Raw genomic sequence first — 71,265 nt, 5'->3', positions numbered from 1 at the left:
AAATGCTCAGTTTTTCCTGAAAGATTATTTGTTTAGGAGAAATCGCTCCGTTTGGTGCGTCATTTTTAGCTACGAAAAAAACCTGTATCCAGGAGTGTAATTATCCCCGCAGCTCATTAGCATAACACAACGTTAGCTATTCATGAAAATCGCAAATGAAATGAAATTAATATGCTAGCTCTCAAGCTTAGCCTTTTGTTAACAACACTGTCATCTCAGATTTTCAAAATATGCTTCTCAACCATTGCAAAATAAGCATTTGTGTAACAGCTAGCGCGGCTAGCGTAGCATTTAGCGTCAGCATCAGCAGACAACATTTTCACAAAAACCAGAAAATCATTCAAATAAAATCATTACCTTTGAAGAACTTCAGAAGTTTTCAATGAGGAGACTCTCAGTTAGATAGCAAATGCTCAGTTTTTCCTGAAAGATGATTTGTTTAGGAGAAATTTCTCCATTTGGTGAGTCACGTTTGGCTACCAAAAGAAAAAGAAAATTCAGTCTTCAAAACGCCAAACTTTTTTTCAAATTAACTCCATAATATCGACTGAAACATGGTAAACGTTGTTTAGAATCAATCCTCAAGGTGTTTTTCACATATCTCTTCATGATATATCGTTTGTTGAAAGCCTTCTCTCTCCTCTCAATCACTGGATGACTGCGTGCAGCTTGTAGATTACGCACCAAATTAGACAAAGGACACGGGGCGGACCCCTGGAAAATGTAGTCTCTTATGGCCAATCTTCCAATGATATGCCTACAAATACGTCACAATGCTGCAGACACCTTGGAGAAACGATAGGAAGGGCAGGCTCATTCCCGGCGCATTCACAGCCATATAAGGAGACAATAGAAAACAGAGCTTCGAAAATTCTGCCCATTTCCTGGTTGAAGTATTATCTTGGTTTTGCCTGTAGCATGAGTTCTGTGGCACTCACAGATAATATCTTTGCAGTTTTGGAAACCTTAGAGTGTTTTCTTTCCAAAGCTGCCAATTATATGCATAGTCGAGCATCTTTTCGTGACAAAATATTGCACTTAAAACGGGCACGTTTCTTTATTCATAAATTAAAAGAGCGCCCCCTATATCCAAGAAGTTAATAGGGTTAAGGTTAGGGGAAGGGTTAGCTAACATGCCAAGTAGCTAAAAAGTAGTAAGTAGTTGCTAATTAGCTAAAAAGCTATATTTCCCCATGATGATATTGGAACGTGCAACCTTTAGGTTGATAGACATTTGCATTATAAGCCCAACTATCCACCCCGTCTAACCACCCTCCTTTCATGTTTGCCTTAAATAACCTTCTGTCTTATGTAAAAATACCTAATTTAACATTTCATACTAATTTCAGTGTCCTGGATTTACATTTAGTATGTTACGTCTAGTCTGAGACCCGGCTGCAGATTTTATCCCTAAAAATAGAAAAGGGGTAGTGGTTGGGTGTAAAAATAGATTTGACACAGAGGGGTTTTCACAGTACAGGGCATTGAGTAGGTACAGACAGGGTGTGGGGAGGAAACGGGAAGGAGGGGGCGCGCGAGCTTCGATGCCGTCATTATAAGACTCTACCCTTGAAAAATGGTGACTTGTGTCTAAAATAACACTTACGTTCAAGCCAGGGAGTGAGGTTTCGTTCTAGACGGACTAACGGCTCTTTCTTTCATTTGACGTAAGCAAAGGCAGAGCTTGCCACTGTTCCCATCAGCCTCTCTGGGCCCTGCTGATGACGCGCGCGCGCGAGAACCCGAAAGGTTTTTTATAGACTCACTAGAGAATTCAACAGTTGTGTAAAGTATTTAAGTAAAAATACGTTAATGTACTAAGTAGTGTTTTTGGGTATCTGCACTTTACTTTACTATTCATATTTTTTTTAACAATTTATACTTTTAATCATCTACATTCCTAAAGAAATAATGTACTTTTTACTCCTTACATTTTCCATGACATCCAAAAGTACTGGTTACATTTTGAATGCTTAGCAGGACAGGAAAATTGTCTAATTCATGCACTTATCAAGAGAACATCCATGGTCCTCCCTACTGCCTCTGATCTTGTGACTCACTAAACACAAATGCTTTCTTAAATTATGTCTGAGTGTTGAACTGTGCCCCTGGCTATCCATACATTTTTTTTAAATAAAGAAAATCATGTCTGGTTTGCTTAATATAAGACATTTTAAATGATTGATACTTAAGTACATTTAAAACCAAATACTTTTAGACTTTTATTCAAGTAGTATTTTACTGGGTGACTCACTTACTTGAGTAATTTAAAAAAAAAAGTGAATCTTTACTTTTACTCAAGTATGAAAATGGTGTACTTTTTCCAGCACTGGAACTCATGCGTTTAGATATGGAAACATTGTAAAGAATATGAGTGTGAACAGTGAGAGAGCTTTCAGTGGGCTACTGTTAGGCCTACACATAATGCATCATATCAGGCCCTTACAGGATTGCAGAAAAAGTACCAGAAAAAGTCTGGAGATCAAGGCAAGGGTTATATGCACAAAAACAGCATCTTGCATTTTATTACATACCCTTATTTCACATGTAAAGAAGGAATAATAAATGTATATTGACCATTGTAATACACGTGTAATCAAATATTTATATTTATTGCCCGAAAGTTTGTAGACCTTTAAAAAAAGTACCTGGTAGGGTAATAGTTGAATACCCCTGCTATAGATCAATACATGACATTATCCATTGTTTCATAAATGCAGGGTTGGGTAGGTTACATTCTAAATGTAATCAATTAGTTATACAGTGCCTTGCGAAAGTATTCGGCCCCCTTGAACTTTGCGACCTTTTGCCACATTTCAGGCCTCAAACATAAAGATATAAAACTGTATTCATTGGTGAAGAATCAACAACAAGTGGGACACAATCATGAAGTGGAACGACATTTATTGGATATTTCAAACTTTTTTAATAAATCAAAAACTGAAAAATTGGGCGTGCAAAATTATTCAGCCCCCTTAAGTTAATACTTTGTAGCGCCACCTTTTGCTGCGATTACAGCTGTAAGTCGCTTGGGGTATGTCTCTATCAGTTTTGCACATCGAGAGACTGACATTTTTTCCCATTCCTCCTTGCAAAACAACTCGAGCTCAGTGAGGTTGGATGGAGAGCATTTGTGAACAGCAGTTTTCAGTTCTTTCCACAGATTCTCAATTGGATTCAGGTCTGGACTTTGACTTGGCCATTCTAACACCTGGATATGTTTATTTTTGAACCATTCCATTGTAGATTTTGCTTTATGTTTTGGATCATTGTCTTGTTGGAAGACAAATCTCCGTCCCAGTCTCAGGTCTTTTGCAGACTCCATCAGGTTCTTCCAGAATGGTCCTGTATTTGGCTCCATCCATCTTCCCATCAATTTGAACCATCTTCCCTGTCCCTGCTGAAGAAAAGCAGGCCCAAACCATGATGCTGCCACCACCATGCTTGACAGTGGGGATGGGGTGTTCAGGGTGATGAGCTGTGTTGCTTTTACGCCAAACATAACGTTTTGCATTGTTGCCAAAAAGTTCAATTTTGGTTTCATCTGACCAGAGCACCTTCTTCCACATGTTTGGTGTGTCTCCCAGGTGGCTTGTGGCAAACTTTAACCGACACTTTTTATATCTTTAAGAAATGGCTTTCTTCTTGCCACTCTTCCATAAAGGCCAGATTTGTGCAATATACGACTGATTGTTGTCCTATGGACAGAGTCTCCCACCTCAGCTGTAGATCTCTGCAGTTCATCCAGAGTGATCATGGGCCTCTTGGCTGCATCTCTGATCAGTCTTCTCCTTGTATGAGCTGAAAGTTTAGAGGGACGGCCAGGTCTTGGTAGATTTGCAGTGGTCTGATACTCCTTCCATTTCAATATTATCGCTTGCACAGTGCTCCTTGGGATGTTTAAAGCTTGGGAAATCTTTTTGTATCCAAATCCGGCTTTAAACTTCTTCACAACAGTATCTCGGACCTGCCTGGTGTGTTCCTTGTTCTTCATGATGCTCTCTGCGCTTTTAACGGACCTCTGAGACTATCACAGTGCAGGTGCATTTATACGGAGACTTGATTACAGACAGGTGGATTGTATTTATCATCATTAGTCATTTAGGTCAACATTGGATCATTCAGAGATCCTCACTGAACTTCTGGAGAGAGTTTGCTGCACTGAAAGTAAAGGGGCTGAATAATTTTGCACGCCCAATTTTTCAGTTTTTGATTTGTTGAAAAAGTTCGAAATATCCAATAAATGTCGTTCCACTTCATGATTGTGTCCCACTTGTTGTTGATTCTTCACAAAAAAATACAGTTTTAGATCTTTATGTTTGAAGCCTGAAATGTGGCAAAAGGTCGCAAAGTTCAAGGGGGCCGAATACTTTCGCAAGGCACTGTATTAGTGACCTGTCCAACATGTTTAGCAGTTACGTAACTTTTGGAATATCCGAACTCGGTAATGTAATCTGATTACTTTCCTCCCTCTCCTTAAGAGTCATTAGGAGAAGACAAAAATAATCCAACAAATACATGTGGTGTGTTATCATAGTGGTCTCTGACTTGTGGTCAGACTGGCTCAGGTGCAACAACCTTAAACTGTTTTTCATTGCTGAATTAAAATGTTATTGACAAAACAGAAAGTTGTCATAATGTATTTTTTTTCCCACAAGCATCCTTTCTGAATTTAAAAGTTTAGTTTTTCTAAAGTAAATGTAATCTGATTACAATATTTTTGCTTATTACGTTACAGTTTTGTTATCAGATTACATGTAACCGATTAAACGTAATCAGTTACTCCCCAACCCTGCATTGACTTCTGTGCCAAGTGTTAACAACTAACCAACCATTATACAAGGTTGACATTATCAATACATGTAATAAAACGTTTTGGTAACATTAGGGCTTCCTGCTTCAAACTGTTGAATATCAACGTGCAAAACATTTTTAGGTCGTTTTTTTTTATTTGAAGGTTTTATTCTTCACTTTGCCAATTCCACTTAATAGGTGTACAGCACACATTATCAAGGTACACATTACACAGACCCTGGTTAATAAAATTAACTTATTTTGGGCACGGTTCCAAGCGGGACATCTGGTGGATGGGGTTACTAATGTAGACTACTAAGAGCTGTAACTGCTTTCCTAGTCCTGGAGCCAAGTACAATTGTGGCCAAAGATATTGGCACCCTAGCACTTTTTTTCAAGTAACTTACAATTTTCCCTTAAAATAAGTTTAAATTGACCCAAGTTTTTGGTTCCCACAACTCTTGATTTTACTGTTAATATTACAGAACCTTTTTAAATGTTTTATTCTGAACTTATTACATCCATTTAAATCAGAAAATAAACAGAAGGGCCTCCCGAGTGGCGTAGCAGTCTAAGGCACTGCATCACGGTTCTAGAGGCGTCACTACAGACCCGGGTTTGATTCTGGGCTGTATCACAATCGGCCGTGATTGGGAGTCCCACAGGGCGGCGCACAATTGGCCCAGCGTTGTCTGGGTTAGGGGAGGGTTTGACCAAGGGAGAGGCTTTATTTGGCTCATTGCGTTCTAGCGACTCCTTGTATTTTTTATTTATTTTGGGGGTGGATCAACTTTAATATTGCAGATAGATTGTTGCTTCCATCAATGTTATTGTCTGCATGATTTCCATTCCACCATATATTTTGGGGGTAAATAAATAAATATAAATCAAATATATATATACCCACATATATATATATACATACACACTTCTTTTTATATACCTTCCTTTATTATTCCCCGCAAACCCTACCACCGCTCCCCCAATTGGAGTAAACTAATAAACAATAACACTTGGGCTTCTACTTCTAGCTTATAAGTACTATACACATTTTACATACACAAATTAAATTACAATAGTCATATTTTGCTTGTTTTTAGTCCTGGTCTTGCTCTATTTCTGATGTCCATCCTTCTATTTGCCATATATTCTTGCCATATATTTGTTATTTCACAAAAGTTCTGAACCTATATACATTTTACGGACCCGTATGTTTTACATTTGTTATCTTGTCGTTATTAGACCCACCCTTCAGCTCCATTCAATCCCTCCCATCTATCTCTTAACACCATCCACATTGTCACTACTTCCACCGAAGTCGGTCCCTCTCCTTGTTCGGGCTGCGTTCGGCGGTCGATGTCACCGGTCTTCTAGCCATCGACACTCCACCTTTCATTTTCCATTCGTTTTGTCTTGTTTTCCCATACACCTGGTTCACATTCCCTCATCAGACGAAATGTATATTACCCTCGGTATCCCCGATGTCTGTGTGTGGAATTGTTCTTTGTGCAGGGTGTTACGCTATAGGCTGGCTTGCGCTGTTTGTTTCAAACCTAGGTTTGTTTGTTTTGTTTAATCCGGTTGTGCTTTGTGCTGCCTCGCCTGTGCCTTTGGGCCAGGGTGTATATTAAAGTTCTCCTGTTATCACCCATCTCTGCTCTCCTACGCCTGACTTCCCGGCAACCAGTTACTCACCCCGTTACACATATTGGATTTCTATTTGACATATATTTTGAAACTGTGCTGTGATGCTTCACAAAAGTACTGAACCTTTCTATTCTCATAGTTTCTACAGATTGTAAAATAATTTATATTATTGATCGATTGACTATGACTTTTCAAATCACTCAGTATTGATATCTGCAGCGTTAGCTCCAGGTAAATGTTGCGATTCTTCAGCCTTTCGTGGACCTGTGAACAAAAACGAGCTACATATGGACAGTACCAAAATAAATGATCTAATGACTCTGCCTCCTCGCAGCAAAATCTTCAGAGCTGGGAAGATTGTATCCCCATATATATATATATATATATATATATAACATTCTATTAGTTGCAATAATTTTGTATAATAATTTAAATTGAATAATTCTAAGTTTTGAATCTGGTGTCATTTTGTGTGTCAATTCATAAACCATGTGCCATGGAATCGGTACAACGGAAATATCTTCCTGCACCTTTGTACTGGTAGTTTGGCCCACTCCTCTTGCAAACTGCTCCAGTTCTCCCAGATGAGAAGGGGGCCTTCTCCCAACTGCTGTTTTAAATGGAATTTAGATCTGGACTCATTGCTGGCCACTTCAGAACAGTCCAATATTTTGTCTTGAACCCATCCTGGGTATTTTTTGAAGTATGTTTGGGGTTATTGTCCTGCTGGAAGACCCAGGACCTTTGACAGAGATCCAGCTTTCTGACACTGCGCTCCAAAATACCTTGGTATTCTCCTGATTTCATGATGCCATGCACACGTTCAAGGCACCCAGTGCCAGAGGCAGCAAAGCAACCCCAAAACATCACTGAACCTCCTCCATATTTGACTGTAGGGAAGCTGTTATTTTATCTGAAGGCTTCATTTTGTTTTCTGTGAACAAAGAGATGGTGTGCTTTACCAAAAAGCTCTATTTTGGTCTCATCTCATCATGATTTTGGCATGTTGAGGTGTGCTTTGGCTTGATGGGCTCCCAAATCATTTAGGAGCTCTTTTCAGCTGGTACAGGAAGCTGCCTTCTTTCCTGTTAAGTCTATCCCGTGATTGGTCTGTGAGCTGAGGAGTATTTCCATGGCATAAGCATACTTCTGGATAGATAACATGGCCTGGAGCACAAAGAACAACAACCCAGCCCAATGTGGGGAATATAGGACTATTGAGATAAGGAAACTACTCTAGTGGGTAGACGCCTTCTAGTGTTAATCCATGTAGGCTGGCGGTTTTTCCCCATAGGAATGAAAGGCCACAAGGGAATGCATTAAAAGTACATTATGATTCCCCCTGTTCACTCACTCACTCACTCATGTAAGAAGCAGGAATGCACATCTGATATTGAAGAGAGATCTTACTACACATATTTTACTAATGTAAAGAGCGCCCCCCCCTCTCTCTCTCCCTCCCTCTCATATATACACTGAGTGTACAAAACATTAGGAACACCTGCTCTTTCCATGACCTAGACTGACCAGGTGAATCCAGGTGAAAGCTATGATCCCTTATTAAATTCACTTCAATCAGTGTAGATGAACGGGAGGAAATAAGTTATAGAATGATTTTAAGCCTTGAGACAATTAAGACATGTATTGTTTATGTGTACCATTCAGAGGGTGGTCCACCACCGAAAAGACATCCAGCCAACTTGACAACTGTGGGAAGCATTGGAGTCAATATTAGGAAGGTGTTTCTGATATTTGGTAGACTCCGTGCATTATTTTTTCAAATTTGGTTACGTTGCAGCCTTATTCTAAAATTGATTAAATAATTTTGTTCCTTCATCAATCTACACACAATTCCCCATAACGACAAAGCCAAAAAAAAAGGGGTCTGAATACTTTCCGAATGCACTGTATCCTTCACTGGTTGTTACAACTCTCAGTGCCTGTGCTGCAGTAACATTTGTGACCAGAATTTGGCTACCGTAGATTTATGGGTAATGTAATAGTTTATTTGGTATGTTAATTAATAGATGATAACTTGTTCAGGGCAGATTAGGACAGCACAGTAGGCTAGGCCATGAAGTAAAAATATTTTTTAAATAAAGGGATTTCTACAGCCCCCTCCTCAAATGACAGGAGAGGAGGAATTCAGTTCTTTTCAAACTGAATTCCTCCTCTTAAAACAATCAGTCACTACTTTGTCTGGTGATCCGGGATAAAATAGGAAATTAGATCATCATGTGCGCTGACTTAACCCTGCCGCAAGAGAAAGAGAAAGAAAAACAGAAGAAAAAAAGGAGACACCATCTCACTCAGTCATTCTCCGCCACAGACTTTAAACGCTCATCTGTTAACCATATTAGGAAATGTGTGGTTGTCGTGTCACTCGTAGGCAGCCCACTATAGCGCGAGAGGCAACGAACAATGTGTATTCAGCTCGCCTTCGCGGCTCACGCCTACTGATAACTGTTGGACATGTGACTCAAGAAGGTCAGGTCAGGTCAGTCTCTGTCTGACACAATGGACATTTAGAGAGAAAATTAAACAATAACCCATTGCAACCCTGTTCTGGTAAATCAGATAATTTATCCACAGACATTAAATAGGCGTAGATTTTCAGGCTTACTTCCCAGAATTACCTATTCAGCAAAAGCTTGTGTTGCCCCTATTGCCTTGCCCTAGGCGTCTCTCAAAGTAAAAGGTGTTTACAGATAACTGACATTAATTTGTTGCCATTGAAACAAGAGGCACAACTTTGTAAATTGTTGTAGCCTACTTTTTCTTGTAAACGTGCACTGGTTCAGGTGTTTCCCAATAGACCTCGGTACAAAGTTTACTTTTGTAGTCGGCCTACATCAGGGATGGGCAAAACTTTTGGCTCAAGGGCCACGTCGGGATTTCAAAATTCAATAGAGGCATGCACAACATTTTTGGACGTATTTGTTTGTTATAATCAATCAAATGTATTAAATTGAATGTTTTCCTCATCAATCTACACATAATCCCCCATAATGACAAAGCTAAAACAGGTTTTTACACATTTTTGCTAATTTATTAAAAATTAAAAACTGAAATATCACATTTACATACAGTGCCAATCAAAAGCTTGGACACACCTGGTCATTCAAGTGTTTTTCTTTATTTTTACTACTTTCTACATTGTAGAACAATAGTGAAGACATCAAAACTATGAAATAGCACATATGGAATCATGAAGAAACCAAAAAAGTGTTCAACATATGAAAATATATTTTAGATGGCATTCACTGACCTTCAATGTAGCAGAATGTTTTTGGTACCCTTCCCCAGATCTGTGCCTCGACACAATTCCTTCGACCTCACGGCTTGGTTTTTTCTCTGACATGCACTGTCAACTGTGGGACTTATATAGACAGGTGTGTGCCTTTCCAAATCCAATCAATTTAATTTACCACAGGTGGACTCCCATCAAGTTGTAGAAACATTTCAAGGATGATCTATGGAAACAGGATGCACCTGAGCTCAATTTGGAGTCTCATAGCAAAGGGTCTGAATACTTATGTAAATAAGGTATTTCTGTTTTTAATTTTTAATACATTTGCAAAAATTTCAAAAAAACAATTTTTGCTTTGTCATTATTGGGTATTGTGTGTAGGTTGCTGAGGATTTTTTTTAAATTCCATTTTAGAATAAGGCTGTAACATAAAAAAATGTGGAAAAAGTCAGGGGGTATGAAAACTTTCCGAAGGCACTGTAGGTACATTATAATTTCTACATACTTTCTATTTAGTTTTAGAAATAAAAACAATGGCCTGGAGTGTTTTTTTACCCAAAATAATCATTTTCCCAAACCTCCTGCGGACCATAGCTTGCCCACCCCTGGCTTATATAGTTTATTTTACATATCTAGGCTACATTGTGTTGTCAGAATTTATGCGGATAATAAATAGGTCCATATAAGAAAATATTGATGAATGTGTATTAGAGTTCAATCGAGAACAGGCTACCTTTTATAAACACTACAATGGATACCTGCTATGCTTATGAGGTAACGTTATAATCATTACCATATAAATACCTGCTATGCTGATGCGGTAACATAACAGCTACCATATAAATACCTGTTATGCTAATGAGGGAACATTATAAAACACTACCCTATAAATAGCAGCTTTACAGATGAGGTAATGTTATAGACTATACTATATAAATACCTGCTATGCTGATAGGTGAGATAGATGCAATATGAATTATAGAGTTTCCAAGATGAAGTGATGATCCATTCAGACCAGCCTTACTGATTGAACTTTCGCAACTACATTATATGTACTGATGAAAAGTACTTCTCAACAATTTAGGAACTATGAAGATAGCTCTAGGGCTACAGTTTTATCTGCAATGTGCTCAATAAATGTTTAACAGCCATTCACACCTGCATTTACAGTAAGCCACAATATACAACCCAGTTCCTGTCCAATATATCACCCTACATTGGCCCATAAAAATGTTGTTGTCAGTTAACAAAACAACAGAGGCCACTTGTTATTCCTATAAGTACACATTTCAATGGGCCTGCCTCTGATATAGGCACGTACGGTAGGCCTATAATGCAGTGCAACACAGGCAGGGTGCATATAGCATAGCGACATCCTGAGGAAGTAGTTTCCCATAACAGTTTCCCATAACTTACACTACTGACCCATCAAAGGCGGCCATCTTGGACGCAGTGTTGTGTTGTTGAGTTTATGGGGGGTGCATTTGAATGTTTCCAATCAACTTTGACCAATTGGCCTAAAGTAAAAATATCACAATAAGCAGTGGTGGAAAAAGTACCCAATTGTCATACTTGAGTAAAAGTTAAGATACCCCAATAGAAAATGACAAAAGAAAAAGTGAAAGTCACCCAGTAAAATACTACTTGAGTAAAAGTCTAGTACTTAAGTATCAAAAGTAAAAGTATAAATCATTTCAAATTCCTTACATAAAAAAACACCACTTTTTAAATGTTTTATTATGGATAGCCAGGGGCACACTCCAACACAAACTAAGCATGTGTGTTTAGTGAGTCTGCCAGATCAGCGGCAGTAGGGATGACCATGGATGTTCTCTAGATAAGTGCGTAAATTGGACAATTTTCCTGTCCTGCTAAGCACGCAAAATATTTTGGGTGTCAGGGAAAATATATGGTTTCAAAATGACATTATTTTCTTTAGAAATGTCGTGAAGTAAAAATATAAATAGTGAAGTAAAGATACCACAAAAAAACTACTTAAGTTGTACTTTAAAGTATTTTGTGAAGCAACGATTTAAATATACGCTTTTACGCTCATTCCTCAGAATGTAAAAACAACATTTCCTTTTGGGAAGGGACAAGGATGTTTAGGGATTGGCTAGCGGCCAAGCGCAGGCCTGTTGTGCTTAGTATTCTACTGAATGGAGTGTTTGGTGGGGCGAGCGGGGCGAGCGGGAACATTAGGTTTAATTTTTTGAAGACATCTCAGGGGTATACTACAAAGCAGCATCAATGAGTTAGCCAGCTAACTTTGACAAACAACCAGAAATAACTATTGATTTTCTGATTCATTAAGAAAGCTTAGATATGTGTTTTTGGTTGTCAAGTCAATTAGACCATACCCATTTCAAGCTTATCCTTCTAAAAAATAAAAAGTTATTTCAGAATATTTAGCAAGTTAGCTGGCTAACTCATTGATTCTGATTTGAAGTACACTTTCTGGACTGAGAATGGGCATTGTTATCACTAAATTCAATAGAATTCGATTGAGGGTTTGAGGGGCTGGGGGAGATTAAGTGGTCACACACACTCAAGCGCATGCACAAGCACACATACACACATGCAAGCACACACACACACACACTCTCTCAATACTGGCAAAATGTTCTAATTACTAGGTTATCCTGCATGGCTAACTGGTAACCCGACATACACGGTTGTCCTCAACAGACCTTGGTGGTCAGATTCAGTGGAAGCCTGGGTCTAACTAGCTCTCACAGTCTCATGTCAGAATTAAACATTCATCCGTGTTTTTCAAATGTAAAATTTCTAAGTTGTTCCAACGTCAAATTTCTATGTGTTTAAGGTTACTTAACTACACATTTTTAAGGTTAGGGTTAAGTTTAGGCATTAACTCCGAGATTTTAAGGTTGGGTATTAACTTCGAATGGTTAAGGTAAGGGTTAAAGTTTGAGATAGGCTGAAAACAAAACTCTCAAAAACAAGTTTCTATTGCTGGATTCGAACCTTTGGCACCAGAGGTTCAAGGTCTACTTGAAGGTAACAGCGCTCACTGTTGCCCCTAGTGGCCGGTTTCCACGTCATGTCCAGACGTCCTCAGACATGGAGAGACATCGAATACTGACTTGTATCAAGGGTGACCTGGCTGCACTCAATACCAATATCCTGTATTACTATATTTTAAACAACAGGTGGGTCTAATCATGGATGCTGATTGGTTAAAACGGCATTCCAGTCGGTGTCTTTTCCACAAGTTATCACCGCCTAAAATCTATGACGTTGAAATGCCTATTTACTCTGTTTCATCTGATTGCGAAATCCGCTATCTCATCAGCTCAGCAATTTATATGCTAGAACTACACTGTAAAAAGCATCTAGACATGATCTCCCATTTATTTTAGACTAGCATTTGGTTTGCAACAGCAGAGATTTGTTGGCTGATCAATATGAGCTTGTGACAACTGTACAACTCTAACCCTCAAAGTGTTCTCTAACCACTCTCCAAAAAAGTAGTGTTTGTTAGTCTTAACAGGCTGCTGATGGGTAGGGAAGTACAATTAATCATTTGAGATCATTTGAATGTCATTGATTATCCCATGAGTGTGTGTATCTTCACACTTCACACATTAATCTAAGTCATTCTTAATCACCTGAACTAGTGCCATTATGCTCTGGTCAAATGTACATTCCATTTTGTTTTGCAAGTTGCAATATATTGAGGTTTTTCCTATTATTTCCCAAAAGCCAAAATGTCAGATCAAACTTCTACTTGTTGAGAACTGTAAGTAGAATTAATAAAAGCGTGGCAGATGCTCTGATTGGATAGAAAAATGGAAAATGGATTTGGGATAAAATCTCCCATTCACAATGGTTTTTTTTACGGCTCATTTGTTCCCTTCTGTCAACAATCTCAGCGTGTTCATTTAGCACGGATGTCCAAATATGTATTGATGGAAACATGAGATAACAGAATACTGGATTGTTGCTGCTACCGTGGGTGTCAACTCAACTCATTTTATCTACACAACGTCTTGTTAACATATTGTTCCACTAAAAAGAGCCCCTGTGTGGTTCTCAAAAAAGCTTCAATCTCATTATCTTTTGCTTCAGAGATGCAGGAAGTTGCTGCTTGGAGCTGGAAACAAAAACAGAGGTTACTGACCTCCTTGATATGACTGTAGACACGGTGTCATGACGGATTTAGCCACCCATCGCAACCAGTTTCAACCAGCAAATACTCTGGTGTGAGTTTCCTGAAAGCTTCGTACCACTAAGTTCATCTTTCGCCCATTGCCTTAACCCCTGATTTTGGATTGTCAATTCACAGCCTTCCTCTTCTTCTTCTTTGGGATTGGGTTGGCGGATCGCATGAAACATTTGTGATACAAAAATAAAAAGGAAATGGGGAAAAGGAAAAAAAATGCGCCACCAACTAACGCTACACCTATATACCACTATTTCATAGAAATAAAATCACCACCCCATTCCACTACTTTGACCGTAACTGATCCCACACCAAGCCAACGGCCTGGGAGGATGGGACAACACCCCTCAACACACCGTGTAACTCTTCTGAAGTCAAATCTCGTATACCCAAATACTTCTCTGCAGCTGCCACCACAATATCTATCTTCTGTGATTTACGTTCCATTTCCACGGTACAGTTGATAACCATTGCTATAAAACACTAAAAAGCCGACCTTACTGAAGCATAAAGGAATTGTTGCCCTATTCCTCTGTGCTGGCACAAATCTACTACTCTCTGGGATCCTTTCAGGCTCCCTCACCCTTGACCCATCCTCCTCTACTTTCTCCACTGCCTCAGCATATGATACCTTCTGCACTACTCTGACACTGGCAACCGCAACCTGCCTCTCTCACACCTGACACTTCCGATCCCCAGCAACATGAGCACCCCTACTGTTGACACACACAACTTTATACACGGAAACTACACAATCCTCTGTCCCATGTCCTCCTGCACACTTCCCACATATTGGAATCTCCCTCCTACATACTGCTGTGACATGACCATAAATGTTGCACCTGAAACACTGCAGTAGATTCGGCACAAAAGCTCTTACATGATAACTGATATCCTAGCATGGCTTTGTTTGGCTAGAGACTCTGACTCTGACTCAAAACACAAAAGGACTGACTCTGTTCCACCATGCTCCCCACCAGGCCTGCGTCGCGCCAAATGGCAGGCGTCACAAACATCATGAATTTTCAACTTCAATTCCGCCACCTCCACACTTAACGCTACCCCAGAAATCACTACTTTCAATGGTGCCCTGTTCCTAAGAGCAAATCAAAAAACAGATCTTGACCCAAGTTGCGTGACAATTCACATCCTAGCCAGTTCTGCTCTGTTTCATTGGTAGAGCTGAAAACATGTTAGTTTAGTGGGTGGGTGGGTATGGTAGATGGTTCATAGCGTCATCGGTGCCTAATAATAGTTCCACTGTGTACTGTAAGGTACTTTGGTGGGTGTGACTTCCAAAACTTAACAGTTGCTGCTGGGCCAAACCCAGATTAAACAGGGGCGCACTGTTCCTCTCTGAAACACACACGCACATACACAAGGAACCATATAGCGTTTTCCATCACCTCAGCTCGAATGCCCCCCAACATAAAAATATGAAAAAGAACATAGAAACTAGGGTAAATAACCCTGATTAGCAAGAGGCTATAGATGATGCAATGAACTGATGGGCAGTAGTGGTTTTCAGATGTTGCTATGGCTATACACCTAGGCTACTGCAGTTTGTTGTCTGAGTCACTGTATTGTCAAAAAAAACAATTGTGTATTTGTTTTAATTGAAAGAGCTAGGCTAATGGCCTAATTGGGGAGGCAGGGTAGCCTAGTGGTTAGAGCGTTGGACGCAAGTTCAAACCCCCGAGCTGACAAGGAACAAATCTGTCGTTCTGCCCCTGAACAGGCAGTTAACCCACTGTTCCTAGGCCGTCATTGAAAATAAGACTGTGTTCTTAACTGACTTGCCTAGTTAAATAAAGGTTAAATATAATGTTACGGTGAATGTGTCCATAATTATGTTATCAGTCATTTACTTTCTATTTGTTTATGACACACAGTGACTGAGGTGTTATCCTTCCTTGTCCTCTTTATCAAGTCAATGCATCTTTAGTTATGTGTGCATTTATGTATATAGGCTATACCAGCATTCCCCTATAGGAAGCCCTAACATTGCCTCCAGGTACTATTTGTCTTGGCTTTGTATTTTCTCCTCTTTCTCTGCTCAAAGCCCTATAGTTTTCCCCTTATCCCCTTGTGCGCCTTTCACTCAGTCACAAACACACACGCACATTTCTCCCACCTTTCACTCACACACTCAAAACCCCCTCAAAGACGCAAATGCTCGTCCACTTGCATAGAAGGCCGGAGGCGCGCCCACGCTGTTCATAAGCGCAGCTCGCGAAGGCGTCACCACATTAAAGTTGAGCGGATGAGTATCACACACGCCGACGAGGAAAGCACGAGTTTTTAGTTCCGAACAGTCATAATATCCTAAATTGTGCCACGTTCTTTTTTAGTTTTAGTCCATAAAATACATTACTGGAATGTATCGTGAATCTTGAGCAGGCAATGCCAAACGAAGCTTTGGGTCAGAATTGTTATGTTTTTAAACGAGACGCGCATTTTGGTTGATCTTATATATAAGTATTACAATAATTGAGAAAACAACCGTGCTGAAGCAGAGACCGTTCATTTGCATCCAGTCAGTTGTGAAGACGGGGGCACTCTTCTTTGAAGCGCCACAGGACATCATTTGCATGAAACTGAAGCCAGGTAAGATGCGTAATTGTTTTTCAATCTATTGAACTCAAGGGATTTTTCAGCCCGTTTTGGGATTTCAGTTGATGGTACGGACCACAGCTGGCTCCATGTGCTCTACAATCCCGACACCCTGTTTAAACGTTTAGAAAGGTAAATAATCGTGTATATCTTGCTCATATGAAAGCCAAAGTCAAATGTTTCCAAAACCATATAGCGTGCGAGGCATATTTGCGTTTAGACTCACTCAAGGCAAAATGATGGGACGTGGTCTCTGTTTGAGTATGATATGTTGGATAAAATAATAAAGACAAGACACCAATGTCAAGTTCAATAGCCTTGTTTAAGCATTGTACAAATCCCTACACACAGAGTCCGGGGAACAGCCCAGCTCGTCGATTACCTATCAACCAGATTCAGTAACAGTCCCCACTGTCATGTAATGTAATTGGAGTCATGACAAGGGAAACTGACAAACCAATTTCATGTGACTATTACTATTTTTCAGAATGAAAATTATTCGACGACGATGGCAATTTGTGGCATTTCCAAAGTACATGCATTTACCAATAAATCAAGTTGCCTTATCCTTTGGCGCATATTGAATGTGTTAGAATTTGTGGAGTCATTGGAACGTCAATGTGCTGCTGACTTTTCCATGGCTCATAATCGGGGCCATCTAGTAAAGACGCTCTACTGAAGGGAAAACCGCTTATGTCCTCGGTGCATAATGGCATTTCAACAACTCTCCATATTTCCCAGTCTGCACAGACACACAGACCTTACTGTCTGCCACTAGGGCAGTACAGTACATCAGATAATATCCTCTGGGATTTGTCACAGTGCTCTATTTACTCATGGGCATTCTTGATCCTATTAAAAAGCACTGTGCAGAAAAATGCAGCCTGACCACATTCTGAACATAGTTACGATCGGCGTTACTGTATGTACATGTTCACCTGTATCTGCTATCTACCAGTTTGTAGACATGCCAAAAGAACTGAACATATTTACTGTGGAAGATTACTTAACTTGTAGCCTGGGGTGGGGTGAGAAGAGGTCTGTTTTTGTGTGTGTGATAACACTATTTCTGATGTCTAGGTCTCTTGACATCTCACCAAAGCATGCCATTTTTTTTTTTAGGAGGATAAATATTATGTGTGGCGGGGTAGAAAGCGAAGCTGTTTCCTGAGAAGTGGGCTTGCCTAACAATGGCCATCATCTTGGCACAGTCGGCGGTTCGCAGTCAAAGCAACATCTGAGGGAGGCTGTAGGATATGGAGAGAATGGCAGAGAAAAGAGAAGGGGGGGAGAAAGTGCCTAACAATGGCTGGGGCCGTACAGCTCACACAATGTGCCAAGAGGAGAGTGGTGTTTTTGGGACATTCTTAAGACAATGGGAGAGCTATGTCCAGCTGGTGACACTTAACCTCCGTTAGACAGTCCATTGTTTGGGTCTCATTGGCTCTTATGTAGTGTCTAGTTGTAACACAAGTCCGGTCAAGTCAATGCTATGAATTCTAGAACTTGCAGTAAGTACACATCAAATCACTTAAGATTTGTATTGTAAAAAAAACAAAACGTTTTGTCTTCTAAGCCTACAGATCATGTGCTCGAGGTGAAGGGTAAGCCTATGACAGCCTTGGTGTTAATATGGGGGGGGAAATACACCTCCACTGGACTGTCATTTGATTTGCTGTTTTTCCAGCTCAGCAGCTGGGTTTATTAAGACGAGGCACAGTAACTGTTAAATATTTGATGGTTCTGTACTGAATCTAGTGAGTGAATATTGATTGACTGTTTTATTGCTGCACCTGATCCTGGGCTGGCTCTTGGTTGTTTTTCCACAACCCAGTTCATTGTGTCCTAACAGTCCCCTTTAAGTACTGACACGTGTCCACTCTGCATAATACGCTTAAGTATAGTTCGCCTCTCAACAACAACAAAAAATATGTATTTATTTTTAGTAAAATCTCTCGATCCGTGTGTCCATATTCCACATTATAACTTATGTTATGGTGTTGGCAATTCATGTGTCTGATTTGTGGTAATGTATTTAACTAGGCTGCAATTTGTCTTTCTCTGTATTCCAGATCAAAACGTTGACTCCAACTGTACTCGATTCAAAGAGAAAGTGGGAAATACAACTAGGAAAAGGACTGAAGACCACGACACCTGTGCCACATCTACCACTAACCCCCCCTTGACCCCTTCAAAACCCACCCTCCTATCCACTATGTCTCTCAATACCTTCCACCTAATGGAGACCCTCAAGAAATCCCCGGCTGCTTTACGCCGCCGTTTCCGCCGCGACCGCACAGAGTCCCTCTCCCACGGTGATCCGCTATTCAAGGTCCACTACCTGGGCACTGAGAAAATCTTCTCCCTGGATCGAGAGCAGGCCCAGGATGCCATAGCCCGTCTGCTCGACGGGGCCGCAAATGGAAAGAAGCTGAGCAAAGACCACGCGTTGGTTGTTCGTCCACGCTATGTCGAAGTCAAAGAGCTCAGCACAGGACGCCAGCTCACTAAGACGTACCTCCAGGACATCGCCTACTGCGCGGCCGATGCCACTAGACCCAACGTGTTTCTGTACATCTGTAAGCAGCGTGGGCAACAGCTGCAGTGCCGGGTGTTCTGGTGCAGCCGGGCAGAGCGGGCACGGGACATGACGGCCTGTCTGGCACACTCCTTCCAGAGGGCACTGAGTGACTGGCAGGGGGATGGCGGAAGTACCGGCACACTGACCCCAGAAAAGGTTTGGGTGAAGGAGGGAGAGGATATGCCCACCACCCCTAATAGCTCCAAAAACTCCATGCTAACAGCTAGCTTAAGACGAGGTGAACATGGCCTGAGCACCTGACACACTGAAATATTCAATTTAAATCAATAGAAACCAACATTTTTAGGCAGGCAATCTCCTTACCGCCTATCAGTAGGGGACACTTTCAAAGGGATCAATTGATAGTCTTCAGTTAACGCATGAATATGTATGTACCTGTATTTGCACATTTCACTGTCTTTTTCTTGAGAGTTGTAATGTGATTAAAATCAAGCCCAGTCAGCACATTTAACACCCTCTCTCACTCCTGTGTCGGTTTGCAGTCCGTTGGAAGAAGAGGAGGTCCCTGTCTCGCAGTCCACTGAGTGCCATGATCAGGAAGAGATCCACCTCAGACATCTGGCACTGAGACAACCGATCCCCAGCATGACACTAAACTGATGACACCCACAGAGACTAGTTACAGCACGTAGGGAGGGAGGGAAGAGACGAGGGATTGAAAGAACCCACCACTACTGGACTCAACAGGACTGAAGGGTGAGAGGAGATTAGTGCTGGACTTTCTTTTAAATGGGACATTGCCTTAGTAAGTCTACAGTACAGTTCATGACTGAAATGAACATTTAGCCTACAAACCGGGACAGTTAATGACTAGCTGCCTTGGAAGACCTGGGAACAAGGCATTGGGTTGATGATGTGGTACTGTAAGCTGTTTCTAGCATTCACCTCCGTTGCCTTGTGACTTGCTTTCACTGTTGGAAAGCTTCAATGCTAAACTGCTAATATCCATTGCCATTCCAAGGCACTTGTTTTCTAGTGGCCTTGCTACTCTAAACTGCCAGTTATGCTTTTGAAGAAAGGAGCACATGGTCTTGTGTGCCTTTTTAACTAGGTAAGGATATGACCAAATGTATCCCCAAACCACAATCTTCTCTCAATGCAATGCTGGGTATGGGCTGGAATGGTTGAAACTGGTTACAGTCATAGCAATGATTGTTTTTTTTTTTATAGTTTAAAAAAAATGTATTGCAATTAAGTTTGTTAGCTTATGGATCATCAGCCTGTACCTTTTTTTTTTTTTTTTTTTTTTTTAAGGGGCGAGGAACTTTGTTTGAGCTGACCCTGCAATGTGAGCTCCGTGTTGGTCTTGAGAGGTGTTGCAAAGTGTGTGTGAGGATTCATGGGGCATAAAGGGTTAATTTGAGCCGACCATAGAAGAACATCTGCTGAGTTGTCGTAGGTACACAGTAGGCTGTGTTTATAGGCAGAACTGTAATTAAGGCAATAAGACATGAGAACCCAGGGTTTATCGTGTGAATAACTCACGACTAAGACCCAACATGGAGGATCAGGGAAACGGCCATTAGGAGGATGTTATTCACGATAATTCCTGGGGCCTGATTGCTTTTATAAAACGGTTACCAATAATTTTTTTTAAAGATGTTTTCATTCAATGTTATTTTAATGAGTAAATTTGTTTTATTTCTTCCTTACACCATGACGATCTAGCCTGAGCAAAAGCCAGTTGTTAGTTCTGAAATAATGAAGTAGCTAGCCAAATGAGCTGGTCATCCAAAAAAGGTTGCCATGCAGGCTAGCTACTTTTCCTTTGCTAGTTAGCTAACTAAAGCTGACACTATCACATCAAGCAGCTGAAATGATGGCAAACTGCATTTTAGTTTGTTTTACCTTTGTTTCTATTGCCATTTCTTTTGACATATCCATTGTTATGACCCTTTATAAATAAATTTTCCTGACTAAGAGAAGCTGTCAGTCTTGTCACTCGCAAGTATAACCTGCAACAAAGTTGCACAAGTCGGGGGCAAGCAGCAAGGTTTAGACAAACCCAAACTGTTGCAAACCAAATGCTAGCCTAGTAGTGTGGGGAAATAATGTTTTAACACTATTTTACAGGAGAGATGAAGTTTATAAATTGCCTGGCTGGGCTGTGGAATTCAAATGGAACTGTTAAAGGGAAAATCAAATGATGTGGCCAGTCATTGACAGTGCATTTTAGTCCAAGACTATGCTAACTCTGTCTTCACAAATATTCTGAATTTGAATGAGCCTCACGGCTTATGTATACTATAGATGCGATATCAACCTACTTATTCACACTAAATCTTACAGGCGTTAGTGTTTGCTAGAACAGTTTTTTTTCTTCTCATAATGATGAACCAGTTAGCTGTATATTATTAGCAGTTTATTTGGAAAAATCACTCATCTGTGATCCTCCTCATTCCTCACTATTCCGGTGTGTGCAAAGTAGTGATGTTTTTGTCACACATACCGGATAGGTGTAGTGAAATGTGTTCCCGGGTCAGATATAGTAGTTCAGCAGCCCTGGAGAAAATTCGGTGTAAGTGTCTAGTTCAAGGGCACATCGACAGATTTTTCACCTTGGTGGCTCAGGTATTCAAACCAGCGACCTTTCACTTATTGGCCCAACGCTCTAACCGCTAGGCTACCTCTGTTCCTCTGTGGGGCAGGAACGTTGGTTTTAACTGTTCGGGAACTTGCTCCTGCATTCCAATGGGGACATTAGAGTTCACAAATCCTCATTGGCCCTGCCCCCAACCTCTCCTCTCTGTCTGGCCTAACCTACTGTAACCTCATGACTTTGCATGTTTCATAGCATTAGTGTTAGCGTGGCCCCAAGCTCAAATACCTGTTTCTCTTACACACGCTCTCTTGCGCCTCACACACTTCCCCATGCCACATCCGCTTATTCCATACATTAAAGACATCTATACTCAGGCAACCATTATGAAAAGGTCACATTACATCCCAGCTTAATTTCTCGACGTGATACTACAGTATGCAGTATTGTATAATTTAGTTTCATGACAGCTGACTGGTGTTTTGTGTAGAGTTTACACAGGAGACTGCTTGTCTACGAATGGGGTGGTATGGGGGCTATTCTACATTTGAGTCCCTACCTATCCTCGGGCCAACACATTACACCTTACCATTTTAGTGACAAATAAGCAAAAGGTTAGTGATGGCATGTTTTACAGTTTTACAGTAAAAGGTGCCTCTGTTTTAAAATGTTATTTGACTTGACAGGTTATGCCATTGATGTCAATGGATTTTTGTTTAACCATTTATTTTAAATGATATGTATTCTGATGTATCTCAAACCACACTCCAAAGATGAGGTTGTGCCATTTGTAAGTGCATGCTTTAAGGTCTGGTTTTATGTTGCATATTTAAATATGTATTCTATGGAATAAACTTTTATACAATGGTACTGTATATGCTTGTATATTTGAAAAATGTATTTTCTACCTTAACTGAAGACACAGAGCATCAAAACAGCCAACCTCAGGCCAAAACAAGAGTCCTGTACCACACTACAGTGTGTACTGTATCTTTAGCCCTGGAGCCAAGCGTTTGATGAATGAGACAAAACAATCTGAGGCGTATCTATTTAAAAAGGCGATTTGCCCTTTTTTTTCTTTTTTTAAAAGGGGCGTTTTATCTCTTGACTCAGAACACATTCCATCAAGGAGCTGGAAAGCAGAAGTTCACCATGGGTCATGGGATAAGCTGAAAGTCATGAGGCTTATTTCTTAGGATACTTTATTCTGACCCATTTCATAATTGTTTAAACTGACATTTACCTCTACATCACTCGGACAGAGGTGAAATTACAGTACATTAACACATTGAAATGGAGTACCATACATTCAAAATGTGCCCTATTTATGGGCCTAGCACATTTGAATGAGAGCATTTTTCAGGGGGGACAAATAATAGTTCCCTTTGTATTGTCTTATTGGCACATTATTTCCCCAACAGAGGTGTGATCAATCATTCAATATGGCTATATGTTTACCTATATTAAAAATGCACAAACACAGGGATATACTAGTACCCCCTCAGTCTCCTTCCATCCTACAATGTCGACTCTGACCACCACATCAGGGTTGTGTTCAGGGGCACCAAAAGGAAGAAAACATCCTGAAGTTGGGCAAAAATGAGTTTGTTTAATTAAAAGGAAACGGTGCTGTTCGGAAATGACCAGTTGAATAATGGGGAGGGGTTCGGTTGTGGGTTCAAAATGCGCCGCTGCCCTTAAAATACATTACCAATCGGAGCAAATGTACCTCAAAGTCTTGTTTGAACGTTTTGGGGAAACGTGTCGTTCAGTACAAACTGTTACGCAACATAGCAAATGTTATATTGAACTGAAAGCACCCCTGGACTTGCCCGATAAGAAACTGTAGTTTTTTAAAGTTTTTCGTTGCAAAGCGTTTTGCTACGGTGTGCTGTGCACTAAAGAATATGACCCTTGTCACTCTTCCTCTGAGGACTCTTCTGAAACGGGAGTGGCTGGCCTGGTGCTTCTGCCCGGTCTTCTTTGGACCTCAGACAGAGTCTGGACATGGAGACGCCTCAGAGACTTCATCTCTTCTACGACTGAGAGAGAGAAAGAAAGAGTGAGGAGATTAAGAAAGGAAGGCCATTTGCCATACATATACAGCCCAACAGTGCCACCTAGCAACTATAGACTAGAGCAACACTCATCATAATAATTATGTTCATGAATATTATTGGTTGGATAATAAATACAAATGTAGCCCATGCATCTTAAGCCATTAATAAACACTTGGCATTGCAGGTCAACACATTCATAATTGGATGTTTTGATTCTGTGTTGAAAATGTCACTAAACCCCAGCACCATAGGCCTATTCTAGTCTTGACGATTTGATACTGGGTACAGAAATAGATACGTTTCCAGGAAGTTTTATTTAATTATGACTTACCTTTGTCGTAGTGCAGCTCATCCCGGTTGCCATAGACAGCGTAGGTTTCCAGAAAGTTAAGCAGAGCCCCAGAGACCAGGAAGCGCTCTGGGAGAGGAAGGCTTTTCAGGTAGCGCATGTCCAGGGCAAAGGGGTTGGAGGGAGATGGAACGGTGCACAGACACACCAGCTCACTCACTACATCCCATACCCGTATTCCTATAGGAAGAGCAACAGGGAAAAGGAGGATAGCTGATCAGCCAAGTATGTGATGCAGTGTTTCAGATGGATTATTGTTATGGTGGGGTGCAAACTAGAAAAACATAAATATAAATGTTCTAAACCTTGTGATCCCCAGTCCGTGATGGCCTTGAGTTTCATGGGCGTGTCCTTGACCATCGAATCTGTGCCTCCAATGTTGACCAGGCGCTCGTGATTGGACCTTATCCAGGCGTATGGGCGACCATACTTGGCGTAGCCAGCCAATAGGAAAAGAGTGCAATTCACTTCCTGAAAAGATGAGCGAGGGTCAGAATAAAACTGATTCATTTACAACTCAACGTGAATGGAACGCAATGATGACTATACTCACAGGCACTGCTATCTCCCTCTCACTGGGGGAGGCTGGTAGGAGATGGGCCTCACTGCTGCCCCTGTGGAAAAAGATAGATAAATGATTATGTGTGTGTGCATGTGGGCATGAATCTATGCATGTTGTGTGTGTTTCATAATTGCATGTGTGTATTTGTGTGTGTACTTTAATACTCGCAAAACATAACCCCTCACTTGTGAGCATGGTGGTTGGGCCCATGTGATGAGTGCTGCTTCCTTGGCATGCTTTGTGGCCCCTGAGGGCCTTGATGAGGCCCCTGGTGGTCCCCGGGCAGGGGGGAGCTGGCGTCACTAGCCAGGCTGTAAGTGCTACTGGTGCTGCTGGATGAGGAACTGCTACTGAAGGAGGACGCTGCCGACACCATGAACCCAGGGGAACGCCAACCCTGAGGGGGCAGACCAGGGTCTTGTTCAGTAGAGCACACAGTAGCAAAAGTTTTTGGAACAGGGAATGGAAATCAGTGTTCTAATTGGTCAAGTTAAAGTAGAATTTCACCCTCTTTTAAAATGTTTTCTCCCTACTGTCCTGGAATAAAAGATTAACAGTAATATACACCAGGTATTCCCAAACTGGGGGTACGCCAAATAAAAATGTGATTCACATAAAAAAAAAAAAATATTGTTAATAATAATAATTCTTCATAGTACGTTTATATTTTCCAACTCAGCTATACATTTGGGTGAGTTTTTTTTCTCTCACCTGAGTAGCCTCGTTTCACTGCCAAAAATAAATAAATTAAACCATCTAGTGTTCAGTCGAAATAACAACACAATGTCAAATAATTAACATCCAATCACATTAACCATTACTCTCTCGCAGGAAACCTTCACTCTTGCGCTGACATTTAGAAACGAAACATGACCATTTGAAAAATAAGCCACGGGAGTTTTTTGAGCAAGAATGAAGACAACTTTCGAGTAGTAAGACATGTATAAAAGCAACAGATACCATTAATAAGAAGGGGCTAGAAGCATCTTATATGGTGAGCTACCGAGTGGCTAGGACAGGCAAGCCCCATACTATTGTGGAGGACTTAATTCTTCCTGCTGCCGGGGATGTGGCTGAGGCAATGCTGGGGGAAAAGGCCCAAAAAACGATACAGACAATGCCTCCATCAAACAACACTGTTTCACAATGCATCAGTGACATGGCAGGAGATGTTTTGAAACAATTACTGCTTCGCATACAAGTCAATGAATTATATGCGCTACAGCTGGATGAGTCAACAGTCGTGTTGGGCCTGGAACAGCCCCTGCTATATGTCCGTTACGTTTATGGGGGGGGGGCTCAATTAAGGAAGACATCCTCTTCTGCAAACCACTGGAAACCAGGACAACATGATAGGATATTTTTAAAGCAATGGACAGCTTTGTGACATCAAACGGACTGCAGTATCCACCAAGAGGCTCTTGCTGCCAAGGGAATGCCTGACAGCTTGAAAGACATTTTGGACACTACAGTGAAAATGGTTAACTTTGTTAAAGCAAGGCCCCCTGAACTCTCGTGTATTTTCTGAATTATGCAATGATATGGGCAGCGACCATTTAACGCTTTTACAACGTGCAGAAATGCGCTGGGGCAAAGTATTGATTAAAAAAAATTGAGAGATGAGCTTAACATTTTCTTTACTGACCATAATTTTCACTTGTCTGATCGCTTACATGATGACGAGTTTCTCACACGACTGGCTTATCTGGGTGATGTTTTTTCCTCACCTGAATGATTTGAATCTAGGATTACAGGGACTCTTTGCAACTATATTCAATGTGCAGGACAAAATTGAGGCTATGATTAAGAAGTTGGAGCTCTTTTCTGTCTGTATTAACAAGGACAACACACAGGCCTTTCCATCATTGTTTGATTTTTTTGTGTGCAAATGAACTCAAGCTTACGGACAATTTAAAATGTGATATAGCGAAGCACCTGAGTGAACAGGGTGCGCAATTACGCTGGTACTTTCCTGAAACGGGCGACACAATCAACTGGATTCGTTATCCTTTTCATGCCCTGCCTCTAGTCCACTTACCGATATGTGAACAAGAGAGGCTCATCGAAATTGCAAGAAAGCGGTTTTGTGAAAATGTTATTTAATCAGAATTCACTACCAGATTTATGGATAGGGCTGCGCTCAGAGTTTCTTGCCTTGGCACATTGCGCTGTTAAGACACTGATGCCCTTTGCAACCACATACGTATGTGAGAGTGGATTCTCTTCCCTCACTAGCATGAAAACTAAATACAGGCACAGACTGTGTGGGAAAATAATTTAAGACTCTCCAATAAAAAGTTATGTGCATCCTTTCAAGCACACCCTTCTTATTAACCTGTTGTGAGTTATTCACAATTTTTGATTAACAAATAAGGTTCTATATGTAAGATGGCTAAATAAAAAGCAAATTTATTGATTATTATTATATTATTATTTGTGCCCTGGTCCTATAAGAGCTCTTTGTCACTTCCCACAAGCCGGTTTGTGATAAAAACTCACACTCATTCTTATGTTTAATAAACGTATCGTATAGTGTGTGTGTGTGTCAGGCTTACAATGATGGCAAAAAAACAACATTTGAGAGTGCGCTGACCCTGGTGCTAGAGGGGGTACGCAGCTGGAGGTTGAATGTCTGAAGGGGTACGGGATTATATAAAGTTTGGGAACCACTCATATAGACTTAAAGGAATGGCTCATCATCGATTTCTGAATGTTTGAGAAAACAAGATAGGTGCAGTTAATTAGTGGAGTTAGTTCAACACTAACCAGGTCTTCATTGACTACTGTCAGGAGTAGCTCCTCTCTCCCCCTCAGCCAAGGTTGAAAGTACCGGAAACCCTACATGGAGAGACACAAGATTATCCTGATGATAATATATGTTTTCTGACCTTTAAAATGATTATTATTTAGGTGTTCTGTAACTATCATGTATCTGGTTCTAGAACTATAAGAACTAACCTGCAATGATCCCAATAAGGCCAGGTCTGTCAGAAAGTGCTGCAGTTTTTTCCTCTGTTCTCTCTCTCGCTTCTGCCACACACACACACTTTGTGAATTTCATATTTTAGCAAATGTTGTTTATCTGAAAGCAAGGACCTCAGTATGGTGCATGGAAAATAAGATACCCCTTATCTCCTAGCAACACCTCAGCATCCTTGACAAGTATCCCACTATATGGTGCACAAACAATATATCCACTGCCATTTAGATGCATGGTTATGAATGCAAAGGAAATATAAATCAAATAATATCAACAACTGCATTTTAAAACTACATCATTGATTATATTTCATCTATGGGTGATTGAATACATAGGCTACAATACACATTTAATTGTCAAATGATTCATTTCCGAAACAGAAATAGATTCCTTAGGCTGGTTACTTACACTGCCGCTGCTCATCTTGTTGTCTGTAAAAATCTAAACCCAGAACTGTGTATTTTAGCACGTTTGCACTGCGTTAATGTGCGCTGTCACACCTATACATAAAACGATTAAACTGCAAACGCATCATTCCTTCCCTCTTTTTCATTAATCTTAATTTAATGTATTCTGCATAAGAATCTTATGCGTCTTTCTGCGATACAATTATCTGCCAAATGCATTTTCTTTTAAAACAGAAATCTACATTATAGATATTATTTCGAAAGATCCCTTGTTCTTCGATCTCATCTCTCGGGTGTTGTCTCACACGCAAGGGATCATCTGTATCTTCCCGTGTTACAGAGAAACGTAGGATAAATGCGTGATTAGGCATAATATGTGGACCTGTTGGGTAGGCGTACATACATTTAAGCCTAAAGTGATTTCAGAAATATGAGGGCCAATTAATGCATGGGGTTTGAATATTTCCTTGTAAATCCGTGTAAATTCTTCAATGTGCCTTGTTAATTGGTAGATCCTACGACAGCAAACAGCTTTCTACCAATTAGGTGCGAACAGGTGTCAACAAAATAGTCAAAATGGCGCCAGTTTATGAACAGCAAAACAATAGTAAGTTTGACTAATTGCACAAGAAAATAGAAAAAGATAAAGAAATAGAAATTAAATTATTTTTCACTTCATCTTCACACCATACCAGCCATGACCATACATTGTTAAGTAAAAGTTTGGTCTCCCAAATACATGCTGGGGTGAGTTTTAAGAGTGGATGGTAGTGACTGTGAAGCTACTAGTATTTGGTCACAGTAATAGAATAGTTATTCCATATAAATATATACATGTTTAATTGAATTAAACACTTTTCCCAGCATACTATTACTCTGTGCTACACTCAACAGTACCCATACTCATGTACCAGTTGCTAAATTAGATTACATTTACAGTGCTGCTCTCACCCACCGGCCTTAACGAGCTTATTCATGAACGACCGGACTGCTTCTCTTACTGAAAATGTCATATGATAGTGTCGACCCCTGTTGGCCATCTACAGCATAACCTTTCTTAGTATCAGTAGAGGAGAATTCAGTCAAGTGCTTTGTCTTTAGATTTGTCGGAGAGATGGAGACCTGCACACTGTCGAAAATGTGGACAAATCCAAAACTGACGCTCTAATGCAAAAACAAAGATATTTTATTAGGACAACATCCAATAGAAGATTCACAATAAAAGTGAATCTTAGATGCACTTAAATTATGCATGTATAGTACCAGTCAAAAGTTTGGACACCTACTCATTCAAGGGTTTTTCTTTATTTTTATTTTCTTACTATTCTACATTATAGAATAATAGTGAAGACATCAAAACTATGAAATAACATGGAATCATGTAGTAACCAATAAAGTGTTCTACAAATCTAAATATATTTTAGATTCTTCAAAGAAGCCACCCTTGCCTTGATGACATCTTTGCACACTCTTGGCATTCTCTCAACCAGCTTCACCTGGAATGCTTTACCAACAGTCTTGAAGGAGTTCCCACATATGATGAGCACTTGTTGGCTGCTTTTCCTTCCCTCTTCGGTCCAACTCATCCCAAACCTTCTCAATTGGGTTGAGGTCGGGTGACTGTGGAGGCCAGTAATGATCCAGAATCTCTTTGCTTATTTGAGCTGTTCTTGCCATAATATGGACTTGGTCTTTTCCCAAATAGGGCTATCTTCTTTATACCAACCCTACCTTGTCACAACATAGCTGATTGGTTCAAATGCATTACAAAGGAAAGAAATTCCACAAATTAACTTTTAACAAGGCACACCTGTTAATTGAAATATATTCCAGGTTGGCTCAGGGAGGAAGATGCCCCTGCCATGCATAGTCCCATGGGATGTTGGCTATCATCAACAAGGCAACTCCTATGACTAATTGGGAATGGGACGCAAGCGTAGGATTGATCACCCTGTCGCTGGCCGCCTTTGGGGAGGGTGTATAGTGTGAAAGGCCGAAACACCCTAGGAACCAAAGGTACACTACTGACGATGCGCTCCCCAAATTTCACCAGGCTCACTGTTCATTAACTCTTGGAAGTGCTTGCACAAAGGATAGTAACATCTCATCCTGTGTTCTTGGAATTTTTAAATATTTTACCTTTATTTAACTAGGCAAGTCAGTTAAGAACAAATTCTTATTTTCAATGACGGCCTAGGAACAGTGGGTTAACTGCCTGTTCAGGGGCAGAACGACAGATTTGTACCTTGTCAGCTCGGGGTTTTGAACTTGCAACCTTCCGGTTACTAGTCCAACACTCTAACCACTAGGCTACCCTGCCGCCCCAGGTGACTACCTCATGAAGCTGGTTGAGAGAATGCCAAGAGTGTGGAAAGCTGTCATCAAGGCAAAGGGTGGCTACTTTGAAGAATCTAAAATATATTTGGATTTGTTTAACACTTTTTTGGTTAGTACATTATTCCATATATGTTTTTTCATAGTTTTGATGACTTTACCATTATTCTACAATGTAGAAAATAGTTCAAACTTTTGACTGGTACTGTATATCTGACAGGATTGGAAAATAACCCTGTCAGACAGGAAACACATGATGAAACTGTACAGAATCTCATATTGTTATTCATTCACCATGTTGTTCTTATTGTGGTTGCTTATGGTTAGACGGATGGAAACACCATAAACAATCTGTGAAACACATGCCACTGTTGATCAGCCTCCTTGCTTTTATTACTGACTCATACCAAATACAACATGTTCTGTGTCAATGAGTTTATGGTAATGATTCCATCTGTCCTGTGCTAAAGGAACATCCCTTTAACACAGGAATGTGTCTGTGTCTGGCTCCCTCTGCCTAATGATCAGATTCGACGTTGAAGGTGAAAGTGTAATGTTATTGGTTGAAAATAGTGATGGGTTCAGACATCATTCAATTAAATAACAAGATTTTGTGTCCCCTTAGAGTAAGCTAGGTGCACTGTGAATATTGACGTTCACTTCCTGTAAACCTCTGATGTCATCAGACCACCATGGAGTCCACTTCCTGTCTGGTCAGCCTGCCACGTTGGCGATCTGATGTCATCAGACCACCATGGAGTCCACTTCCTGTCTGGTCAGCCTGCCACATCGGCGACTAGGTTGACTTGATTGACCCATATTGGAATTTCCTTATTTTTTATCAATTTTATAATATTTTTTTTATTATTTTTTTTACCCCTTTTTCGTGGTGTCCAATTGTTGTAGTAGCTACTATCTTGTCTCATCGCTACAACTCCCGTACGGGCTCGGGAGAGACGAATGTTGAAAGTCATGCGTCCTCCGATTCACAACCCAACCTAGCCGCACTACTTCTTAACACAGCGCGCATCCAACCCGGAAGCCAGCCGCACCAATGTGTCGGAGGAAACTCTGTGCACCTGGCAACCTTGGTTAGCGCGCACTGCGCCCGGCCCGCCACAGGAGTCGCTGGTGCGAGATGAGACAAGGACATCCCTACCGACCAAGCCCTCCCTAACCCGGACGACGCTAGACCAATTGTGCGTCGCCCCATGGACCTCCCAGGCGCGGCCGGTTACGACAGAGCCTGGGCACGAACCCAGAGTCTCTAATGGCACAGCTGGCGCTGCAGTACAGCGCCCTTAACCACTGTGCCACCCGGGAGGCCGGAATTTCCTTATTTGTGGTAATAAAATCGCTTTGGATTGATAAAGTCCTTTTCCAATTGTCTTACACTAGGTTGGGGTGGAAAACTCACCTCATCCACTGATGTTGCACTCAACAAAGAATCCCACTAAATGTATTTTGATGTGTTTTTTTTGTGTGTAATCGACTGTATTCGCAATTACAGACATTCGGTTTGGCCTTAAGACCCTCACAAGCTTCTACAGATGCACCATGCACCAATTGCCTGGTACGGCAATTGCAACTTCCGCAATTGCAGGGCTCTCCAGAGGGTGGTTTAGTCAGCGTAACGCATCACCAGGGGCACACTGCCTGCCCTCCAAGACATCTACAGCACCCGATGTCACAGGAAGATCATCAAGGACCTCACCATCCGAGCCATGGCCTGTTCACCCTGCAACCATTTAGAAGGCAGAGACAGTACACTTGCATCAAAGCAGGGATCAAGAGACTGAAAAACAGCTATCTCCAGGCTATTAGACTGTTAAATAGTCACTACTAGCCCGGCCTCCGCCCAGTACCCTGCCCTGAAACTTAGTCGCTGTTACTAGCCGGCTACCACCCGATACACAACCATGCACCTTAGAGACTGCTGCCTTATGTACATAGTCATTGAACACTGGTCGCTTGAATAATGTTTACATACTGTTTTATCCCCTTCATATGTATATACTGTATTCTAGTCAAAGCTCATCCTGTATAACTACTGCTGTACACACCTTTTCTATTCATATACATAATGTCTATACATACCATCATATACATATATATATTTATATTCAAACTCTGACATTGCTCGTTCTGATATTTCTTGATTTCTTTCTTTTTATTCTTTTGGTTTGAGTTTTTTGTATTGTTAGGTATTACTGCACTGTTGGAGCGCGGAACAAAAGCATTTACAGTGCCTTGCGAAAGTATTCGGCCCCCTTGAACTTTGCGACCTTTTGCCACATTTCAGGCTTCAAACATAAAGATATAAAACTGTATTTTTTTGTGAAGAATCAACAACAAGTGGGACACAATCATGAAGTGGAACGACATTTATTGGATATTTCAAACTTTTTTAACAAATCAAAAACTGAAAAATTGGGCGTGCAAAATTATTCAGCCCCCTTAAGTTAATAATTTGTAGCACCACCTTTTGCTGCGATTACAGCTGTAAGTCGCTTGGGGTATGTCTCTATCAGTTTTGCACATCGAGAGACTGAAATTTTTTCCCATTCCTCCTTGCAAAACAGCTCTAGCTCAGTGAGGTTGGATGGAGAGCATTTGTGAACAGCAGTTTTCAGTTCTTTCCACAGATTCTCGATTGGATTCAGGTCTGGACTTTGACTTGGCCATTCTAACACCTGGATATGTTTATTTTTGAACCATTCCATTGTAGATTTTGCTTTATGTTTTGGATCATTGTCTTGTTGGAAGACAAATCTCCGTCCCAGTCTCAGGTCTTTTGCAGACTCCATCAGGTTTTCTTCCAGAATGGTCCTGTATTTGGCTCCATCCATCCTCCCATCAATTTTAACCATCTTCCCTGTCCCTGCTGAAGAAAAGCAGGCCCAAACCATGATGCTGCCACCACCATGTTTGACAGTGGGGATGGTGTGTTCAGGGTGATGAGCTGTGTTGCTTTTACGCCAAACATAATGTTTTGCATTGTTGCCAAAATGTTTAATTTTGGTTTCATCTGACCAGAGCACCTTCTTCCACATGTTTGGTGTGTCTCCCAGGTGGCTTGTGGCAAACTTTAAACAACACTTTTTATGGATATCTTTAAGAAATGGCTTTCTTCTTGCCACTCTTCCATAAAGGCCAGATTTGTGCAATATACGACTGATTGTTATCCTATGGACAGAGTCTCCCACCTCAGCTGTAAATCTCTGCAGTTCATCCAGAGTGATCATGGGCCTCTTGCCTGCATCTCTGATCAGTCTTCTCCTTGTATGAGCTGAAAGTTTAGAGGGACGGCCAGGTCTTGGTAGATTTACAGTGGTCTGATACTCCTTCCATTTCAATATTATCGCTTGCACAGTGCTCCTTGGGATGTTTAAAGCTTGGGAAATCTTTTTGTATCCAAATCCAGCTTTAAACTTCTTCACAACAGTATCTCGGACCTGCCTGGTGTGTTCCTTGTTCTTCATGATGCTCTCTGCGCTTTTAACGGACCTCTGAGACTATCACAGTGCAGGTGCATTTATACGGAGACTTGATTACACACAGGTGGATTGTATTTATCATCATTAGTCATTTAGGTCAACATTGGATCATTCAGAGATCCTCACTGAACTTCTGGAGAGAGTTTGCTGCACTGAAAGTAAAGGGGCTGAATAATTTTACACGCCCAATTTTTCAGTTTTTGATTTGTTAAAAAAGTTTGAAATATCCAATAAATGTCCTTCCACTTCAAGATTGTGTCCCACTTGTTGTTGATTCTTCACAAAAAAATACAGTTTTATATCTTTATGTTTGAAGCCTGAAATGTGGCAAAAGGTCGCAAAGTTCAAGAGGGCCGAATACTTTCGCAAGGCACTGTAAGCCAATAAATACTAACGAGAACAGCAATGGACAGGGCATATTGACATTAAGGAGAGGCATTCTTAGCCAAGTGATCATAAGGGTCCAGTGAGTAGTGAGGTTGGTTGGGGTCACGGCGATTCAGACAGCTAGCCGGGCCATGGGTAGCAAGCTGTCAGAGGATGGAGGTCTGTTTTTAGCCACCTCGTGCGTTTCCATCGGTAGATTAGTGGGGTTCCGTGTGGTAGAGGGGACCAATCCAATTGGCAAAATAGATATAGTTATAGTGACCCAAGAAAATTGTCCGATAGATAGCAGCCAACAATAAGCAGGCCGCAGATGGGCGTTCAGGTTACGTCACAACATTGGCAGATAACGTCGGTAGACCAGTCGTGAAGAAATCAATAACATCTGATTTATTTAATAATATCTCTTTGTGTGTCTGGGGGACTCAGATTTCAGTCCAAGGTGGTGGCTGATGACCCGGCAGGTAGATGGGAGGGACGTAGCGGTACCCCACTGCTCTCCCCAGTGTCCCTAGGGTAGCCAGGAGCTCATCTGTGAGGAGAACTACACCAAAGTGACTTACAGGACCATCAGACCACAATATCATATTTACCTTTATTTAACTAGGCAAGACAGTTAAGAACATATTCTTATTTTCAATGACAGCCTAGGAACAGTGTGTTAACTGCCTTGTTCATGGGCAGACAACATATATTTACCTTATCAGATTGGGGATTTGATCTCGCAACCTTTCAATTACAAGTCCAACACTCTAACCACTATGCTACCTGCCACCCAAGAGCTTTACTGTCCATCTGAGCGTGGAACTTTGCCAAACGTCCATGTCAAACGTACGTGTTTCAAATCAGCAATGTTTTAATTTCACTTACACTGTCTGTCTCTCCTTCAATATGTCTCCAAGGTGTCCATAAAGCATCCAGTCCCAGCTGTGTTAGAATCTGAGCAGTCGGAGGAGGAGGTGGGAGATAGGAACATGATGTTCACAGACCAGGCCAACCACAGGAGGAGTATAGACCCAGGCACATGACGGAGGCCAGTGCCCTGGTTTACCACCTCTCTGATTCAGGCTCCAGGATCATCCTCCGCTGCCCCTACTCCTCATCCCTCTCCTACACCATCCAGGTCAGAGGTTACTTCTATGTAGGCAGGGGGTTTATGGTGCTCAGTTTGTGTGTGCTTTAATGTATACAGTTAGAGATGGAGTAACTCTATTTTTTGCCTCTTGGCAGAATCTATGCACAAACAGGACAAATGGGTGGAGCTGGAAGTGGTCAATGCCACATTCCTGTACCCACATCAAGGGAAGGTCCTTGCCATTGATGCCACAACGGCCTGCTCTATTAGTCAGTCCATGTTTTCTGTCTAAGTGCTAGTTTTGACTGGGGTCCTATCTGCCATGCCTTCTTTTGAAAATCTCCTTTATCCCTACCTCTCTTTCCTCCTCTCCTACATCTATCCCGCCCTCTCTCAACTCCACCAGATGAGGCGATAATGGATGGGCCCCACCTGCTCTGGCCTGTCCCCCATGTCCTCTACCCCCTGGGCGGTTCAGGGACATGGGCATGAGGATAGGGGTGGAGACGCTTGCCCTGAGTGAGTGTGTGATCAATGAGAGGGGGCATGATGATGGAGGTCAGCGTTCCGTTTGGAGCCGAGGGAACACACGTTAAGGTGCACACGTGCGGGCGCACACACACACACACACACACACACACACACACACACACACACACACACACACACACACACACACACACACACACACACACACACACACTTTGTGAGTTTCATATTTTGTCAAATGTTGTTAATATGAAAGCAAGGAAAATGGTTATGTGGCGCCACCTATTGACTGTAGCTATGAAACTCACCTACAATACCCTCACTACACGTTTGAGGTGGCATCCAACTGTTGGATTGCATGCGATATGTTGGCTTTGGAAACTTGTTTTAACCAGCCTTAATGTGGATGTTTTAATCTGTAATTCATTCAAGTGATTCCTAATCTCAATCTAATTAAAGCACCACAGACCTTGGAACACTCTTTGTTGGTTAATTAAGAATTAATTTGTGAATAAGAGAGTTTATAAGCATTTGTTGAGTATTTTGAGAGCTTAAACATACCATTAGGGAAAAGTTATTTGATAAATATATTTAAAACGTAAATAATATTTCTTTACATCTAAGTCAATGCAGGGGATGCTTTCATTATGAAAACCTCCCCTTTCTCGCTCGCTGCATCCCCTTATAGGAACTGAGTATGCAGGGTGGAGGTGAGTGTGGTGAACATACACACAGAGTGGAGGACAGCCTTATCCAGCTCTGCACCTTTCCTGTCAAGGAGCTTCTGCGTAACACACACACACGTGTGATATACTATTGAAAATTATTAAATTAAGTATTTTAAAAACATATTTCGTTTTAAGATTTTGTATTTGAAATTCAGTTTAGTTCAGTTAGTTTTCAAATCCACTTTGCTAGTTTTTATGTAGTTTACGTTTTATAAAACCCAGACAGGAAGATCACGTCTGTGACTCAACCCACTCAAGTGACGCACCCCTCCTAGGGACGGCATGAAAGAGCACCAGTAAGCCAGTGACTCAGCCCCTGTAATAGGGTTAGAGGCAGAGAATCCCAGTGGCGAGAGGGGAACCGGCCAGGCAGAGACTGCAAGGGCGGTTCGTTGCTCCAGAGCCTTTCCGTTCACCTTCACACTCCTGGGCCAGACTACACTCAATCATATGACCCACTGAAGAAATGAGTCTTCAGTAAAGACTTAAAGGTGAGACCGAGTCTGCGTCTCTCACATGGGTAGGCAGACCATTCCATAAAAATGGAGCTCTGTAGGAGAAAAACCTCCAGCTGTTTGCTTAGAAATTCTAGGGACAATTAGGAGGCCTGCGTCTTGTGACCGTAGCGTACGTGTAGGAATGTACGGCAGGACCAAATCGGAAAGATAGGTAGGAGCAAGCCCATGTACAGAAAGAAGCCTATGCGTAGGAGGCTAGGAGACAGGTTTTGTGTTTTTTGGGATGTCACTTCTTTCCACTGCTAATGTATAAGGTGATGGGACAGGTCAAAGGTTAGGTTTAAAGGTAGACTCAGTGAGATGGGTCAATTATAGATGGGTCAATTTCAGCAACAACCAGGAGCATTGAAGTGCGAGGTTAAACATGATACTCAAATTTTCCCTATACCCATCACGAGGTTGCTACAACCTAGCCTATGAATGAATGTTTACAACGTAAGTGCACACAGGTTGAGAGACAAATTTGAGGCGACAGACAGTGACACTTGGACAGACAGTGACATTCAATACCAGCTTGCACACTCGTCTGCATCTAGCTGATCTAGGGTGTAATCATTAGTCCAACAGTTGCAAACAAGAGTTTCTATTGGACAAATTTAGGTATGTTTATCCCCGTTTTGTTCCGTTTGCTTCCGGCTTTCGTTTAAGAAATGTTTTCAACAGAATCAGTGGAATGAATACACACCTGATCATATGTAAACACATTTCACTTTCATAGCAGCCACGTTGAATTCCTTCTATTCGCTCTCCTTTCAATTTGTCCTTTCCCTTGTGGACTTCAATGCACAACACATCAGCTGTATGTGATCAGGCAGAAAAGCCTTTCCAAACCAAACCGCTACACACAGCCTACATCATTGTCATCATATTAGCTAAAGTAACGTCATAGTCAGCATAGCTAATAGAACTAATGAGTTAGTAAACCCGCTACAATCATGGAGTAACGTTAATGTACAGTCAGTAAGCAGTTACACCGGTGGGGCCTGATGGCAATAAATTAGTAATACCAAAAGCTTACCTTGACTTGGAAAAGTTCCAGTGTTGTGTTGGATAGTCATAGGCAGCTAGCTAACATAGCATCCCTCTGTTTGAGCAGGGTGTTTCAGTAGGCTAAACTAGCTAGCTGTATTTTCTAGCTAAGTAAGTGAAACTGAAAGTGAAAAAAATGAAAAAGCTCTCTCTATTTCTCTCTTGCTTCTCCTTGATTTTGGAAGAAATGTATTTGTTCAAAACTGTTTGACTATTGTCTTTCTCTCTCTTTGAGTCAACTACTCACCACATTGTATACACTGCAATGCTAGCTAGCTGTAGCTTATGCTTTTAGTACTAGATTCATTCTCTGATTCTTTGATTGGGTGGACAACATGTCAGTTCATGCTGCAAGAGCTCTGATAGGCTGGAGGATATCCTCTGGAAGTTGTCGTAGTTACTCTGTAAGTCTATGGAAGGGGGTGAGAACAATGAGCCTCCTAGGTTTTGTAATGAAATCAATGTACCCAGAGGAGGACGGAAGCTAGCTGTCCTCCTGCTACTCCATGGCGGTACTCTACAGAGTGCTGTTGAGGCTACTGTAGACATTCTTTTCAAAATAGTGTGTTGTAGTCAATTGTTTGGTGATGTGATTATATTTTGTATAGTTTTATCTAAAAGGGATAACTTTTTTAATGTTTTAAACATTTCCTTTTTATGAAATTCACAGAGGAGGATAGTCCTCCCCTTTCTCCTTTGAGAAGCCTTCACTGCTGCCTAGCTAGTTTTATAGTTTGGTCATTTATTCCAATAAATGTCAGAATCTAGCTATGTTTTATAGGTTCCTCACTACGAGACAGACAATTTTCCAACGTTAAAATCAATGTCTATTATTTAGCAAGCTAGCTTCACACTTTTTTCTGACGTGCCGAAATTGCAGTTTTGTTCATTAAATTCGACACTTCGTGGCCACCAGAGTTTGATGTGGCTACAGTTCACATTGAATTGTGGGTCATATCAACCCCGCAAGTGACCAAAGTTGTTCACTCGCTAAATCGAAGGCCGAGGCAGGCAACGTAAGTGAATTGGACCTCCACTTAAGATGACAATCAAACTGCATCCGGTTTCGACAGAGATTCACCCGAGGGAAGTGGCTAGCGCAAGAGCTGAGGGGGTAAAAATGATGTGTTTGTACTGGAGCCTCTGTGTGACTGTGAGAGCAAAGTCTTGCATAAATGCGCATGTCAATGGGCGTGTTCGAGAGGATCACTTTTGTCAAGTCTGTGACCATCGTTGGTCACTGCCTTTCAAAGTGTGTTGCATTCTGGAAATAACAATGGTGTGATCAAAGGTCATGAAGTTTTGACTGCAGTTGACTACAAGTTCCTGTAGTTGCTCTTCACCAACTTCATTCTGCAGCCATCACCTGCATTGTTGGAGGCTTTATTGTCAACGAATCATTAGGGTGTTTTTGATGGACCCACGTGAACGTGACCAAAGACATGACTGAAACATGATTTATGTTTTTCAGTAGATATATACAAATACATGTGATATTTGAGGCTCTCTCACTAATTGATTGTAAAATGTGTACACAATTTTATATTATGATTTCAGTTTGTGAGTGTGTGATATGGGGGTTGGATACATGTTTGTTTCAAACTTTCTACAGAAAACATTTTATAAACCGTGGCAACACTGCCATGTTGATCTGAGCCTTGCTGTTGGAAAACCACATTAGTGTCTAACTGTTGTCAGTCGCAAATGCACCTCCCCCGAATTCACTCCTTGACTTTCGTCTACAGTCGGTTGCTTTACCACTCGAACACACCCAATATCTGTGGTGCTGCTCATGGCAACTTCAGCTCACTTAGTCTACCTTTCCATTTTAAAGTAAATCTTCATTTGGAGCTTGAAAACCCCATTGAAAAAGCTGTTCGACTTTACCCCCCCCCAGTCATTTTTTCACAGGTCAACAAAGTGATTCCCCAAAGTCAAGGATTTATCTGTACCAAGAACATGAAATGATATGTATAAATATAAATGACAGACTATGGAGATGGAAAACATGTCCTAAGAAGGGGGGAATGAGAGGAGATGAGGAGAGGAATCCACATTAGACTATTGAGATGCACCCTTAGGCTCTGGTAAACTGCCCAACCATGTGACCCAATTATCAAATGAATTACCTGCACATTAACTCCAGAAAGCTTGTAATTGGTCAAGCAAAGCACCACTCCTATATACAAGTGCCAGGTAGAGAATGTGCCACTCATCAACTGCCAGGACACTGTCAGCACATGGTTTATGTTAGCTTGCAGGTGTAGTTTACTAGCGGTTCCTGGCTAGGGTTAGACACTTCTACTGCTTAGTGGCAATGGATTTTGGGATTTGGTTGGGGTGAGTTTGGTGGTGGGCATAAATGTTTTGATTGAAGTGTTTTGACACTAGCACACTTTGTTGACCTGTGCAGATGTTTTTCTTACAGAGTATTTGTACTCCTGTCTGTATGGCCTAGTGTAAGATGTTCTGACCTTCCAAGAGGTAAGGAACTTAAATTGGGTCAGATGAGCCTTTTATACAAGCTATAGAACACGGCATTGTTGAGAATCATTTAGCTTCCACCCTTCAGATTCTCACCTTGTGTGTCTATATAGGGGCCATTGAGACTGTGTGTCGGGATCGATACCTGTTGGTAACAACCCAACTCTCATTCGCTGGGAACAAACCTCGCTTTGAAGCAGTTGGTAAGTAGGCTTTTAACCTTAATTCTGATGCAAAATGGGCCTGAAATCAGGTTTGGTCAGCTCATGAACTTGGCATCTTAACATGTCTTGGCCAGGGTTTGGTAGCTGGTGCTGACAGCACGACTGCAGTATATTGCAGTCTCTCACTGTGCTGTTGGACCACTTAGGAAGAAATACAATTTCAATTTAATGACATATTCAAATTATTTGACCTGATCCTTTTCCATCTAGATGCTGATGGTGTTCACCCCATTACTAAGCAGTATGGGTCAGAGTGTGGCTACATGTTCAGTATCCTCCCTCTGCCTGGCCATGCTGAACTCAGAGCCTCCTACTTCTCCTGCCACACTGACAACCAGGTTCATATCACCACACATGATCTTTTCAAAGCTAGAAGGGTTTTTAAACATTTTTTTTGCAAATCTTAAAGTTAAGGTCTTGTTTTTGTATCTTAGGATGATGAGGTGTTCACTTTTAGCTTTAACTTGATCACAATTGATGCGAATAGAGTGGAAGCCACCTACTCTGTGACTGCAACCTGCTCCCTCCCTCTACCCTGGTCCCCCAGAGAAGTCAGCTGCGAGGAGAACTATATGGAGGTACTAATACATGGCTCTAGACTGTGCATCCAGGGGTTATATTTGTGCTGATGCTGGCCTAGACTATCCTTAACCTTTTTATAGGAGTATGGCCTGTTATATTCCCCTGTAGGTGTCAGTGAGGGGTGAAGTGTCTGGTCTACCTGGTACAAAAGCAGATGACTGGACTGCTGCCCTTGCTACAGTAAGCTAAAGGCTATTTGGCAAATTCTCAATTAGATGAGCTCCACCAGTTTGTCCCCAATACCACCATGTATGCCTTGTCTCTTGTTCCCCATCAGGCCCACAGCTCTGCCACGTCTACCTGGCAGGTGATGTTCCAGCAGGAGGGGCAGCAGTTGACTCCCATGTCTCCTTCAGAGGCTCGGGAGCTGGGCTACGTGTTCTACCTCACCCAGGGGAGGCTAGTGTTCCGTTCACCCTACATGCCAGGTTCTGTTATGGGGTCTGTCACCATGGTGAGGATTTAAATTGATGCAGTTATCTTGGGTATGTCTCAATGCTGGCACGAGGCTTTCCCATCTCAAATTACATTAAATGCCTTGATGGGTAGGGTCTTGCTTTCCTGTAGGATCTCTTAAAATATAACTTGTTTAGGCTGGAATACTGGATTTATTTACATAGCTTTTCAGTTGTCTTCATAGTGTATTGTTGGCAGGTACCAAATCATCATCTAATTCCAGGTGAATGGTACGTTGGTTGAGGTGGTCTATCCGATACTAGTCTCCAGGCAGAGATGGGTGGTCATCATGGTGAACTTGGTGGTTGCTTGCAGCACTGGTAAGTTTCAGTGACCTATCAGCCCTGACCATTCAAGGTTCAAAGGGCTAGATGGGCCAAACAATTGTGATGGCTCAATCTAGTGACTATTTTCACCTGCACCTGATCACTGCACTGATTGATCACTAAACCAGGAAGTGTTAATCAGTCTTAACCCTTCTATGTATAACATCTTTCCAGATGAAGGAATGTATGATGGGGCGGGGCTGGTCTGGCAGACCCCCACTCTGCTGTCCCCGCTGGTCTCTGGCCTCTCTGGGTTGGAGAGCTTCAAGATCTCAATGGGGGTGGATGGTCAGCTCCTGGATGAGCCCATCACAGCAGAGCGAGGCTACAGCCTGGACATCAGTGACACCACTGTCCAGATCAGCATCCCCTTCAATGCTGCCGGAGGATACAGAAAAGTCAGTAGCGTACTAGGCCAGCATCTGACCATTCACATGGAGACGTTTACCTTGTATTCTGATGTAGAGAAGCTGCAAATGGCTTCAGTCACTCATGCCCTCTGTACACCTTGAATATTCTACTTTGTAACATCTAACCTAATGGCAGATGCTTCATAACGGTTTCAACTCTTCCAGAGCTTTGTGATGGGCAACATGTACCATGAGTTCTATGTGGTCCGTCTCTACTATGAACACATCTTCATGGATGACAGTGGTGTGGAGACCAGACTCCGCCTCCACAGGCCCATGAACACACCCCTTCTGATCCAGCACCTCTCCATCATTAACCGTGAGTTCTACTAGCCAATCCACAGTGGCTCTTCAGCTCCATGGTCATGATTGCTAATGACCCTGTCCTTCTCCCACCACAGAAACAGTCCTTAAGGATCGTGTGTTTACTGTTTACCTGGGGAACCTCTCCTACGATGTTGACCTGGTGGCTGTGAATCTCAATGGTCACAAATTCACCATGCTAGAGGCGAATAAAAGTGGCCTCGTCATAACCATGGTCCCCCAGCCCAATAGTACCCTACATGCCTACATTCTCAGGGTGCCATTTGATGCTGTTATTCACAAGCTGGTAATGATGCAATGATATTAGCTACTGTGGTCTCAGCTTTTCCTTAACATTGGAGAAGAGGGGGTCCCTGGCCTCAACTTTCTCCAATGGTTTTAAGATGTGAATTGAAGGCTTTTGTACTGTTTCTTAATTGGTGATGTGTTCCTGTCCATAGTACCCTACAGAGGGGCTTCTCGAATACTCGTTGGACATCAACTACACTTTGGTCATCCTGCCTCAGGCGGAGCCGTACTTCTACCTGGCCTCAGTCGTGGCTCAGTTCAATGATGTCTGTAAGTTGACTTCAACCTTCAACTATAATTCCTGGGCTGCACGATGGTTTGACGCAGCCCAGTAACCAACCACGATACACTTCCCCAAGTTTACCCCTAACGTCGTATTACTATTTGTTTCTTCTCAGTTCCTCCAGTCTTCAAAGGCGTCTGCAACGAGAAAAGCATCCGTTTCCAGATGGACCATAAGCCGTTTGACTACCTGTGGGAGGTGGTTGTTGGCCCTCACATTCTGACCACAAATCTGGCAGCCAAGCGGGGCTACATTATGCGGAATGACAGCAAGAGTCTGACCCTGGACGTGCCCCTCTTCTCTGTTGGCTACACTTATAAGGTGAGATGCTCATTTGTCAAGTGCTTAAACTGACTCGTCTTTGGATAAAGGAGTTAAAATTATTTCAAGTGTACCTGCTCTTTTTTTTCTTCCTAGGACATTAATTTGAAGCAGTTCCGTGGCACTTTTGAAATTCTCTCAAGGGCTCTGAAGACCTTGGAGGTCAAGAGCTCCTTGGCCAAAGCGTGTCTATTCCAGACTACTGAGGTCATAGGTAACTACAAGTTGGTCAGATATTAACCTGCAGCGTCGCTTGCTTTTGCCTGGTGACTCTTATAGGGTTGATCAGCACTAACAGGCCTTCCTCTCTCCAGTGTGTTCCACTGAAGGTGTGATGACAGTGGTGTCTGTCATTTTGGCCAACCCTGGATCTGAACCCATCAGATCCTCCCTCCTGGACTCCACCTGCAGGCCTCAAGAGATGGATGACACCAGGGTTCTCTTTAGCTTTAGACTTGACACCTGTGGAACCAGGGTCCAGGTATACCACTGTCCAACCCATAGAATTAGAGTCATAAATGCAATCGGGCTCCACGAGTGATCGGTATTTGAAATGGAAGTTCCAGCATTCTTCCATCTTAACCAACAACTAAAATCTTGCTACATTTTGGTCAGCTGTGGGTTTTAGTTCTGGGGTTTCGATTTGAGTCCTTACCAAAGGACTCTGCTGAAACCCCCTAATTTAACCTCTTAACTTAAATTATTTAAGCCCCACCTTTGCCCCATATCCTAATCTGGACAAATAATTTGATTACCAGAATGTGCAGAGACAGTCCAAGTGATTAGTGTGCCTTAACTCTGTGTTCAACTTTATTCCAGGGCCCCTGGTACTTAAAAAATCATTTAAAAACTCCAGTGCTACACAGTTGATTCAAAGCTTGCGGAGTTGGTCTTTGAATCTGTAATGCCAGGGCAAAGTATGTGCCCCAGGACTGAGTTTTGGGGAAACTCAGGAATGTTCAGCATACAGGCCAACTACTTAAATTAATATTAAGACTTAAACTGTCTTGATTTCTCATTAGGGCTAACAAAAGAACAACCGTAAGCGTTTAGACATGGCTTTCAACAGGTTAATGGTTGAATTAATAAATTCAGGTTTGTTTTGACCTCTTGTGTTGCAGTTTGATTATCAGCACCTTACCTATGAAAATGAGATCACCGTTGAGCATACAAGCCAATCAGTGGAAGCACCAGTCTCAACCAGGTATACTGCCTTTGTGTACATGACTTCACTAATAATATACTGTCTCATTGGTTGAAAGAAAGTACAATAAATATTCATCAGTCATTAACTCTCACTGAAGGCACTCGTGGCTTTAATGTATACTTATGTTCAATTGTTCTCTCGTTAGGGTGACTGTGCGGTGTGTCTATCCACTGAGTGGCCTTTACAAGCTGTTTGCGTATCGGCGGTTTGAAGCAGACTCGCCAGGATTTGGCACCATCTTGACTAGAGTCCCTGTAAAGTAAGTGTTCAATACTTGGTGTCATGTATCTGAAAAGTGGCGAAATTTACTCCTGACTCTGTCCACACATTATTTCAGCCCACCCATTATACCGTCAACCTCCAAAACAGGAGTGACTCCTTGGAGAAATGCCTGCCAGCTTAAGGCTAAACTGGCAAATGAACCTTTAGGCCCACACCAGTCACGCAACACAATTTTATGATGACTAGTATGGTGTTACATTTCAAACTGAGCTAACTTTTTCTTCCTCTCTCTGTAGGAACTAATGAAGTGACAATGCTGCTAAGAGTATTGAGTGTAAATGTCTTAATAAATATAATCTTGCAAATCTCTGTAGCTTGTCCTGATGTGGCTTCATTCAGTTTGGGGGTTATACCCCCAAGTGAATTATTTTTTGGTTACACTTTAAAGCCCTGTTAACATTGGCACTTCTGAAGTCAACCCAGGGTGGGTTATTTCCATTGCCTCCAGAAATGAGATTGGCTACCTACAGTAGCATCATGGCAATGTGGTGAGCTGGAGGCACTAATGTAGTTAGCAAGATGTTGACTTGAGTAAATTTACCATGTTCTGACTTAATCCCAAATTCCTGCTATGCGGCATGACTGATCCATCTATTTAGCTTGCTAATCTTCATTTACTGAATGGTTAGTGTTGCTAGCCTAATTCCTTGCTTGCCATGGCATTTGCCACCTAGCAAACCAGATATTTGATATGCTCTGGCTAGTTTTCAATATGACCTAGCATATTCACTTGCCATCTTCTAACTGACTTGCTAGCGTTCAAGGGCTGAAGGGTCTGTTTTGTATAGGTAAAACATTTGTATGAATGGATTTATGGTGGTAATTCCCATGTATGACTACCACTTGTCCATGCACTAGCTAAACTTTGTCAGTGTCTAGCAGTGATCAGCTTGGTTGTTGTGTAAAGTCACAGCCCTAAATCTAATCAAGCTGGCACCAGGTAACTGGGCTGCACTGGCCCAGGTCTAACTTTAACCTAGGCAAGTCAGTTAAGAACATTATTTTCAATGAACGGCAGATTTGTACCTTGACAGCTCGGATTTGAACTTGCAACCTTTCGTTACTAGTCCAACACTCTAACATTAGGCCACCCTGCCGCCCCTTGACCCAGTGAAGTTGAGCATTTTTTTTTTTTGGAGCCAGCTATTTGGCCCTTTAAGTGCCAGTGGAAACTGGGCTTAAAAGTGGACTGGTGAAATGCCTTGTCGTTTAATGACTTGGAAGACTACGACTGATGTAGGATCTGTGAGACACTTTAAATGACAAATGGTAATGAAATTAATATATCACTCTCCCTGTAAAAAAAACAAATTTCCTTTTTAAAAGGGGCAATTAAACAGGTGGGTACCCCACCATTCAACTTCTAACAGGACTCTTATGGTACCACAGCAACCAACCTGGACTGGGGTAGATGTAAATCCCCAAGTTATGACCAGGCTTTTCCTTTTATCTCTAGTCCCAACAGTTCTGTTTCTTTAGGGTGTTTGTGGGCTACAGCCATACAGTAGCCTGAACAAGGTTATTATATTGGTGTCAAGTAAACTGAAATTGCCAGCCACTAATCGTCCACTAGTGCAATGTGGGTAAGCCTAGCAGTGAAAAGGGCCAATACTTGCCAATACTTCAAGGTGGCCTGAGTGTAGGATCACTGACATGCTTGTGGCTGGACATCGGATCTGGATGAGGCAAGGGCATCAGGTCAAGTCTGCTGGGTGGATGAAGTGGGCATGGGTGCGGATTCCAGTGTGCGGACAGACTGAGTGATTCTTGGCGTTGCTCTGTGGGAGGGGAGAAATCTGGGACATCAACAGTTTATTTTCACGTTGGTTAAGAAAACATTCTTATTTTCAATGACTGCCTAGGAACAGTGGGTTAACTGCCTTGTTCAGGGGCAGAACGACTTAAAAGTTTCACCTTGGCAGCTCGGATTCAATCTTGCAACGACTAGGCTACCTGCCGCTTAACAAAGACGTTCTCTCCGGTGCTTCACAGACCCAGCTGGATTATCCTGAGTCATTACGCACAAGGTCCTATCGCAAATCTAAACGTGATTCTGTTTTACAAACAAAAGCTCAAACAGGAAGTACCAGTAATGCGCTCAATACGAAAGTTGTAGGACGACAAATGCGAGTCTACAAGACTTTCGCTAGCACAGATTGGGATATATTTCAGGGTTCATCCATTATAAAATAATTAAACCAAATATGAGCAACACAATCATGACCTTAGGACAATATACATGACTCACAGGAGGTTGGTGGCACCTTTTTATATGGAGAGGACTGGCTTGTGTTCATGGCTGGAGCAGAATGGTATCAAATACATGGTTTCCAGCTGTTTGCTGTTTCATTTGCTCTATTCCAGACATTAAGTCTTTCACTCAGCAGCCTCCTGTGATGACAATACGCAGACATTGAGTTTACCACCAACAGTCGAAGGCTTCAATAAGTGCATGGACTGTCATCCCTACAGTGACTACGAATGTATCCAAAATGAACCATGAATTACAGACAATATCAGTGTTGGGTTAAAGGCTTATCTACCGCTTACAAGGAATTTTTATTTAACTTAACCAGGAAGGGCTCATTGAGATTTTAAATCTATTTTACAAGAGCGGCCTGTCCAAGATATGTAGCACCAAGTCATTACAATAATTACAGACAAACATGAAAAACTACAAGTAATCTAGTAAAAACCATAGAATTCACGAGTATAACATCAGAAACAGCAAATTAACATTGACAGTCCAGGGAATCAGTCTCAAGATCATTCATCAGTAATTTTAAAATACCAATCGGGACAAGTTCTTCCAGTTTAAAAGTATTTTGTAAGGCGTTCCAAGGCGATGGCGCAGAGTACATAAAAGCCCTTTTACCAAATTCAGTTCGGACATTTGGAACAGTTAGCAGGATAAAGTCCAGCGAATGAAGAGTACCCAACACATTTCTGAACAATAAAAATGTACAACTAAAATGGTAGTAAACCCAAAATGGCTTTATAAATAAAAGTATACCAGTGACTGAGCCTATGAGTGACTAGAAAAGGCCAGCCAACCCTGGTATACAAAGTGCAGTGGTGCGTAAGGGTTTTGCAGTATAAATCTCAAAGTGCCATGGTAAAGGGTGTCAATTGATCTCAAACGCTGAGCAGAAGCATTCATATATAAAGTATCCCCAATAGTCTAGTAAAGGCATAAATGTAGCTGATACTAGCCGCCTCCTTGCTTCAAAAGAAAAACAGGCCTTATTCCTCAAATAAAATCACAATTTCAGTTTCAATTGTTTTGTAAGTTGTTGAATATGCAATTTAAAAGAGAGGCTGTCAACAATTAAAATTCCAAGATATGTATATGAGGTTACAACCTCAATCTCCTTGCCCTGACAGGTAGTAATAGGTGAAAGGTTCAGAGGTCTATTTCTTGCTTTAAAAACACCATTAAGTTAGTTTTGTCAGTATTGAGGATAAGCTTCAATTGACACAAGGTATGTTGAACAGTATAAAAAGCAGTTTGCATGTTCTGGAAAGGTTTTGTAAGAGACTAGGCACAACAGTAAATAACAGTATCATCAGCATAAAAATGCATTTTGGACATTTTTGTCTAAATAATTTAAATAAATAGTGAATGAGAGGACCAAGTACAGAGCCTTGGGGCACACCATTAAAGACAGACAATTTAACAGACATAAGACCATCAAATTGAGTGCACTGAGTTCTATCAGACGGATAGTTAGCAAACCATGCAACTGCATGCTCTGAAAGACCTACACTCGACAATCTCTGCCTTAGTATAGCATGAACAACTGTATCAAAAGCCTTAGAGGGATCAATAAAAAGTGAGACACAGTGCTGTTTTTTGTCAAGGGCTTCAGTGATATAATTTAAAACCTTCATGGCTGCTGTAATTGTGCTATGCTTCTTCCTGAAGCCCGATTGGTACATTGATAAAATAGAGTTAGTAAATAAAAACTATTTCAGCTGTTCACTCACAAGGGTTTCAAGTATTTTCACCAGGGGTGACAGCGTTGAGATTGGCCTATAATTATTTAAAAGAGTTGGATCTCCCCCTTTTAAAAGTGGTAGGACAAATGCTGATTTCCAGATTTTTGGAATTTCATTACATTCCAGGGTTAGATTGAACAGATATGTAAGTGGTTCAGCTATGAAATCAGCTGCCAGATTTAAAAAGCAGGGATCCAAAAGATCAGGACCTGCAGGCTTTCTCTGATCTAAGTATTTCAGGGCTTTATGTACCACCTGCACTGAGAATGGCTAAGAGTTTGACCAGCTCTCACTGGTTCATCCACACAGGGTTGTACAGAGACAGAGGACACTGAATCAGTCTACCAGATGATACAAAGTGTTCTTTGAAACAATTCAGCATTTCAGTTTTGTCATATACAGCAACAGAGTCCTTCAAAACACATGAAGGTAATTCATTAACATTACTGTTACCAGACATAGACTTAATTGCCTTTCAAAACTTTCTAGGGTCATTCAGGTTATCAGTGGTTAAAGACATAAAACATTCAGACTTGGCCTTCCTGAGAAGAAAATAACACTTGTTTCGTAAGTGCCTAAAAAAAAGCCAATCCGCATCAGAACATGATTTCCTTGCTTTAGCCCAGGCTAGATTACAGTTGTGAATAATACAAGACAGCTCAGAAGAAAACCATGGATTATCCTGCCCTTTAACCCTGAACCTGCGGAATGGGGCTTGTTTGTTTACTATTTGAAAAAAAAACATAATGAAAGAATATTCAGGCAGTTTCCACATCAGGGATAAGCTCAATCTTGCTCCAGTCAAAATAAAACAAATCATGAAAGAAAGCCTGCTCATTAAAACACTTCAAATTTCTCTTACGAATAAAACATGGGTTTGTCTTAGGAACCTTCATATTTCTAACAGCAACAACAACACAATGGTCACTTAAATCATTACAAAAATCACCAACCGCAGAATATTTATGTGGAACATTTGTTGATATCAAATCAATCAGGGTAGATTTATCTGGGCATTTAAGATTTGGGCGAGTGGGTGAGATAATCAACTGGGTAAGATTCATAGAATTACAAAACATTTTTAAACCATCAGACACCAGCTTTAACCAACACCAGTTGAGATCACCAATCAAGATCATTTCACTGTAAAGAAGTTTAGACATAAGGTGCGTCAAATAAGAAAATGCATCACCGAGAGCAGAGGGAATAGGACATGGATGCATACAAGAGAGCCCGCTAAAAGGGCCTCCTGCATCACAGTGCTGGAGGCGCTACTACAGACCCGGGTTCGATCCTGATCGGGGGTCCCATAGGGTCGCACACAATTGGCCCAGCATTGTCCAGGGGAGGTTTTGGCCGGGCGGGCTTGATTTGGCTCATCGCGCTCTAGCAACTCCTTGTGGCAGGCCGGGCGCCTGCAGGCTGACCTCTGTCATCAGGTGAATGCTGCACAGTTATTTGCCTGTTTGTGGCCCGTATATTAGCTTGCACTAATCTTTTTTTGTAATCATTTTTCTTTATGTTGTACTATTCAATAAAAAAAATTATATCTACTTGCAGTGAAGCTGCACAACATCTACATCACAATAGCCATCTTCCAGAGTGACCCACAGAAGCAACCAAGGTCACCGCCCTAATCAAGGGCACGTTGACAGATCTCCCACAAGGCCAAAAAACAGATCGCTGGTTCGGGTCCCCATCGGCCCAAGCGCCCAACTGCCAGGCGACCAGCCCCCCAGGATCCCCTTCCCATAGTTCCCCGAGAGCTGCCCCTCAACCAACTGAGAGACCCCCCCTGAAAATGTTTTAATTCCATTCCCCATTTGTTGGGGGGTCGCACCATTCTTGGTAAACCCAAGACGCTGTCGTGTTTGATTCATTACAGAAAGCATTGGAGATTGTGTGGACTGGAGCTTCCGTGGGGGCATGTCGATACAGTACAGGGCTGTGGTGCAGTGCAGCCCAGAGCCGGAAAAACCTGCGTGAAAATAACTAAACTCAATCGTTCTATTGCACTACAGACAGCATGCAGCACACGCTCTGGCCACTTGGTCTGCTGGGGGTGTGGCCAGCCAGGCCATCTGCGCAGGGATTACCCAAAGTCCCACAGAGCTCAGGAGCAGACTGCTGCATGAGAATGGAGCCTGTTGTTGTGGTGGGCCGGAACGGTTTTGGGGACTTTTGTCTCTTTGCTGTCACTTTGGAGGGGGTGCCCTGCCCTGGTGGACACTGAGTCTACAGTAACCCTGGTGAGGCTGGGTTGAGGTGGTGAGGCTGGAGGCTGGAGCCTGGGTTGGACTCGGTTCAAGCCCACAACCCCCATCTGTGTGTTACTTTCCCCAGCTACCTCCATGAAACGTCCATCTGTGAGCCTGGGCCAGACCAGCCACCCCAGATGGGAGAGAAGAGGACACTGTCCGCAGTGAGATAGATATGGGAGAGGAGCTGTGATGGTCTTGACCCCGAGCAGCAGGAACGGCTGTTGCTGTTAGAATTCAGAGACAGCTTTGCTCTGAGTGAAGAGGAGGTGGGTCAGATTCTGGTGCAGCACGAGGGGACGCTCGGCCCATCAAGATGCATCCCAGCAATATCCCACTGGCACACCAGGAGGCAGCAGACAGGGCCGTTGGAGATGCAGTGGGTAGACTTCATTGAGCCCCCAGGCAGCCCCTGGGCGGCACCAATAGTCATGATTCCTAAGAAGGGGGATAAGCTGAGGTTATGTGCGGACTACAGAATGCGATAACCAGGAAGGAGTCATACCCTATATCATGTATCGAAGAGTCACTGAACTTGGTTAGGACGTCCTCCTAGCTCCCTCACTGGACCTCCGCAGTGGTCACTGGCAGGTTCTCCTCTCCCCAGAGCCAAGACTGCTTTCGCCCACCAACAGAGGCCACTGGAAGTTCAAGGTCCTGTGCTTCGGCTTGCGCAACGCTCCAGCTACTTTTGGGCGGTTGATTGATAGCGTGCTGGCTGGCATTCCCTGACAGGAGTGTCTGGTCTACCTCAACAACATCCTGGCCCATGGCAGCTCCTTCCAGTCTGTACTGGGGGCGCTATGGAGTGTTGGAAAGGGTGGCTGCCGCAGGCCTGAAGCTCCACCCTGAGCAATCCCACTTCATGAGGAGAGAGGTGTCCTTGGGGCACCAAGTGGGGGAAGAGGGAATCAGCACTATGGAGGACAAAGTGTGGGCTGTCCAAGACTGGCCCATTCCCACTAACCAGCAGCAGCTGAAGAGCTTCCTGGTCTCGTACTACAGGAGGTTTGTACGGGGCTTCTCCAGTGTCCCCACTTCCTTGAACCGCCTGCTGCCAAGGACAGCAGAGTGGCAGGAGGTCTCCAACACCCTCTAGCGTACACTGATCGAGGCCCATATGCTCACCTCCCCCACCTTGCCCTTTTTCCTGAACACAGATGCGAGCAATGTGGGCATGGGTGGGGTGCTGGCCCAGGTGGGGCCAGAAGGGGAGAGAGTGTTGGCGTACTTCAGCAAGACATTCAACAAAGCTACTGTGTCATATGGCAAGAGCTCCTCGCTGTAGTGGAGTCCATCAAACACTTCAAGTACTACCTGTGTGGCTTGCCCTTCACTGTAAGGAGTTATCACTCCACTCTCCAGTGGCTCATGTTTTTTAAAGAGCCAGAGGGGCAGGTGGTTGGAGGAGCTCCAGCTGTACGACTTCACAGTTGTACATCGGGCCACTCTAACGCCGGCCCTGTACTGTACATGGGAGCTGAGAGAGGCCCATGAGAGAGAGCTGTGTGCGGAGGAGGGGGTTGGTGCCTCAGTATGCCAGGTGAGTGTGCCTGTCTGCTGTGAGCTGCAGGCTGTCAAATTGGCTAAATGGAGGCAGCAGCAGGACACAGATCTGCAGCCAGTGCTAGAGTGGGTGGAGGTGCGGCTGGCTGATGGCATGCTACAGTGAGCATGGAAGGAGCCAGCTACAGCAGAGGATAGGTGGCAGGTGGTGGTCCCCAAAGCACTGTGGGAGGCTGTGCTCCAGGGCATGCATGGAGGAGTAGGGATTGGACAATTTGGGAGTGGATGTAGTTGGGCCTTACCCCACCACAGACCGTGGAAACCGCTGGGTGTTTCTCGACTATGGACTATTTCACAAAATGGCCTGAAACCTACACTCCAGGAAGCAGAGACAATCGTCGACACCCTCACAGCCATATGTTCAGCAGGTTTGTCGCTGAGTCCATTCACAGCGACAGTCCCGTGTGTTCGTCACCATGTGTGAGTGGCTGGATAGGCACAAAAGCCGCACCACTCCGCCTCACCCGTAGAGCGATGGCCTTGTGGAGCACTTCAACAAAACGCTAGCACAGCAGCTGGCCATCATCTCTGATGAGAAAGAAAGAAACGTAGTTGCCCCAAGCTGGAGAGTCACTGGGTGGGACGGTGCATGGTCCTGGATAGGATGGGAGAAGATGGTTGTTAAGGGAATTTTTATCAATGATGACTAATTATGTATACATTTCAATCAGGACTGACTAATCAGAATAAAATGATGTTACTGTATATGTACTAATCAGAATACTATTATGTTACTGTATATGTATGAATTTTCTTTCTTAATCTTAGTACTGAATATAATGTTTGTGAATGAATCAAGGATTAGAACAATGACGGTCTGTTCCTGGGTAGAAATGAATTAACTAAATCTTCAGACTGGCTAGAATGCTTATCTACACCGGAAAACATTGGCTCAGCCATAAATTATATTAAATTGGTATGGAGACGATGTGGGAAGACTTGAGATACTGCCTTTGTACCAGGGTGGGAGAAGAGACGGGTTGGTACTGGAACTAATGACGTCATTTTCAGTTTATAACCTGTGGTAACCTGTATCGTGTTGAGTACTCTCGTGAATAAACTCTGCTGATTGACTTTAAGACTGGGCTCTGTCCATTATTATAGAATAAGGGTCTTACAAATCCTTATGAATTGACAGAGTGTTTAATTTTAATTGGGTATTAAAACATAGAGCAATAAAATTCCTTTAACAATGGTGTACTGGGTCCAGCTGCCTCCCAGAGGGAGAAATGTGGCAGGTAATCCCCATACAGAGCGGCCTCTTCGCCCCAAACCCCTCCCTCTGGAAATGACATTCTGCCCACAGTTAGAGCTCCAGAAGTCCCGCTCCTCCTATACCCCCTATGTCACTGAGTGGTTCCCCAGAGCCACAGGCTGTGTCCCCGGTGCCCCAGAGGGATAGCCCCCTACCACAGACTGAACCCCCTATGCCTGTGAGCCCCATCACGCCCGCGCAGGAAAAAAAGGAGACCTCCGGGTCGCTTCCAGGACTTTTTGTTCCCTCTGGAACAAGGGACTTTGTGGTGAGGGGGCTGTGTAGCAACCCTCCTGGTCAGTTATGTGGGGGGCAGGGGATCTGGGCAGGGGGTCGGGGCACCGCAGGTTGTAACCTGGCTTTTTCTTTGTGCATGGTACTTGTTGCAGTAGCCTGTGAGTTTTCATTGAAGGACTCAAGAACTGTTGTGGACATTCGCTCATTTATGATTTATAGAGGCCATTACAATATCATACTAATTAGTGTCCCAGATTTACAATGTTACGTCTAGTCTGAGTCAGGCTGTATCTACCGTGAGAGTGTGTGTGTGTTGAGCCACAGTTGGAAATCAGACTTCTCTTACTTCTCGTTAGAATACAGTTGTTGGTTCGAGTTTATTCAATTGTTACCAACATAATGGTCAATACAAACATCTGTGGGCATATCACCAGTTCCAGTTGGAGGTATGAAATAAACATACGTGTTGAGTATACAGTATATTATGGTCATCTAGTTTGAGGGGAATTTCCTAGTGTACTTTATGAGAATCAGAGCCTGATACTACGAATCTGATTTCAGGAGTTCTAGATAACTCTGGTCAACTCTGAGTTCAACTCGGGATAACCAGTACCATGAAAGTGGTAAGTTAGCGAGGTAACATTTTATGCCAATTAATCGTTCATAAATAATCTGCTCGGGGCAGGCTTACTCAGGGTTAAATCAATTTATACTGGAAATATTGCCTGAGCTGCGACTTGAGGACCAATGAAATCAGATTCCCTCCCTCTTGCAAAGATTTCATCATCCCCTTCATTTGAGGAAGACGACTGATTCAATATTTCATTGATCAAAAGTGTTGTTGTCTGTTAAACAATAGTAATGTTAAAATACCTACACTTTCAGTAATGTCAGAATGCATTTGAAACTTCAACGGTTAAGAGCGTTGGGCCAGTAACCGAAAGGTTGCTGGTTCAGATCCCAGTGCCGACTAGGTGAAATATTTGCCACTGTGCCCTTGAGCAAGACACTTAACCCTAATTGCTCTGGATAAGAGTGTTGCTAAATGACTAAAATGTAAAAACATGTATTATACTTGTCACATGCGCTGAATACTTGTGAGTGTGCGTAGAGTCAGTGCAAGATAGGGTCAATGCATACAGTGCCTTGCGAAAGTATTCGGCCCCCTTGAACTTTGCGACCTTTTGCCACATTTCAGGCTTCAAACATAAAGATATAAAACTGTATTTTTTTGTGAAGAATCAACAACAAGTGGGACACAATCATGAAGTGGAACGACATTTATTGGATATTTCTAACTTTTTTAACAAATCAAAAACTGAAAAATTGGGCGTGCAAAATTATTCAGCCCCCTTAAGTTAATACTTTGTAGCGCCACCTTTTGCTGCGATTACAGCTGTAAGTCGCTTGGGGTATGTCTCTATCAGTTTTGCACATTGAGAGACTGACATTTTTTCCCCATTTCTCCTTGCAAAACAGCTCGAACTCAGTGAGGTTGGATGGAGAGCATTTGTGAACAGCAGTTTTCAGTTCTTTCCACAGATTCTCGATTGGATTCAGGTCTGGACTTTGACTTGGCCATTCTAACACCTGGATATGTTTATTTTTGAACCATTCCATTGTAGATTTTGCTTTATGTTTTGGATCATTGTCTTCTTGGAAGACAAATCTCCGTCCCAGTCTCAGGTCTTTTGCAGACTCCATCAGGTTTTCTTCCAGAATGGTCCTGTATTTGGCTCCATCCATCTCCCCATCAATTTTAACCATCTTCCCTGTCCCTGCTGAAGAAAAGCAGGCCCAAACCATGATGCTGCCACCACCATGTTTGACAGTGGGGATTGTGTGTTCAGGGTGATGAGCTGTGTTGCTTTTACGCCAAACATAACGTTTTGCATTGTTGCCAAAAAGTTCAATTCTGGTTTCATCTGACCAGAGCACCTTCTTCCACATGTTTGGTGTGTCTCCCAGGTGGCTTGTGGCAAACTTTAAACGACACTTTTTATGGATATCTTTAAGAAATGGCTTTCTTCTTGCCACTCTTCCATAAAGGCCAGATTTGTGCAATATACTACTGATTGTTGTCCTATGGACAGAGTCTCCCACCTCAGCTGTAGATCTCTGCAGTTCATCCAGAGTGATCATGGGCCTCTTGGCTGCATCTCTGATCAGTCTTCTCCTTGTATGAGCTGAAAGTTTAGAGGGACGGCCAGGTCTTGGTAGATTTGCAGTGGTCTGATACTCCTTCCATTTCAATATTATCGCTTGCACAGTGCTCCTTGGGATGTTTAAAGCTTGGGAAATCTTTTTGTATCCAAATCCGGCTTTAAACAGTATCTCGGACCTGCCTGGTGTGTTCCTTGTTCTTCATGATGCTCTCTGCGCTTTTAACGGACCTCTGAGATTATCACAGTGCAGGTGCATTTATACGGAGACTTGATTACAGACAGGTGGATTGTATTTATCATCATTAGTCATTTAGGTCAACATTGGATCATTCAGAGATCCTCACTGAACTTCTGGAGAGAGTTTGCTGCACTGAAAGTAAAGGGGCTGAACAATTTTGCACGCCCAATTTTTCAGTTTTTGATTTGTTAAAAAAGTTTGAAATATACAATAAATGTTGTTCCACTTCATGATTGTGTCCCACTTGTTGTTGATTCTTCACAATAAAATACAGTTTTATATCTTTATGTTTGAAGCCTGAAATGTGGCAAAAGGTCGCAAAGTTCAAGGGGGCCGAATACTTTCGCGAGGCACTGTACGTATACATATGAGATAAATAATGTAGGGTATGTAAACATTATATTAGGTAGCATTGTTTAAAGTGGCTAGTGATATACTTTACATCAATTCCCATTATTAAAGTGGCTGGAGTTGAGTCAGTGTGTTGGCAGCAGCCACTCAATTTTAGTGGTGGCTGTTTGACAGTCTGATGGCCTCTCGGTCCCAGCTTTGATGCACCTGTACTGACCTCGCCTTCTGGATGATAGCGGGGTGAACAGGCAGTGGCTCGGGTGGTTGTTGTCCTATATGATCTTTATGGCCTTCCTGTGACATCGGGTGGTGTAGGTGTCCTGGAGGGAAGGTAGTTTGCGTTGATGCGTTGTGCAGACCTCACTACCCTCTGGAGAGCCTTACGGTTGTGGGCGGAGCAGTTGCCGTACCAGGCGGTGATACAGCCCGACAGGATGCTCTCGATTGTGCATCTGTAGAAGTTTGTGAGTGCTTTTGGTGACAAGCCGAATTTCTTCAGCCTCCTGAGGTTGAAGAGGCGCTGCTGCACCTTCTTCACGATGCTGTCTGTGTGGGTGGACCAATTCAGTTTGTCTGTGATGTGTACGCCGAGGAACTTAAAACTTACTACCCTCTCCACTACTGTTCCATCGATGTGGATGGGGGGGTGTTCCCTCTGCTGTTTCCTGAAGTCCACAATCATCTCCTTAGTTTTGTTGACATTGAGTGTGAGGTTATTTTCCTGACACCACACTCCGTGGGCCCTCACCTCCTCCCTGTAGGCCGTCTCGTCATAGTTGGTAATCAAGCCTACAACTGTTGTGTCATCCACAAACTTGATGATTGAGTTGGAGGCGTGCGTGGCCACGCAGTCGTGGGTGAACAGGGAGTACAGGAGAGGGCTCAGAACGCACCCTTGTGGGGCCCCAGTGTTGAGGATCAGCGGGGTGGAGATGTTGTTACCTACCCTCACCACCTGGGGGCGGCCCGTCAGGAAGTCCAGTACTCAGTTGCACAGGGCGGGGTCGAGACCCAGCGTCTCGAGCTTGATGACGAGTTTGGAGGGTACAATGGTGTTAAATGCTGAGCTGTAGTTGATGAACAGCATTCTCACATAGGTATTCCTCTTGTCCAGATGGGTTAGGGCAGTGTGCAGTGTGGTTGAGATTGCATCATCTGTGGACCTATTTGGGCGGTAAGCAAATTGGAGTGGGTCTAGGGTGTCAGGTAGGGTGGAGGTGATATGGTCCTTGACTAGTCTCTCAAAGCACTTCATGATGACGGAAGTGAGTGCTACAGGGTGGTAGTCGTTTAGCTCAGTTACCTTAGCTTTCTTGGGAACAGGAACAATGGTGGCCCTCTTGAAGCATGTGGGAACAGCAGACTGGGATAGGGATTGATTGAATATGTCCGTAAACACACCAGCCTGCTGGTCTGCGCATGCTCTGAGGGCGCGGCTGGGGATGCCGTCTGGGCCTGCAGCCTTGCGAGGGTTAACACGTTTAAATGTTTTACTCACCTCGGCTGCAGTGAAGGAGAGTCCGCATGTTTTGGTTGCGGGCCGTGTCAGTGGCACTGTATTGTCCTCAAAGCGGGCAAAAAAGTTATTTAGTCTGCCTGGGAGCAAGGCATCCTGGTCCGTGACTGGGCTGGTTTTCTTTTTGTAATCCGTGATTGACTGTAGACCCTGCCACATACCTCTTGTGTCTGAGCCGTTGAATTGCAATTCTACTTTGTCTCTATACTGACGCTTAGCTTGTTTGAATGCCTTGCGGAGGGAATAGCTACACTGTTTGTATTCGGTCATGTTTCCGGTCACCTTGCCCTGATTAAAAGCAGTGGTTCGCATTTTCAGTTTCGTGCGAATGCTGCCATCAATCCACGGTTTCTGGTTTGGGAATGTTTTAATCGTTGCTATGGGAACGACATCTTCAACGCACGTTCTAATGAACTCGAATCAGCGTATTCGTCAATGTTGTTGTTTGATGCAATACGAAACATATCCCAGTCCACGTGATGGAAGCAGTCTTGGAGTGTGGAATCAGATTGGTCGGACCAGCGTTGAACAGACCTCAGCGTGGGAGCGTCTTGTTTTAGCTTCTGTCTGTAGGCAGGGAGCAACAAAATGGAGTCGTGGTCAGCTTTTCCGAAAGGAGGGCGGGGGAGGGCCTTATATGCATCGCGGAAGTTAGAATAGCAATGATCCAAGGTTTTACCAGCCCTGGTTGCGCAATCGATATGCTGATACAATTTAGGGAGTCTTGTTTTCAGATTAGCCTTGTTAAAATCCCCAGCTACAATGAATGCAGCCTCAGGATGTGTGGATTCCAGATTGCAAAGAGTCAAATAAAGTTAGTTCAGAGCAATCGATGTGTCTGCTTGGGGGGGAATATATACGGCTGTGATTATAATCGAAGAGAATTCCCTTGGTAGATAATGCGGTCGACATTTGATTGTGAGGAATTCTAAATCCGGTGAACAGAAGGACTTGAGTTCCTGTATGTTGTTGTGACCACACCACGTCTTGTTAACCATAAAGCATACGCCCCCGCCCCTCTTCTTACCAGAAAGATGTTTGTTTCTGTCGGCGCGATGCGTGGAGAAACCAGCTGGCTGCACCGACTCCGATAGCGTCTCTCGAGTGAGCCATGTTTCCGTGAAGCAAAGAACGTTACAGTCCCTGATGTCCCTCTGGAATGCTACCCTTGCTCGGATTTCATCAACTTTGTTGTCAAGAGACTGGACATTGGCGAGTAGTATGCTAGGGAGTGGCGCGCGATGTGCCCGTCTCCGGAGCCTGACCAGAAGACCGCTTCGTTTGCCTCTTTTACGACGTCGTTGTTTTGGTTCGCAGGCTGGGATCCATTCCGTTGTCCTGGGTGGAAGGCAGAACACAAGATCCGCTCCGGAAAAGTCATATTCTTGGTCGTACTGATGGTGAGTTGATGCTGCTCTTATATTCAGTAGTTCTTCTCGACTGTATGTAATGAAACCCAAGATGACCTGGGGTACCAATGTAAGAAATAACACGTAAAAAAAACTAAAAACTGCATAGTTTCCTCGGAACGCGAAGCGAGGCGGCCATCTCTGTCGGCGCCGGAAGTCACGCAGGCGCCGGAAGTCACGCCTGTGAGTATGCAGGCCATGGAGTTTGCAGGCCATGGAAGAACTGGGACAATTTCAGCTTCCAGGAATTGTGCACAGATCCTTGCTACATGGGGCTGTGCATTATTATGCTGAAACAGGAGGTGATGGCGGTGGATAAATGGCACTACAACAGGCCTCAGGATCTCATCACGGTATCTCTATGCATTCAAATTGCCATCGATAAAATGCAATTGTGTTCGTTGTCCGTAGCTTATGCCGCCAATACCATAATCCCACCATGGGCACTCTGTTCACAACGTTAACATCAGCAAACCACTTGCCCACAAGACGCCTTACTCATGGTCTGTGGTTGTGAGGCCGGGTGGATGCGGCTTATGGTAGAGAAATGAACATTAAATTCTCTGGCTACAGCTCTGGTGGACATTCTTGCAGTCAGCATGCCAATTGCACTCTCCTTCAAAACTTGAGATATCTGTGGCATTGTGTTGTGTGACAAATTTTAGAGTGGCCTTTTATTGTCCTCAGTACAAGGTACATCTGTGTAATGATCATGCTGTTTAATCAGCTTCTTGATATGCCACAGCTGTCAAGTGAATGGATTATCTTAGAAATGCTCACTAACAGGGATGTAAACAAATTTGTGCACAAAGTTTGATAGAAATAAGCTTTTCGTTCGTATGGAAAATGTCTGGGATCTTTTATTTCTGCTCATGAAACATGGAACCAACACTTTACATGATACGTTTATATTGTTGTTCAGTGGAGATGAAAAACACATCCTAAGAAAGGGGGAAGGAGAGGAGATGAGGAGAGGAATCAACTTCAGACTATTTAGCTGCGCCCCTAGGCTCTGGCAAGCTGGCCAACCATGTGACCCAATTAGCTAATGAATTACCTCAAACACAGCACCACCCCCATATAAAAGTGCTAGAGAACATGTTACATATCAACTGTTGTTTTTTTTTTGTTGTTGTCTAGGATACTGTCAGTGCGTGGTAGTTGATATTGTGTTAACTAGCAGGTGTAGTTTACTAGCTGTTCCTGGCTAGGGTTAGACACTTCTACGGAGCAATGGCTTTTGGGTGTTGGGTGGGGTAAGTTTGGTGGTGGGCTTAAATGTTTTGAATAAGTGTTTTGCTGCTGGCACACTTTCATGACCTGTGCTAACATTTTTCTTACAGAGTATTTGTACTCCTGTCTGTATGGCCTAGTGTAAGATGTTCTGAACTTCCAAGAGGTAAGGAACTTAAATTGGGTCAGATGAGCCTTTTATACAAGCTATAGAACACGGCATTGTTGAGAATCATTTTGCTTCCACCCTTCAGATTCTCACCTTGTGTGTCTTTTATAGGGGCCATTGAGACTGCATGTCGGGATCGATACCTGTTGGTAACAACCCAACTCTCATTTGCTGGGAACCAACCTCGCTTTGAAGCGGTTGGTAAGTAGGCTTTTAACCTTTAATTCTGATGCGAAATGGGAAAGAAACCAGGTTCTGTCAGCTCATGAACCTGGCATCTTAACATGTCTTGGCCAGGGATTGTTAGCTGGTGCTGCAGTATATTTCAGTCTCACTGTGCCTCTTGGACCACTTAAGAATAAACGGATTTTTATTAAGTATTGGACTTGAGCATATTCAAATCATTTGATTTGACCCAGTTCTTTACCCTTATCTAGATACTGATGGCGTTCACCCCATCACTAAGCAGTATGGGTCAGAGTGTGGCTACATGTTCAGTATCCTCCCTCTGCGTGGCCATGCTGAACTCAGAGCCTCCTATTTCTCCTGCCACACTGACAACCAGGTTCATATATTTTCTGTGCATTGTAGTCTTTTCAAAGCCACAACCCATGGGCTCACTGGTTAAATCAACATTTCAATTACATTGAACCAATGTGGAGTAGCCATTGAGTTGATATCTGTACCCATGGGAAGGGCCTTAAAAATATTTTTTCTAGTTAGATTACTACCAGGGTTCTTGTTTTTGTATCTTAGGACGATGAGGTGTTCACTTTTAGCTTTAACTTGATCACGATTGATACGAATGGAGTGGAAGCCACCTACTCTGTGAATGCAACCTGCTCCCTCCCTCTATCCTGGTCCCCCAGAGAAGTCAGCTGCGAGGAGAACTATATGGAGGTACTGATGCATGGATCTAGACTGTATCCAAGGCTCGTGGAGGTGGGCTTGTGTATTTTTATAGGAGAGTATTATGTTACCCTGTAGGTGTCAATGAGGAGTGACGTTTCTTGTCTGTCTGGTACAACGGATGCCTGGACTGCTGCCCTTGCTAAAGTAAGCTAAAGGCTATTTGGCAAATTCTCAATTAGATGAGCTCCACCAGTTTTTCCCCAATACCACCATGCATGCCTTGTTTCTTGTTCCCCATCAGGCCCACAGCTCTGCCACGTCTACCTGGCAGGTGATGTTCCAGCATGAGGGGCAGCAGCTGATTCCCATGTCATTCTCAGAGGCTCGGGAGCTGGGCTACGTGTTCCACCTCACCCGGGGGAGACTGGTGTTCCGCTCACCCTACACACCACGGTCTGTCATGGGGTCTGTCTCCATGGTGAGGATTTAAATGCCCTGTTCAATGGCTTCTTTTATCTTGGTTGTCTTCAGGCTTGCTTAATTTGACATTAATGACCTAGACTGGTGGCTGTATTCCGAGAGGGTCTTTCATTGCGTAATGTTTAAAACCAGGGTTATGCAGGATGGGAAGGAAGCCACTTATTTAGACTACTGAAATGCCCCTTTTGTACTGTTGGCAAGTACACTTAATTATTTCTTCAATTCCAGATCAATGGTTCAGTGGTGGAGGTGGTCCATCCCATACTGTTCTCCAGGCAGAGATGGGTGGTTATGATGGTGGACTGGATTGTTGCGTGCAGCACTAGTAAGTTCCAGTGCAATATCAGGTTCCACATAATCAAGGATCAGACCTGAAGGGACTGGATTGTCTTAAGCAATAGTGATGGCTCAGTTAAGCAAATAATACTTTCACCTATGAAGTTATTTCAGATCTGTGATGTTTCGATCACTCAGTTCCAGAGGAAGAATTGTTCACAGGGTCTTAACACTTGTAATCTCTTTCCAGATGAAGGGATGTATGATGGGGCGGGGCTGGTCTGGCAGACCCCCACTCTGCTGTCCCCGCTGGTCTCTGGCCTCTCTGGGTTGGAGAGTAGCAAGATCTCAATGGGGGTGGATGGGCAGCTCCTGGATGAGCCCATCACAGCAGAGCGAGGCTACAGCCTGGACATCAGTGACACGACTGTCCAGATCAGCATCCCTTTCAACGCTGCCGGAGGATACAGAAAAGTCAGTAGCGTACTAGGCCGGCATCTGACCAGTCACATGGAGACGCTTACCTTGTATTCTGATGCAGAGAAGCTGCAAATGGCTTCAGTCATGTCCTCTGTACACCTTGAATATTCTACTTTGTACCATATAACCTAATGGCAGATGCTTCATAACGGTTTCAACTCTTCCAGAGCTTTGTGATGGACAACATGTACCGTGAGTTCTATGTGGTCCATCTCTACTATGAACAAATCTTTCTTGATGACTGTGGTGTGGAGACCAGACTCCGCCTCCACAGGCCCATGAACACACCCCTTCTGATCCAGCACCTCTCCATCATTAACCGTAAGTTCTACTAGCCTATCCGAAGTGGCTCTTTAGCTCCATGGTCATAATTGCTAACGACACTTGTCACCCCCCCCCAACCACAGAAACAGTCCTTGAGGATCGTGTGTTTACTGTTTACCTGGGGAACCTCTCCTACGATGTTGACCTGGTGGTTGTGAAGCTCAATGGTCACGACTTCACCATACTAGAGGCGAATAAAAGTGGTCTCGTCATAACCATGGTCCCCCAGCCCAATAGTACCCTACATGCCTACATTCTCAGGGTTCCATTTGAGGATGCCGTTGTTCACAAGCTGGTAAAGAGAAATATTTATTTTTACACTCTAATGAACTACTGTGGTTTCTCAGTATTTCCTCACGGCTTCTTGATAAGGGAATTTATGTTTAAAGTAATAAGAGAATCTGAATGACATTGAGAGTTATGACTGAAGTATTTCACCCTAATAGTTACAGAAGCTTAGACGATGTGTTTAGACACAATACTAGAATATTGTGAGACAGTGGGAACATTGTGTTTGTGATAAAGAGGAACTGACAACACATGTGTTAGTACTGTGAGACCAAGGACAGGAGAAAGCCCCCCCCCCCCCCAGGGAGGAACAGATGCACTTGTAGGAGTTATATAGAAGGCTGTGCGCATTATAGGTTTCTTAGCACCTTCTCGTGAATAAAGAACTACCTTTTGCATAAGCTGAGTCTTTTCCTATTTATTAAACCCAGGGTCTTAATCTCGGGAATTGGTCAAAGCTTGATTGTAGTTATAATCACTGGGATAGAAAATTCTCATGACACTTCTCATTGGAGGAGATCCAAGGTTCCTCAACATTTTCCAATGGGTTTTGGGGACCTCAGATTCACCCCTAATATGTGGATGTAAGCTTTTGTTTCTAAATGAGTTCATATCCATAGTACTCTCCAGAGGGGCTTCTTCAGTTCTCGTTGGACATCAACTACACGTTGGTCATCCTGCCTCAAGAGGAGCCCTTCTACTACCTGGCCTCAGTCGTGGCTCAGTTCAATGATGTCTGTAAGTTGACTTGAACTTTATTAAGAGACCTGGGCTGGAAGTGATATTTCTCAGTCTTCTGAGCCTTCTGGTTCTGACCACTGCCTAACGTGGACGCAGCCCAGCGATCTACCACTGTTTACCCCTGATGTCATTTTGGCACTATTGGGTTGATCTTCTCTTCGTCAGTTCCTCCGGTCTTCAAAGGCATCTGCAATGAGAAAAGCATCAGTTTCCAGATGGACCATAAGCCATTTGACTACCTGTGGGAGGTGGGTGTTGGCCCCTACATTCTGACCACAAATCTGGCAGCCAAGCGGGGCTACATCATGCAGAATGACAGCAAGAGTCTGAACCTGGAAGTGCCCCTCTTCTCTGTTGGCTACACTTATAAGGTGAGATGCTCATTGGTTAAGTGTTTAAATTGGCTTGTTGGCTCAAGTAGGAGTTATAATTATTTAAAATGTACCTTCTCTTTTTTTCCCAGGACATCAATTTGAAGCAGTTCTACGGCTCGTTTGAAATTCACTCACGACTTCCTAAGACCTTGGAGGTCAAGAGTTCCTTGGCCAAAGCGTGTCTCTTCCAGACTACTGAGGTCATAGGTAACTACTAGTGCCTCATCTTTGCTGCAACTTAATTTATTGCCTGACTGTTTAGTGTTGATCATTCACTTTGTTCTAGCCCAGCTCTAACACAACTTTCTCTAGTGTGTTCCACTGAAGGGGTGGTGACAGTCGTTACTGATGTGACTCTGGCCATCCCTGGAGCTGAACCCAACGGAACCTTTCTCCTGGACTCCACCTGCAGGCCTCAAGAGACAGATGACACCAGGGTTCTCTTTAGCTTTGGACTCCACACCTGTGGTACCAGGGTCCAGGTATAACTGTCCAACCCATACAATTTGAATCATTCAAGTGACTGGCCCTACCAGTGACTACTTCAAATAAGTTTGTCAGCATCTAATCTGGTAACTCAGAAATCATCTTGCTTAATTTGTTCAGCTGCATGACTTAGTTCTGGTTACATATGTCTTAGAAATTGCCCAATCCTGATGCGTCCAAATAATCTGCAAAATAAACACCTGAACTACTTCTGTTATCAATGCAGCCCGTCATTGGTTCAGGCGCAGAATCGGTCCACAAGATTAGCAAGCCTCCATCTCATACAGTCAGCATACAGGCTGACTATTTAAATTAATATTCAGACTGACTGACAAGTGTGTATTTCTCTTGAGGCCTGACATTGGAACCACCATTTAGACATGGTTTGCCACAGTTTGATATTCAATGAATCATGTTCAGGCTTGTGACATCATCTAGGTTGACCATCAGCGTGTTACCTACGAAAATGATATCAGCGTTGAGCACAAGAGCCAATCTGTTAACGCACCAGTCAAAACCAGGGATACTGCCTCTGTGTAAGTGAATTCTCTGATAATCTCCTACCTCATTAACTCCCACTACAGGCACTTGTGGCTTTAATGTTCAGTTCTCTTTTTAGGGTGACAGTTCGGTGTGTCTATCCACTGAGTGACCTATACAAGCTGTTTGCATATTGGCGGTTTGAGGCAGACTCTCCAGGAGTTGGCACCATCTTGACTAGAGTTCCTGTAAAAAGTAAGTGTTCGGTAGTTGTGCAGCTAAAGAGGGTGGTAAAAGTGGTACAGCTTTTTACACCTGACTCTCTGTCCAATCATAGCATTTCAGCCCACCTTTCCACCCACTACCCTCACCACCACCAGAAGACCGTTGACCTCCACAACTACTTCCAACACAGGCCTTGGTCCTGGGAGGCAAATGCCTGGCATCCACCCTAGGGCTAAATATGTCAAAGTCTTCAGCTGGCAAATGAACCAACCTAAAGGAACCACTTAGGCCCAGACCCCAGTCACTCTCCATACAATGGTATGAGATGGAGAAATGTGTTCTACACGTCATATTCCTTGATGAGTTTTAACTTAATTTTATTCTCTCCACAGGAACAAATGAAACCACTGACTGAATCGGGAGTTATTGCGGTGTTTTTGAATATAGAGAAGTCTGGTTCTTAATAAATAATTTTTTACAATCTATACCTTGTCCTGATTGTTATGGGATGTGGCTGCATCCAGTTTGGGGATTATATCACAAGTGAGGACTTTATTTGGTAACTAAGTTGGCTAGGTAAATGCTTTGTGCGACACATTTGAATATCTTTCATCTCAGGCACTTACGACATGTTGGCCTTTAAGGGGTGATCAGCAATTCTAACTGTGGCCACCCTGCCACTTTTGGTCAACTGCTGCAGGATGGGGCCTGAATAATCTAAGCACACAGCTCCATAAACTGCATTTTGGCAGCAAGGTGTGACCATGTTGAGGCTAGTGTTACTAGAACTGGAGTAAAGCAAGCTTGTGGCATTAAGCTATATTAGTCCAAATCAATGGTTAACTACAGCTGACTACTACTCATCCTAGAACTTAAAGCTTCTGTAGCCAGAACAATATAAGGCTATTGCTGCCTTCTATTTACCATGCTATTTCAATGTCTGACTTCAAAGGGTGTTATAATGAGTGTCTGACCACTTGGTTATGCCTAGAATTTAAGGCTCATACACTGTCGAGTTATACACATTTTACCTGGATGCTGTTAACAGGTACCCCAGTACCCGCCTTAAACAACACACTGCATCAGCCAGTGTCAAGTTGTGTGACTGAAATGCTAAATTGAAATTGGTCCCATCAGAACGTGGCATATGTCTAGATTGCACTACGACATTTAGCACAAGTCATATCCTGGTAGAAGGGATTCAGCCAATTAAAATCTTTGCAGTTGGCGGTGGTCCACCTTGTTCATTACTGGAAGTGTCATTAACAGGCTACTTGAGTGTTGGCGTAGTTGATTTGATGATCAGAATATCACATTTGACTGGTCAAATTGCTCCAGACAACTAGCCTTCAGCTAGACATCAATGCTCATCCAACAATGGTAGGCCTGTAGTTTCGTTGGAAGCATTTGATTATGCATAGGCCTATATTTTTGGATTTGTGTAAAAAACTATTCTCACAGCGAGACAAATGTGACCGTAGACATTTTCAGAGATCCAGGAATCGTAAGTTATATTTCTTAATTATAAACTTAGTTACTAAACATAATGAAAGATGTTTTGTCGCATGATCGATGACAACGCCATGCATTCAACTCATGACTAATGGACAGCTCATGAGCTAGGGTGTCGACGTTTGCTTGAACTCGTATATTTAATGTCGGGTACTGTGGGAGCGAGATGTACATGTAGGGAGAATCTTAATACTGTACCACAAAAGAAAGATGCGCTTGGAGTGCATTTGCCATTCTGGTAAAATGCATTGAATAGGACAGGAAGCCAAAGTCCATGAGAGCATAGGACAGCTGGACATACCAAGGTCAGAGGCCAAGTTCAGAGGGACATAAAAAGGAGGGGGTCAGCCAAATGACCAACTGATGGACTATAGACATAGGGCATATATTTTTAGGACATGACAAGAGACAGTCTATTAGTCCTAATTAGGACAAGCTGAACGTAAGGGGCTCATAGGATAAGATGGGTATGTATTAATTTTGGGACATGAGGTCCTGTCACCATTGTAACTTGACTGAAAGCAGATATGGCGTGAACTAGCAGGAAGCACAGATTGAAAGATAATGGTGGCAGATGGACTTAGGGAAGTAACTTCATTTGAATGTGGGATGGACTCATACGTTGTATGTGTATAAATCAGAGCCAGTGCTCTGGAAAAGTGTGTCCCGCGGACCATCTAGGCTTCTGATATGTTTGTATTAAAAGCCTATATTGAATTCACAAGTTCTTGTAAGTGTTATATTTTGTAACGATCATCCACGACACTACCAGTTTTGCATGTGTTTATGTAAAATTGCCTCTGCTGAGAGGGTAGGCAGGTTACCCACTTTTGCAGACAAATACATTGTGGGTATAGGGACTGAAAATGAACAAAAATATAAATAACGTTAAGTGTTGGTCCCATGTTTCATGAGCTGAAATAGAAGATCCCTGAAATTTTCCATACAAAGATTATTTCATGTTATGTGCGCAAATGATTTACAAACCTGTAAGTGAGCATTTCAACTTTGCTGAGATAATCCATCCACCTGACAGGTGTGGCATGTCAAGAAGCTGATTAAACTGCTGGGAATAAAAGGCCACTCTAAATGGTGTAGTTTTGTCACACAATGCCACAGATGTCTCAAGTTATGAGGGAGTGTGCAATTTGCATGATTGCAGGAACGTCCACCAGAGCTGTTGCCAGACAATTACATTTTCATTTCTCTACCATAAGCCACGTTCAATGTCATTTTACAGAATTTGGCAGTTCGTCCAACCGGCTTCACAACCGCAGACCACGTGTAACCACGCCAGCCTGTGACCTCCGGCCTCTTCATCTGCGGGATCATCTGAGATCAGCTACCCGGACAGCTGATGAAACTGTGGGTTTAGACAACTGAAGAATTTCTGCACAAACTGTCAGATACAATCTCAGGGAAGATCATCTGTATGCTTGTAGTCCTCACCAGGGTCTTAACCTGACTGCAGTTTGGCATTGTAACCAACTTCAGTGGGCAAATGCTCACTTTCAATGGCCACTGGCATGCTGGAGATCTGTGCTTTACAAGGATTAATCCAGGTTTCAAATGATGGTAGACACCTTGTGGTTGAAGGGTTTGCTGATGTCAACAGAGTGGCCGTGGGGTTATGGTATGGGCAGGCATAAGCTACGGACAATGAACACAATTGTATTATATCAATGGCAATTTGAATGTGCAGAGATACTGTGACGAGCTCCTGAAGCCCATTGTCGTGCCATTCATCAGCCGCCATCCCCCCATGTTTCAGCATGGTCATGCACGGCCCAATGTCGCAAGGATCTGTAGACAATTCATGGAAGCTGTAAATGTCCCATTTCTTCCTTGGCCTGCATACTCACCAGACATGTCACCCATTGAGCATGTTTGGGATGCTCTGGATTGACGTGTACGACAGCGTGTTTCAGTTCCCTCCAATATCCAGCAATTTCGCACAGCCATTATAGAGGAGTGGGACAACATTCCACATGCCACAATCAACAGCCAGATCAACTCTAGGAGATGTGTCGCACCGCATGAGGCATATGGTGGTCACAGCAGAAACGGGTGGGTTTGCTGACTCACACTCCTACTTTTTTTTTTAAAGGCATCTGTGAACAACAGATGCATATCTGAATTCATGTGAAATCCATAGATTAGGGCCTAATGAATTTATTTCAATGGACTGGATTCCATATGTGGGGCGGCAGGGTAGCCTAGTGGTTCGAGTGTTGGACTAGTAACTGAAAGGTTGCAAGTTCAAATCCCCGAGCTGACAAGATACAAATCTGTCCTTCTGCCCCTGAACAGACAGTTGTAACCCACTGTTCCCTGGTAGGCCGTCATTGAAAATAAGAATTTGTCTTAACTGACTTGCCTAGTTAAATAAAGGTCAAATAAAATGTTTAAAAAAATATGAACTGTAACTCTGTAAAATCTTTGAAACCGTTGCATGTTGCGTTTTATATTATGGTTCAGTATAGAACCATAGATCAGTACCTCTGTGATGTGCTCACAGCTAACTTCTCTGGAGACTAGGGCAGAGGAGACCAGGTGTTAGATATGGTGTAGCTTTTCTCCACTGATGTTAGTCATGAACAAGTTGAAGTTAAAGGTGAACACCGTGTCCTCCTAAGAGGGTAGAAAAGCATTGAGCAACTTGCACCAAAGAAAATAAACAACAATGAAGATTAAAATATATATTTAAAATAAAAAAATAAAACATTTTAATGGTGTGTTTGGAAGCCCATGGGCTTATAGAAAACCACACCACAAAAAGACTATACACAATATATACACTACCGTTCAAAGATTTGGGGTCACATAGAAATGTCCTTTTTTTTGAAAGAAAGGCAAATTTTTTGTCCATTAAAATAACATAACATTTATCAGAAATACAGTGTAGACGTTGTAAATGACTACTGTGTCTGGAAACGGCTGATTTTTAAAGGAATATGTACATAGGCGTACAGAGGCCCATTATCAGCAACCATCACTCCTGTGTTCCAATGGCACGTTGTGTTTGCTAATCCAAGTTTATCATTTTAAAAGGCTAATTTATCATTTGAAAACCCTTTTGCAATTATGTTAGCACAGCTGAAAACTGTTTAAAATAAATGCTGAT

At 42.8% G+C, this 71,265-nt stretch overlaps 5 protein-coding genes across 7 annotated transcripts in view; 3 read left to right on the top strand and 2 right to left on the bottom strand.

The window, feature by feature from the left end:
• The window catches only part of sat2a.1 (spermidine/spermine N1-acetyltransferase family member 2a, tandem duplicate 1), a 21,015-nt gene extending 19,287 nt beyond the window's left edge, over nt 1–1,728 (bottom strand). The window contains exon 1 of the transcript XR_004211051.1: nt 1,607–1,728. The gene's annotated coding sequence lies outside the window, so the exon portion shown is untranslated. The remainder of the gene's footprint in view (nt 1–1,606) is intronic.
• Nucleotides 1,729–16,106: 14,378 nt separating this feature from the next.
• LOC109897006 (uncharacterized) lies at nt 16,107–21,011 on the top strand. The gene is made up of 3 exons (XM_020491491.2): nt 16,107–16,481; nt 18,560–19,306; nt 19,572–21,011. The coding sequence occupies exons 1-3, from the start codon at nt 16,466–16,468 to the stop codon at nt 19,655–19,657; spliced, it is 849 nt and encodes a 282-aa protein (XP_020347080.1). The 5' UTR covers nt 16,107–16,465; the 3' UTR covers nt 19,658–21,011.
• Nucleotides 21,012–22,813: 1,802 nt separating this feature from the next.
• si:dkey-19b23.7 (uncharacterized) lies at nt 22,814–28,316 on the bottom strand. Its single transcript, XM_020491489.2, has 8 exons — nt 27,988–28,316; nt 27,558–27,629; nt 27,366–27,437; nt 24,785–24,996; nt 24,591–24,651; nt 24,343–24,508; nt 24,020–24,217; nt 22,814–23,670 (listed from the first exon to the last, which is right to left on the bottom strand). The coding sequence occupies exons 1-8, from the start codon at nt 28,000–28,002 to the stop codon at nt 23,546–23,548; spliced, it is 921 nt and encodes a 306-aa protein (XP_020347078.1). The 5' UTR covers nt 28,003–28,316; the 3' UTR covers nt 22,814–23,545.
• Nucleotides 28,317–40,215: 11,899 nt separating this feature from the next.
• LOC109897004 (uncharacterized) lies at nt 40,216–45,536 on the top strand. The gene is made up of 18 exons (XM_020491488.2): nt 40,216–40,380; nt 40,469–40,524; nt 40,638–40,727; nt 40,959–41,086; nt 41,183–41,326; nt 41,439–41,510; nt 41,608–41,784; nt 42,010–42,106; nt 42,287–42,510; nt 42,688–42,841; nt 42,924–43,132; nt 43,287–43,404; nt 43,533–43,738; nt 43,835–43,952; nt 44,053–44,219; nt 44,860–44,942; nt 45,091–45,204; nt 45,464–45,536. The coding sequence occupies exons 1-18, from the start codon at nt 40,358–40,360 to the stop codon at nt 45,468–45,470; spliced, it is 2,187 nt and encodes a 728-aa protein (XP_020347077.1). The 5' UTR covers nt 40,216–40,357; the 3' UTR covers nt 45,471–45,536.
• Nucleotides 45,537–61,185: 15,649 nt separating this feature from the next.
• LOC109897003 (uncharacterized) lies at nt 61,186–67,116 on the top strand. 3 transcript variants are annotated; one of them, XM_020491486.2, is made up of 19 exons: nt 61,186–61,477; nt 61,565–61,620; nt 61,735–61,824; nt 62,061–62,188; nt 62,380–62,523; nt 62,611–62,679; nt 62,777–62,953; nt 63,184–63,280; nt 63,482–63,705; nt 63,879–64,032; nt 64,119–64,330; nt 64,944–65,061; nt 65,230–65,435; nt 65,528–65,645; nt 65,751–65,920; nt 66,363–66,460; nt 66,544–66,659; nt 66,742–66,947; nt 67,022–67,114. In XM_020491486.2, exons 1-18 carry the CDS (start codon nt 61,455–61,457, stop codon nt 66,915–66,917), a joined length of 2,376 nt encoding a protein of 791 aa, XP_020347075.2. In that variant the 5' UTR covers nt 61,186–61,454; the 3' UTR covers nt 66,918–66,947; nt 67,022–67,114. The 3 variants fall into 3 exon arrangements, 2 of the variants coding, with proteins under 2 accessions (XP_020347075.2, XP_031688155.1); XR_004211050.1 differs by having other exon boundaries at nt 61,334–61,477; nt 66,345–66,460; nt 67,022–67,116; XM_031832295.1 differs by lacking the exon at nt 67,022–67,114 and having other exon boundaries at nt 61,334–61,477; nt 66,742–66,948.
• Nucleotides 67,117–71,265: the final 4,149 nt, after the last annotated feature.

Source organism: Oncorhynchus kisutch, linkage group LG9 (genome assembly GCF_002021735.2).
Source record: "Oncorhynchus kisutch isolate 150728-3 linkage group LG9, Okis_V2, whole genome shotgun sequence".
NCBI lineage: Eukaryota > Metazoa > Chordata > Actinopteri > Salmoniformes > Salmonidae > Oncorhynchus > Oncorhynchus kisutch.
This window is presented reverse-complemented; position numbering and strand designations above follow the sequence as displayed.

Excerpts from the sequence above, each read along its gene's own strand:
- LOC109897006 (XM_020491491.2), top strand. Across the intron at positions 19,307-19,571 it reads AACAGCTAGCTTAAGACGAG|TCCGTTGGAAGAAGAGGAGG; the intron begins GTGAACATGGCC and ends GTCGGTTTGCAG.
- si:dkey-19b23.7 (XM_020491489.2), bottom strand. Across the intron at positions 24,652-24,784 it reads CCCAACCACCATGCTCACAA|GGGCAGCAGTGAGGCCCATC; the intron begins GTGAGGGGTTAT and ends CTTTTTCCACAG. Across the intron at positions 23,671-24,019 it reads TGAGCTGCACTACGACAAAG|TCGTAGAAGAGATGAAGTCT; the intron begins GTAAGTCATAAT and ends TCTCTCTCTCAG.
- LOC109897004 (XM_020491488.2), top strand. The coding sequence starts at position 40,358 with ATGGATTTTGGGATTTGGTTGGG. Across the intron at positions 41,087-41,182 it reads CCTGCCACACTGACAACCAG|GATGATGAGGTGTTCACTTT; the intron begins GTTCATATCACC and ends TTTGTATCTTAG. Across the intron at positions 44,220-44,859 it reads CCTGTGGAACCAGGGTCCAG|TTTGATTATCAGCACCTTAC; the intron begins GTATACCACTGT and ends CTTGTGTTGCAG.
- LOC109897003 (XM_020491486.2), top strand. The coding sequence starts at position 61,455 with ATGGCTTTTGGGTGTTGGGTGGG. Across the intron at positions 62,189-62,379 it reads CCTGCCACACTGACAACCAG|GACGATGAGGTGTTCACTTT; the intron begins GTTCATATATTT and ends TTTGTATCTTAG. Across the intron at positions 64,033-64,118 it reads GCACCTCTCCATCATTAACC|AAACAGTCCTTGAGGATCGT; the intron begins GTAAGTTCTACT and ends CCCCAACCACAG.